Source organism: Equus przewalskii, chromosome 6, assembly GCF_037783145.1.
Source record: "Equus przewalskii isolate Varuska chromosome 6, EquPr2, whole genome shotgun sequence".
Classification (NCBI taxonomy): Eukaryota; Metazoa; Chordata; class Mammalia; order Perissodactyla; family Equidae; genus Equus; species Equus przewalskii.
The window spans coordinates 90610934-90683022 of NC_091836.1; the positions used below are offsets into that span (position 1 = coordinate 90610934).

At 38.1% G+C, this 72089-nt stretch overlaps 1 protein-coding gene across 6 annotated transcripts; it reads right to left on the minus strand.

Annotated features, from left to right (window-relative positions):
* Positions 1–21179: 21179 nt before the first annotated feature.
* LOC139084011 (E3 ubiquitin-protein ligase MARCHF11-like) lies at positions 21180–35441 on the minus strand. 6 transcript variants are annotated; one of them, XM_070624537.1, is made up of 5 exons: positions 34898–35423; positions 33738–33944; positions 32156–32281; positions 30927–31076; positions 27893–28906 (listed from the first exon to the last, which is right to left on the minus strand). In XM_070624537.1, the coding sequence occupies exons 1-2, from the start codon at positions 35336–35338 to the stop codon at positions 33915–33917; spliced, it is 471 nt and encodes a 156-aa protein (XP_070480638.1). In that variant the 5' UTR covers positions 35339–35423; the 3' UTR covers positions 27893–28906; positions 30927–31076; positions 32156–32281; positions 33738–33914. The 6 variants fall into 6 exon arrangements, with proteins under 6 accessions (XP_070480639.1, XP_070480638.1, XP_070480635.1 ...); XM_070624534.1 differs by having other exon boundaries at positions 27893–29875; XM_070624538.1 differs by lacking the exons at positions 27893–28906; positions 30927–31076 and adding an exon at positions 21180–22852.
* Between the last annotated feature and the right edge of the window lie 36648 nt (positions 35442–72089).

Consider the following 72089-nt stretch of genomic DNA (forward strand, 5'->3'; position numbering starts at 1 on the left):
TATCATTCATCTATTCATGGGTTCAACAAATATTTATTGAGTATTTACCATGTCCCAAGCACTGTATTAGGCACTGAGATAGAGATGTGAATTGAACTAACAACAATTAAGTGTTTTTCTTCATCACGAAACAAGAGACCCTATAGGCTGGGACCATGCCATCTTCCTCTCTTAGTGTCAAAACTTCTCTGAATATCTCAAGTCAGTTAAAACACCAGATGTTGAGCTGGACCTAGTAAGTTGAGGACAAGATTGAATAGAAAGGAAGAAGGATTTTAAGGGAAAAATAAATAGCTTTCATTGTTTTAAGGTCTTTCTATACATAATCCATACAATGGCCCTATGCAGAATAATATTCTCTCCATTTGCAGATGAATAAGATGAAGCTCATAGAGGTCAAATGACTTTCTCAAGGTCAAACAACTAGTGAGTTTCAAAGACAGTATCAGAGCCCAGAAGTTCATGGTCTTATCCGTACCCTATCTAAATTATAGGTGACAGTGTGAGAACAAAACTTCTAAATTGTCAATGATGAAAGCATTGACCTCAGTCAACATGTGTAACTTAATTTACTAGCCCAAAGGAATTATTCTGTAATAAGGCCATTAGGATTTTAAGAAGCTGAACCTGGAAGTATGCAAAAGCAAGAGAGTCTCTGGCAGGGTAGCCATCTAAAGGTAAGGGATAATCATAAAATATTGACATCTGCATGTAAAATATCCTATGTCCTAGGCATTTCTTTGATCTTTCAATTTGCAAAACATGCTTACTATGTTTCCACTTTCCCTTATATTCCAAGATTTTTTCCAGTTGTTTATTGTGGAATTCTCAAATACATATCTGGAAATAAGTTGCCTTTGACAAATGGCTGACGTTGATTTGACTAGGGTCTCTGTTCTTTTAAGCTGTAGAAAATTCGTATAGAATTTTTCCCAAGCAGATTTCAAGGTGGTTCCTGCAGCCAAACTGCTGGGAACAGTAGGTTCTCTAATGCCTCACTTTAATTCTGAATCATGAAAACCTCTGAGATTATCCCTTGTCTGTCGGATCTCTTCCTTTTCTAGAGTCCCACAGTAATTTTATTGCTGTGGAAACTTTTAATAGGGTGTTTTCAGTTGCAGATTTGACTTTGATTCAATGTCCTTCCTTGAGATTCTTAAGGACAAGAACCTTGTTCCATGAATCTCTCTATTCACAGCACCCAGCACAGGGGAGATGCTCAAAAAATATTTGTTCAACTAAATTATTGACAATGCTATCCATGTTGGCAATTACGAGATCATTAGTGGCAAAGAAATGATGGGGTGGTGAGTAACGAATGTATGTTTGGTGCTGTAATTTTGAAACAAGATTTTCCCCAGAACAACTGCTAAGGGAATTAGTGTTAGCACTGGATATTGCTCTCACTGTAATTGAAAATCACTATTTTTTGATTCACTCTCTCATTATTGTCATTAAAACCTCTGCTACTCCATAGTAGCAATTAGATCCCATTAAAGGTTTAGGCCTTTGGGTAGAATGAGTTCTTTTCGGTGTTTCTATAGTTGATCTTAAGCTTTCCAGCAATACAGTTGGCTGGGAAGGTAACCCCACTATTCTGGGCTTTGCCTCGAGGCTGGGACATTTTGTTCAACTGAGAGCTTTTACTGGCTTTTGTACCTCAATGTCTTTTCATCCTTATTTCATACTATTCAATATTCAAAAGGACTCCTTTTTTCTGAGCCTGTATGACCCTTGATTGCTGGTTTCTCTCAATTCCATTTAATCTTTGCTTGAAAACCTACAAAATCTTGGCCAGTTCTTTTCTTGCCGAAGTCAGTTGAAAGAAACCAACATATACCAAACTTTCACCCTTTCCAAAAATTTCCCTAGAATCATGGCTCTGAGGACCTGTCACCTGCATTTCAAGAAAGCAAAAGAGTGTCTGCTTTACCAAATATTTTCCCAGAGTATAGTTGGGTTCTCCCATCTCCCATCTCCTCATTACACACATGCCAAACACTAAAAAAGAAGCAAATATTTTAGTTCTTTCTAAAGCAGAATTCTACTTCAAAGTACTAAATTTTATACTACTTAGGGTAATGCCAGCTAACATGACAAAGTGCAAAATCACAGTGGCATGACACAGTAGATGTTTGTTTCTTATTCATGTAAATTCCAAAATGGAAAAATGGATGCCCCTAATTGGAAGGTGATTCTTCTCTCAGTTGTGACTCATGGGACTATGTATTTTTCTACCTTGTGGCTCTGCCATCTTCAACATGTGAGTTTCAAAGTTATAGTGTTCACCTGTATCAAGAGAGAAGTGGGAAGAATGGGAGGATCACGTACGGGAAATCTTCATGAACCAGGCTTGGAAGTGCCTACACCACTTCCACTCACATGCCATTGGTTAGAGCTCAGTCACATAGTTCCACTTAATTGCAAAGGAGACTGAAAGAGGAGACAACAATGTTTGGGGCATGCATGGTTATCTCTGTTGTAGTAATGCATAATTAAACTACTTATTTAGGGCTATAAAATAAACACAGTACTGCTTAAAATATCAAATAGTGATTAATAGCTGAAACAATCACAGTTGACTCTTTGGAGGAGGTGATATTTAAGGCAGGACTTAAAAACTGGGCATGGAGGGCCGGCCCCGTGGCATAGTGATTAACTCTGGCACAGTCTGCTTCGGCAGCCCAGGTTCATGGGTTCAGATCCCAGGTATGGACCTACATCACTCATCAAGCCATGCTGTGGTGATGACCCACATACAAAGATGGAGTAGGATTGGCACAGATTTTAGCTCACACCTAATCTTCCTTGAGTAGGAAAAAAAACAAAGAGGAGGATTGGCAACAGATGCTAGCTCAGAGCAAATCTTTCTCACCATAAACAAAAAACAGAAAACAAAATCTAGGCATGGAGGGGCCAGCCCGGTGACGCAGCAGTTAAGTTTGCACATTCCACTTCGTCAGCCCGGGGTTCACCAGTTTGGATCCTGGGTGCTGACCTATATACTACTTATCAAGCCATGCTGTGGCAGGTGTCCCACATATAAAGTAGAGGAAGATGGGCATGGATGTTAGCTCAGGGCCAGTCTTCCTCAGCAAAAAGAGAAGGATTGGTGGCAGATGTTAGCTCAGGGCTAATCTTCCTCAAAACAAACAAACAGAGAAACAAAACTAGGCATGGAAGAAAGGAGGAGGTATGGCTATAGCAGAGGTATGAGTTAGGGTTGAGCATAAGCTACTTTTCTCTACTGAGAATAATATTAACTTGCTCCGCCTGCCTCACAAAGTTAAAGATGTGAGATCTTTGACCTATGCCTTGATAACTCATCATTACAAAGAAAGACAATATTATTTGGGAATTATGACTGGATGTATGTTTTCAGAGAGCAAAGGGAAGTATCCCAGCCCTTGTTTGTGACTCACTTTTCAACTGGTTCACAGTGTAAGGTAAGAAAAGGATCGTAAAGGAGAATTACTGTATCAAAGTATTGGGCAATTTTAGATATTGATCTTTTACCTTTGTATTCAAAGAAGACTTTTTCTAACACATTAATTAATTAATTTTGGAAGGCAGATTGCATTATACAAGTATATAAGCAAGGCCTTACTCTGTCTGTTTCAGATAAAAATCACCCTATAGTCTTCATTGACAAACAAAGCTTTGAGATCTTACTTAACTTCTGTTTTTGGCCAGTGACAAGGACCTTTTTACTAGTACCATCTATCTCTGATAGCTTCATCTTGAGAGTAAAAGCTCATCCTTGCTATTTTTTTATTACCATTCCAGAAACTGGTCAGAATTTTAAAACATCAAAGGGCACAGGAGAATGTCTATTCTAATCCATACATATTACACACAAGGATAATTGAAACTAAAGATATTCATGCATTTACCCAAGGTCATCCAGATCATTATTGGAATAATTATCAATCCTAGAACTCTCTCCAATACATGCTATTTTAAAAAAATCATTTCTTATGTTGTTTTTTTATGCCTAAGTTTCTCTCTACTCTCAAACTTTTCTACTGAAAAGTGAACTGCTTTTATTAGCCTAGCAATATCTTTTCTCATCAAATTCTCTTTCTTTTTCCTTTTTATTGCACTAACATTGGATTATAACATTATATAGCTTTTGGATGTACATCATAATATATTTCGAATTCTGTGTAGATTACATCATGTTCACTACCCAAAAACTAATTATAGTCCGTCCCCTCACATCTGAGCCTAATCACCCCTTTTGCCCTCCTCCCTCCCCCTTCGCCTATGGTAACGACCAGCAGCTAACTGAAACATGTTTTTCTTAGAATACAAGTCAGGAAAACAGGATCAACAATGCAAGCATGTTTCAATGCTCAGTTCACGTCTCTCTGCTAATGTGCCTTTGGGCAAAGCTCATCACATAGCCAAATCCTATGTCTCAAGGGTTCGGATGTGTAATCTGCCAACATGAATTCATAGCAAATGCATAGATGTATAATGCCTTGTTTTCTATCACTGATAAAATTGTGACACTCAATAGAGAATTGCCATAGGCTAATCTTACCACCAGTCTCACCTAGTGGAATCTACACTGACGTGCTCTGCTTTGTCTCTTACCAGAGATGGCCCTTCCATGCTCCTGCACAAAGCCACGCCCTCCATGTGTGCACTGTATTCTTCCATCTCTCTCTCTATCCAAGGACATTGCTCAGTAATTCTACCATCTCTCTCCTATGTCATTAGATCTTAACTGTCTTTTGGGTCCTTCTCAATGGAAATAAAACATTTTCCCTTATTTTTTTTTTAAAACAAAGTCCTCCTTTGATCCAACTTCCTTCACCACCTTTACTTCCTTTTAAAATTCTTCAAAGAAGTTGTCTATACTAATTTTTTTCCAATTGCTCTCCTCCCAATCTCTCTTAAACCTAGTTTAGTCGGACTTTTGTCCCCAACTTATTTTATCAATGCCACCAATGACCAATGATATTTTAAGTTGATGTTCAATGATCAACTTTCACCTAATTTATCCTAAAAGAAAATTTTGACATAATTGATAATTGCCTTCTCTTGACAACCTTTTAAAATTTGATCTCCACAATTTCACATTCTCTTGGTTTTACTTCTACCTGACCACGTGCTCCTTCCCAGTTTTCTTTGCTGTGTCTCTTCCTTACGTGGGATCCCAAGGCCAAGACTTTCGTCCTATTGTCTGCTCTCTATATTTTCTCTTCTTTTGTGATCTCATTAACTCTCATATTTTTGATACCATCTATATGCGAACACTCAAATTTACACTTCTACTCTAGACCTCTTTCCTAAACTCCAAACTGGTATATCAAGCTGCCTACTGGATATCTCCATCTATTTTGTTATTGACACATCTATCAAGACACGACCAAAACTAAGCTCACGAGTTCCTGCAGTCTTTTCCATTCCGGATGATGAAATTCCAACTTTTGCGCAATTTAGATCAACAAACTGGAGTTATTTTTCACTTCTATCTTTTTTTCCATACTCTACATCTAATCAATCAGGAAATACTCTTGGTTCTATTTTCAAAATATATCTAGAATTCAGTCATCTTTCACCAACTTTACTACTTTCATTTTGGCCTGAGAAATCACAATTCTCTGCCTACATTACTAAATAGCCTCATAGTTGATCTTTCTGCTTCTGCCCTTGGCCATCTACAGGCCAATATCCACAGAGCAACCCAAGTGATTTCTAAAAAAGGATAACAATAATTTCAAAACTCTGCAATATCTCCCCATTTCACTGAGCAAAAACAAAAATAAAGTATGTTCTATTTTAATTTTTTGTCTTTTTTATTTTATTTTATTTTTTTACTGAGGAAGATTTGCCTTGAGCTAATATCTGTTACCAATCTACCTCTTTATTTTGTCTGTGAGCCACTGCCACAGCATGGCCACAGATGAATGGAGTGCCTGGGAACCAAACCTGAACCACTGAAGCAGAGCACGCCAATCTTAACCACTAGGCCACTGAGGCTGGCTCAAGAAGTATGTTCTCTTTAACTGAGGATTTACTCCCATTATCTCCAAGCTTGCTCTCCTTTTTTTTTTTCTTTTTATCCACAGGCCTTATTGTCTTTTTATACAATTTATTTACATACTATACTTACGGTTTGTCTCCTTCTACTAGAAGATAATCTACGAGATTGAAGATCTTAGATTTTTCCCCACTGGTGTGTCTTGAGTGCCTTGAACATTGCCTGCTATATAGTATGTGTTCAATAAATATTTGTAGAATTGAATTATTCTAATTGTGATTAGACAGTGTATGTAACTGGTTTAAAATATCTTATCCTTGCTAGAATATAAGTTATATTAAAGAAGGGACTCTTCCACTCTCCCTGTTTTAAATCCAGAACTTATTATAGTTCCTTGCAAGCATTGAGCATTAAGGAATATGTGTTGAAATAATAAATGGAAGCAATTTTATTTTTGAGAAAGATTAGCCCTGAGCTAACATCTGCCACCAATCCTCCTCTTTTTGCTGAGGAAGACTGGCCCTGAGCTAACATCCGTGCCCATCTTCCTCTACTTTATATGTGGGATGCCTGCCATAGCATGGCTTCACAAGCAGTGTGTAGGTCCACACCAGGGATCCGAAAGGGCAAACTCCAGGTTGCCGAAGTGGAGTGCATAAACTTAACTTCTATGCCACCAGACTGGCCCCTAAATGGTCTCAAACTTTTAAAAATATAATTTATAAACCTGAGAGACAAGTTGAAGATAGGGTTTCAGATTAAATTACTATAGGTTGGAATAAGCCAAATCAAAAGAATATTTATTATAAATTTTTGCTTTTTTAGAAAATTAATAGTTAGTTTAAAAACTAACAACTTGTACACACATAACAACTAGCAAGTCACAACTGTACTGACTACATTTATTTTTGATAAAGAGGAACTGTCAACAGAGAGCGATATGCAACAGTGACATGATCCCCAAACTTGTGTTCGCATTTTTCCTTTAAAAGTGATGTTTCCCATTCTCCATAAATGTTGTTCACAAAAGCATTTTTATGAGGAAATGTATATATTAAGTGACACGGGCATGACGCTAGATAAGTATGCAGGTCTATTACATCCGCGACAATTACTAATCCTGCTTAATGGTTAGGGCTAAAACATGGAACCACTGATTAATCATTGGCAGCAAATGCTGGTTAACTTCTTGGGCTAGAATCAGGACCATGCAGTTGACCAGAAACAGACATTGCTTAGAAACATCTAGGGGTATACTGAGAATCTGTACTGTGGTATGATTTTCTTATACTTTAATATTTATAGTATTACGTTTGTGTTGAAATCTTAGAGGATTCTGAGCAGTAGAGACCAGTGAATGTAGCAGACTTTCCAGAAACATAGAAAGGTTGTTCTAAGTAAATACATCTTCCAATTTTAACAGTAAATTACAAGCTGAAGGCTTAAAATTCTGTGATATGTACACACATGCCCAGACCACGATATAAATGAATCTAGTTAGTTTTTGAGTCATTTATAAATTTCCTACCATCTCGCGTCTTAGCTCAGAACCTAGAAAATATGTTTGTTTGTCTGTTTTAGGAGAAGCACGACAAACAACCTGATGATAAAACATTAAGAACAATTTAAACTAACACATGCTTGTTAGATGCCAACGCTGTGGAAGACACAAGTTATGGCGCTGGGGATCTATCAGTGAATGGGATATGGCCTTTTTCTTAAAGCAACTCACTGAGATGATGCAGAACAGCCCATGAACATCATTCACGTTTACACTTCAATGTGCTAAGTGTGACGGTAGGGACTCAACCCAGTGCTGAGAGGAGTAATTCTTTCCAGCACCACCACTGAGGGATTAAAATTGGAGAAAAAAGTCCAGAGCTTAAAATTCACTTATTCCAACTTTTTCATTTAAATAAGGATAAAATTGAAGGCTAGAGAGGTTATGGAACTTAGTCAAAAACACACAGCAATGCCGTGATAGAGCCTGACCAAGAACCCAGACGTCTTCTTTACTGAGTCATCTTTTTCTCGTGTAACGGTACTCCACTGAGTATGAAGGAAGGATGTTGTTACCTTTGTATGAAAATTTTTACCCCAAATTTAAGTAGCAACTTTTTTCAGAGAAAAATATGAATTCTATATGCAAACCCACCCCTCCTGGTTGTGACACAGGGGAAATCTCACTAATCCAAGCTAATCATGGTCATCTCATTTTCCTTCATTAGTTTAAAAACAACACCTAACACACTTCTGACCAGTATGAAAAGAGAGGAAGACAGCTGGGAAAAGCCCTTAGGAAAGGTTTTTTCATGGATTAAAAAGAAACAAGGCAAAAAAAAAGAGGATGGGGGGAGAATTGAATCTGTCTTTTTTTGAAGAAGATTGGCCCTGAGCTAACATCTGTGCCCAACTTCCCCTACTTTATATGTGGGATGCCTGCCACAGCGTGGCTTGATAAGTGGTGTATGGGTCCATGCCTGGGATCCAAAATCGTGAACCCTAGGCTGCCGATGCGGAGAGCAGGAACTTAGCCACTGCGCCACCAGGCTGGCCCCTAATCTGTCTCTTTTTGATAGAAGCCATTATGTCTGCATGTGATGCACAGAACCTCGCTCAGCAGCCATATTGTAACCATGAGGTGAACTAGACTGGCATACTGAAGATGGAAGAGAAGAACTATGGAAAGAACCTGGACCTTCATGGCGTTACTGGGCATAAGCCACCTGGGGCTGATCTTCCTCCGGACTTATTATTATGCAAGATGGTTAGTCTTCTGTGTGGTTTAGGGCAAATGAGTCAGAGTTTAGTGTTGCTTGGCTAAAAACATCCTAAATTATGCATAACTCTAAGTCCGGAATCAACAGACTATGTATGGCCCTGGACCAAATCTGGCAACACTCATTGATTCACTTTTTGTCTATGGCTGCTTTTGCACTATAGTGACTGAGGCGAGTCATTGTGACAGAGACCATATGACCTTCAAAATTGAAAATCTTCACGTCTGATCCTTTACAGAAAAAGTTTACCAACACTTTCTCTAGGACGTAGGTGGACCTAAATGTACTAAAATGAAGTATTTACTTAAATCACTGAGTGTTCGTATTGTTTTATCCATGAACTTTAGCCATAGTGCAACTGCCTGATTACAATTTCTACCCAATATTCTGGTCACAAGCTGTCTAATTGTAGCACACTAGCATGCTCTGCAGCAAGCCATTTGATTAATGAACTACAATTTCACATCCCTCGTTAAATAGCATATTTGCCTGTACAGTCACATTAATCAGCTATATCCAAAGGCCCCTCCTATCAGCAGGTGTGCTGATTGTGAGTTTAATAGTAAAGGCAGGAAGATAAGAAGGATATTAATCATAAGTAAATAAAGAGGGTTGGGCTTTTCTGCTGGAGATGATGTCCTACAATCGTTAGTGATTATGATGGCCGTTCCTAAAATGTAGGGGTAAAGGCTGGACCTCAGTAGACCTCATATGTGTGACCTTGATGGCTGATGGGAAGAATGGTTAAGGATCAAGAATGTGACTTAGGGCCAGCCCCCGTGGCCCAGTGGTTAAGCTTGGTGTGCTCCACCTCAGCAGCCCAGGTTCAGTTCCCGGGCATGGACCTACACCACTCATCTGTTAGCAGCCATGCTGTGGTGGCAGCTCACATACAATAAGAGGAAGATTGGCAGTGGATGTTAGCTCAGGGTGAATCTCCCTCAGCCAAAAAAACAAAGAGTGTGACTTAACTATGTATGTGTGTGCACATTTGTGTGTGCATGTGTTTTTTTTTGTGTGTGTGTGTGTATGATACCAGTATATGCATGTGTCTTCCAGGCACATATCCAGGCATACAGAAGAGGAACTTAAAGAAAATACCCAAAGGTATATAGCATTGTGTCTGGGCAGATTTGAGAGTACTTTTTAGTTTCCTTTCTTTTATATATATACACTTGTATTTTCTGCAGTGTAAATTGATTTGTGACATGCAAAAGTAAAATTTATTTAAATAAAAACTCATGATCTACACATTTACTTAGTGGGTTGCTGATTCTCCAAACGTGCAAATGAGTAGGTGTAGTAGATTGTATCTTCAAAAATAGATGGCCCAATATCTCTCAACTCACACTCTTCTTACCATATGACTGACAATCCTTCCACAGGAAGACGACACCTGTGCTCCCTCCTATTGAGCAGGGGTAGACGTGAACTGAAGGCATATGTCCTATGGGGCTAAGCCATTAAAATCATTGCAGTTTCCCCTTGGTCCTCTTGGGACACTCTTAGAACTCAGCCAGCATGCTGTGAGAAATCCCCAGGTACCTTGTAGAGATGCCTACATGAAGAGAAGACAACAGCTTGCACTATTACCTCAGCCATGTGAGTGAGCCATTTTGAAAGTGGATCCCTCAGTCCCACATGTGCTGCCCGCTTAACACAGTGGAGAGGAACTACCCTTACTCAACTCAGCACAAATTGCAGACTTATAAGTAAAATAAATTATTGTTGTTATTTCAGGCACTTGGTTGGTGGGTAGTTTGTCACACAGCAATAGAGACCCAGAACAGTCAGCATACTATGGTATTAATAGCTCTGATATTGGAGTAGACCTAGATAGGAATCCCACTCTACCCTTTGCTATGGTGACCTTGGGCAAGTTTCTTAACCGGTTTGGTTCTCGGGTTTCTCATTTATAAAATGAGCATGATAATGATATCTCTCTGCTAAGCTTGTGGTAAGTATAAATAACACATACAAACTACAGAGTTCAATAAATTGTAACTGCCATTTTGTTATTGTGGCTGTTGCTAGTGTCCTGTAAAACCCATGGAAATTGAGTAGTAGGACATTCACACATTTGACTGGAATAACTTTAATTCCTACCGTGAACGTGCTCAGAAAGCTGGTCTCTAGCAAGAAACGTCCTGCCTCTGAGATATACTTTATCAACAATCAGAGTTGGCTAGTGATTGCTGTTAGGTCTCTTGACGCTCGAGAATCCTTGCTTCTACTTATTTGCCCAGTTGTAAAAGAAAAAGTGAGTGACAACCCTCCAAGGACAAGGAGGTTAAAGCTGAGAGCTAGTGAATCTATGAATTGTTGTGGATCAGTGACCAGACAGCCCTATATGTAGAGAATCAGGACCTCACATCATAGTGTTCCTTCGTCTCCCTTAATAATACAACCCCCCATCCCCCACCGCCCACCATGCACACACAGACACGCGTCCTCCATAGACGCACCATGATTCTAGTGACCAATTCTTACACAGTATTTTGCATCGCTGCACAGGATGACATTCACACTTGGTTTTAGGGTCTTTTGTGAAAGAAATTCCAGAGTTCATACAGTTGTAGAATAAACAGAAATATGATTTATGTTTTACAGCTTCCCTAACTGATTTCATGACACCTCTGAAAAAGGCAAAATGCTGTGCTGCCACTTAAACAAAGCTATGGCCAGACCGTGTGGTGAAGGCAAAGTAAGTAACCCAAAGACCCTATTCTGAATTGACTTGCAGAAATTTTATTCATAAAGTGATATCAAAGTTGTAAAATAAATCACAGTGGATGTGTTAGAAACAACGGGAGTTTTGGAGACAGATGGACTAGAGTGTAAAACCCGGCTATGCTGTTAGAATCTGAGTAGCTTTAATCTGGTGATTTGAATTTTTAGCATATTTTGCTTCCAAAATGGGTTCAATAATCCCTGACTTGGGTCATATGACTGAAGTGAAAGGAACTGGGAAATGCCCCAACATGGGAGTTGGGCGCTTCATAGGAGTGCTGTAAATGGTGGTGTTCGTCCCCTTTCCACATTTTTACAATATTTCACGTGCTGTGAGGACTCTACACACACACACACACACACACACATATACACATTCTTATATATTGTAAGTTTATTTTGTCCTTGTTGTTATGGCTAATAGTTTTCCAAAATAATCTCAAATCTCTTGACCCTTTCGGGAACAGATACCTGGAAGATTATCTGGAACAGGTAATAAGATGGTGAGTTCATTGGAAATACATTAGGGTGAACCATATGAAATTATCATTTTTGAGGTAAAAATGGTCAAATATCAATAATTTCATAGAGTTTGACTAAAAGACGACGTGTTTGGGGATAGAAATAACGTGGGGAAAGGCCATGCACTGCTTCTTAAATAATGAACAAGCTCTGGACAGACCGCTGGTGGGAAGTCCTTCTAGGGACCAACACACCCTGTTCGCAGAAAGACTGTTCAGAATGGAACAAGGCAATTGCCCTTCACCTGGTGTTCCCAGTGTCCGAGGCAAAAATTAACCATCCTTGCAAGGCAAAGGGATCCACAGTCTAACAGAGAAGATGACAAGATACTTATCAGTAGCTGTTTAAGTTACTTGTATTAATTCTGATCCACTTGGAATCAGCCTTGGGGTCCTTGATAGAATAGTGTGAAGTCATTGGGGTCTTGTTCTTCACAAACAGCATTTGTGTTCTGTTGACAGTCCATTCTCTAGACAGTCCATTTATTAAGGAAGACTCATTATAGTCTTGCATAATTCCAATCAAGTTATCCACTTTAATTTCCAAAGTATAATGGGTTAATTTCCAAGCATGCTGTAGGGCTAATCATCAAGCAGCTAAATCAACAACAGAATCCCAGGCAGAGAATGTATTGCATTAATTCTGTGATATATAAGGTGTAAATGATGACAAGTCTTAGACACCGGGTCTGACAATGGTAGGGAATGAGGAAATCTGTCAGAAGAAGGAAAAGTACTATGTTGACACATGTTGCCATGTAGAAGGGAAATAACGTGCTCTGGGTCAAAAGAAACTCTACATGTATGTATGTTTTACTTCCTCCATTTAGTACATTACCGCTGAGAGAACAAATCAACAACCGATTATTTAATACCCTAATTTTAAGATAGGTTTAATCATGAACCTCCACATATCTTTTGATTTTTAACTCTACCATAGCATAAATAATCTGGGATTATAAATCGACAAGGCGCATTTATTTTGCGGAGTGTTTTGACAGGGTGTACGATGCATTTGCTAAGAAGATCAATTTTTTTCCCAAAACTTTCTCTGAATTTATGATATTGAGCAGTCCCCTGAGTGTATATTCCTGTTCTCAAAATGAAGCCAAAAAAAAAGTTCGTTTTAAGCTAGATACATTGAAGCTCTCATGGGGGAAAGTGAAAAATGAAATAATCAGTACAATCTGAGTTTTCTTAGACTAATTAATGAGTAGTTGTAATAGTTTACTTTTAAACAAGATTCTGCAACTGCGGAAGTAATGGCAATTTAGAAAGTAGTTACATTTATTTAAACAGTGACTTAAAAAAAATTACTATGGTAAATTTGTTAATGATTTTCAGAGGCTATTTTAAATAGTCAAATTGAAGAAGTAAAAATCAACAGCATAAAATCTTATATACTCTGGGAAAAGACACAACATTTGTTTCTTGCTTTTAGGATATTTTTCTTCAACTGGGGCCATCTTTTCCTTCTGGTGTAATACCTAATTAATTTTATTTTAAATAATTATATTTCTTTCATTTACATGTCTAAGAAACCATTGAAGATCCAAACAAAGTTCATTATAAGATGCTAATATTTAGCATTTCAAATAATCTTTCTGTACAATTTCGCTAAATTAAAATTTTTATTTCTTGGGGCTGACCCTGTAGCACAGTGATTAAATTCGCGCACTTCACTTGAGTGGCCCGAGGTTCAGAGGTTCGGATCCTGGGTGCAGATCTAGCTCAACTTGTCAAGCTACGCTGTGACAGCATGCCACATAAAATAGAGGAATATTGGCAACAGACGTTTGGTCAGGGCCAATCCTCCTCGCAAAAAAAAAAAAAAAAAGATTTCTTGATTAACTGTATTTGCAACATTTCCTTCTTTTTTCTACTGTGCTATTTAAATTTCCAGATTCACTCAAAATATTAATTCTGCAGTTACATTGGGAAAAAAAGGTTGTGTAGCTCTTGGTTTATCATGTCTGGTATTTGTAATTTTGATTTTCATCTTGTCAATTATACCCCAAAAGTAATTTTTGAAAATGAGAGTTGGGGACAAACTTTTCAAAGTGTATTCTCTCCACCAAAATATCCTGAAACCTTGCAATCTAATGCTTACTCATTTCTTACCACCCCTCATCTAGTCAGCTACTTAACCGAGATGAGAAACTGAAATTCTCTTTATGTTAAATAATACAGAATAAATAGAGGTTCATTTCTTCTTTTCTTTTCCCACTTTATCGGGATCTAATTGATTCATAACATTGTGAAAGTTTAAGATGTACAATGTGATGATTTGATACATGTATATATTGTGAAATGTTTACCACAATAAGATTAGTTAACTCATCCTTCACCTCACATGATTACCATTTTGTTGTCGTCATCGTTATAGTGAGAACATTAAAGTCCTACTTTCATTGCAACTTTAAAGAATGCGATACAGCATTGTTAACTGTAGTCACCATGCTGTACATTAGATCCCCAGAATTTATTCATCTTACATTATTCATCTTAAAAAAATATATTCAGCTGAAACTTTGTATCTTTTGACAACATCCTCCCATTTTGCCCACCCCTGAGCCCATAGCAACCACCATTCTACTCTCTGTTTCTATGAATTTGATGTTTTAGATTCCACATGGAAGTGAGATCATGCAATGTTTTTCTTTCTCTGTCAGACTTAGTTCACTCGCACAATGTCTTCAAGGTCCATCCATGTTGCAAATGACAGGTTTTGCTTCTTTTTTATGGCTGAATAATATTCAATTGTATATATGCACCACGTTTTCCCTATCATTCATTTATTGATAGACACTTAGATTGTTTCCATGTCTTGCCTATTGTGAATAATGTTGCAGTTAACATGGGAGTGCAGATACATATTGATATCTTGTTATTATTTCCTTTGGATAAATACCCACAGTGGGACTGTGGGACATATGGTAGTTCTAGTTTTAATTTTTTGAGGAACTTTCATACTGTTTTCCATAGTTTCCATTCCAACCAACAGTGCACGGGGGTTCTCTTTTATTCACGTTGTGGCCAACACTTATCTCTTATGGGTTTTTTTTAACCTTTTTAACAGCTTTATTGAGGGATAATGTACATACCATAGAATTCACCAAATGGGTATGATTCAATGGTTTTTGACAAACTTATAGTGTTGTGAAACCATCACCACAATTCAGTTTTAGAATATTTCCATCATCCCCAAAAATTCCTTCAGGACAATTTTCAGTCAATCCCCACTCCAACACCAACCCTGAGCAGCTACTGATCTGCTCTATAGAGTTATCCTTTCTGGAAATTTCATATAAGTGGAATCATACAATATGCAGTCCTTTGTGTCTGGCTTCTTTCACTTAGAATAATGTTTTCAAGGTTTATTCATCTAGTAGCATGTATCAGTAATTTATTCCTTTTTATTGCCAAATAGCATTCCATTGTATGGATATACCACATTTTGTTTATCCATTCATCAGTTAATGGATGTTTGACGTGTTTCAACCTTTTAACTATTGTGAATAATGTTGCTATGAACATTCATGCACAAGTCTTTGTGCAGACATGGGCATATATTTCACTTCTCTTGGGTAAATACCTAACTATGTAATTGCTAGGCTGTTTGGTAAATTTATTTTTAACTTTACAAGAAACTGTGATTGTTTTCCAAAGTGACTATAGCATTTTACATTCCTGTCAGCAATGTATGAGGATGCCAGTTTCTTCACATCTTTGCCAACACTTGATATTGTCAATCTTTTGGATTATAGCCATTCTAATGGATGTGTAGTGGTATCTCACTATAGTTTTAATTTGAATTTTCATAACGATTAATGATGTTGAGGATCTTTGCTCAATAGCAGCCATTTGTATATCTCCTTTGGTGAAATGTCTATTTAAGTAATTTGCCAATTCTTAAATTGGATTTTTTGTCTTTTTAGAGTTGCAATAGTTCTTTACATATTTTGGATATAAGTCCTTTATCAGATAGGTGATTTGCAAATATTTTATCTCAGTCTATAGCTTACCTTTTCATAGTCTCAGATGTTTAGTTCTTTTTAATGCTACTGAGTGTTTTTGAAGAAAGCCATTCTAATAGATGTGAGGTGATATCTAATTGTGGTGTTGGTTTGCATTTCCCTGATAATTATGTGATGTTGATCAGATTTTCATGTAGCTGTTGGCCATTTGAATGTCTCCTTTGGAAAAATATCTATTCAGTTCCTCTATCCATTTCTTAATCAGATTGTTTTTTGTTTTCCCACTGAGTTGTATGAGTTCTTTATGTATGTCAGATATTAACTCTTTATGAGACATATGGTTTGCAAACATTTTCTCCCATTCCATAGATTACCTTGTTATTTTGTGATCCAGCAACTCCACCTTTGGGTATATACCCAAAGGAAATGAAAACAGGATTCTGACGAGATATTTGCATCCCCTTGTTTATCACAGCATTAGTCACAATAGCCAAGATATGTTAACAACCCAAATGCCCATCAAGGGATGAATGGATAAAAAAGATGTGGTATATATACACAATATTCAGCCATGAGAAAGGAGGATATCCTTCTATTTGTGACAACATGGATGGACCTTGAGCACATTATGCTTAGTGACATAAGTCAGATGGAGAAAGAGAAGTACTATTTGATACCTCATATGTAGAATCTAAAAAAGTTAAACTGTAAAAACACAGAGTAATTGGTGTTTAACAGGGAATGGGGGATAAGAGTGACGATGTTTAAGGGTGGAAACTTGTAATGAGTAGTAAATAAGTCATAAAGATCTAATACACAGTGTAATTAATATAAATTATAATATTGTGCTATAATTATGTAATATGATAAATATCATTACATCAGCAATCACATTACAGTATATAAGTCTACCAAAGTAACGTGCTGTGTACCTTAAACTTACACAGTGTTACATGTCAAATTTTTCAATTAAAAAAATAAAGATAAACTGGAATTCCTTTTTTAACTGAACCATTAAATCTCATTTGGAACCATTGAGCAGCTCCATGTTTCCTTAAAAAATAAAAAAAGAAACCAACTGTCAGCAAAGGCAAGCAAGACTCCCATGAGTTTTCAGAATTAAATCTAGTATGCTTTTCCAAAAAAAAAAAAGAATACACTGAATTAAATCTGATCACTATTTCAATTACCATGTACTAGATAATACATTGAAAGAGACAAGCAACTGGTAAGCTTTGATTAATAAATACAATCAAGACAGACAATGTATTTCTTAATTTTATTTTTTAGTTAAATTTGTCTGTATTTAAGATGTACAACATGATCATTTGTATACATACACATAGTGAAATTATTACTACAGTCAAGCTAATTAACATATCATCTCCTCCCATAGTTATCATTTTTTTGATGAGAGCACCTGAAATCTACTCTCTTAGCAAGTTTCCAGTATTCAGTACAGTATGATGATCTGTTGCCATTGTGATGTACGTTACATCTCTAGACTTATCAATACTGATAATAATTAAGGTGCATCAACAAGGAGAAAAATAAAGATGTTAAAATAATGATTTGAAAATCGATTCTCTTTATTAGAGCATAGTTTCTTTTTTGAGTAAGAGTTTCTAGATGCTCTATTTAAGCAAAAAGAGATCAAAATGGACTGATGTTGCCAGAACGTTGCTTATTGCTTCTGTATCCTGGGCCCTCAGGATTTGTGATGGTTCTCCCCTGTTTCATCCTATGGTTATTTTATGTCACACAGCTACATACATTTCCTTTATCCAAATGGTGAAAATTCACATACACTTTCCAGTTACTATTCCTATCCTCGCCCACAAAATAGATGTTGAATTGAATTGAATTGAAACAGTGCTCCTGGAAATGGCCTCTTAGAGGTAATTTAGAAGAAGTAGAAGCACGTCACTCTGGCACGAGCCCTGGGGTTTCTGTAGATAATAGGATTCAGTCTTCAGAATTTGCTGAAATCAGTAGAAGTCATACAAAGCTCAACAGTTGCTATGCTGTCATGAGGTGGTTTTTTTTTTTAAGGAAAAAACCCCATAATTTAGATAAATATTGAATGTTGCACTATTTACACCACCACAATAAAAATGGAATATTAGAAATCTCTGCCTGTGTTAAAAGGCTTTCGAATCTCTGAAAACTCTATTAACAATCAGGCTGGGAGCCTGTGACTTTCCCCTCCCATGCTGTGGATCAAAGGAGGACACCATCTACGTCTTCTAGTCTGCAGTTCAGTAAGAAAGTGCAGACATGAGTGCTTCCCCATTCTAATGGCCTCCACTTCTGGAAACACTAACACAGACGATAATGAGTGATTCACATGCGTAGCCTTCATGCTGTGCTTGTTATTCAGCTCTGTAATAGTCACAGGATAGAAATAGATCTATTGAAACGACAATTTTAATTTGAATGTATTTTAGGAACTTGTCAGCCTGTACCCAAGGGAAGATCATTTTGGAACCTCGAGGGAAAAATGTGTTAAACATCTTATTTGAGGGTAGAATGATATTCTTCTCACGTTTTCCATTGCCAATAAACAAAAAATTCAGCTACTAATATAACATTAAATTAAAAAATGTGTGTAGTTTGATACAGCTTGCATGCTGATATTTTCCAGAGTGATGTATGTCAACAGTTTTGATTGTGTACAACTTATTTTTCAGTGTTACTGTTCAATTTTTATTGTTGGAGAAGGAATGTGAAATTAGAATAAGCAAATAAATGCATCTATTTGTTAGCCTCAGGAAATTCCAGGATATGCTTGCTGTGTTTTCTGCTTAGCCTAAATTCAATTCAGATGCTTTATCAATAAATTTCCTGTTTTAGTTATTATATTGCTACCTAACATTTTCATCTTCGCTGAGATGGAGGGAAATTAGTTATGTGAATAGGGGAAACATTGTTTCTAAAAATAGAAGTAGATTTCTTGTAGAAGATGTACCCTTAATGCCTACCACTAAGAGATTCTGCCTTTAACTTTTGAGACCTCCAAGGTCCCAGTAAATCCCCAAACTCAATGACTAAGACTTCAGAGAAAGGTACACATAAACATATATAATACTACAGATTTCCTCTATGTCAGATTGACACCAACAAAAGCCAGTAAGAGAACCAAGGTCCTACAGACCTCAGTACCTTTCCAGGTATATGCAGTTTAAATAGCAAATGATAAAATCATTTTTCAAGTTTATATTAAAAAATAATCAAAGATTTACTCAAGTCAGAGGTATCTGTCTAAAAATTTATACCATAAAGAATACTACCAGATCCTTAAAAATTGCAAACAGTCAGCAAATATTTATTGGAGTCCTATTATGGGAAGGATGTTTTTATAGCTGGAGCTATGGTGGTGTGAAGGTCAGTGTCCTTGTCCCCAAAGAAGGGAAAGATCAGGACCAAATAAGGTGATACATAAGCTAAACTCAAGTGCTGTTGAATACTACACTGAGGACAAAGCAGAGAAATGTGGGGAGAGGGAGTGGTAGGCGTTGTCTGAGGAGGTGACCTTTGGGTTGGGAACTGAGCACCGAAGGAGGCAGTCATGCACTGATTTGGGAGGGGAGCATTCTAAGTATAAAGAACATCAAGTGCAGAGGGGCCAATTGGAAATTCTCTTGGCCACTTCAAGTGAGGGAACAAAGGCAGTTTGAAAAACAAGAAAGTGGAGGGAGAAGCAATCAGAGAGTGGCAGGGGCCAGATGATGCAGGGCTGGGAGACCACTGAAGGGAGGTTGGTGTTTATTCCTGTGGGTACAGGAAGCCATTGGAGGGTTAAGAAAAGCAACACCATCCTTTTATTTCCCTTAGTTTTCAGATGGAAGGTGAATTGCAGGGGGCGAAAGAAAGGCAGAGAAACAACTCAGGAAGTTGTTTCCTTAATGGAGGTGAGAGCTAGTGGTCCGGACGTAGAACAGTGGAGGTGGAGGTAAGTAGTCAGACTCAGGAAATATATTTGGGAAGTAGAACTGATGGAGAAGATAGATGGATTGGAGCTGAGACGAAAAGGAGAATCAAGGATGAATTCTAGTTTTCAGTCTGAATGGCTGGGTAGATTGCAAAGCCATTTACCAAAATGGGGAAGGTTGGGATATAAATGGAAACAAATGGTTGTGTAGTGGCCACGTTCAGTTAGGGATGTCTAGGGAGAATGTATCTAAGGCTGAGGGGAGACGTCAGGGATAGAAATAAGCGCTAGAGAGTCATTAGTTTACTCTGCGCCCCTCTATACAGATATATATAGATATACTGATTATACGTATAGTATACATGTTAAGTATAGCATACAGAATGTAATATAAATTCTATATGGTGTAGTTTTACATTAACTATGATGTAGTATATAGCGCATAGGTTTTGTATCTGCTCTCCTGAGGTCCAGGATGTGATGAGAGCCTTCTCTTCGGCCACTCCTTCGAGTCAAGTATGTGCAGCCTTTTCTGGGAAGAGGAGGTGCATATCACACCTTTCCCACAGGTCCATTGCCCACTTCCTCAGCGACCACACCATTGCATGACAGGCTGAATTTAGCCAGTAAGAAGCCAGATGTCCTGCGGCCAGATGCTTCTTTAAAGGAAAATTAAACCCTTTAAAAAGAGTAAGTGCAAACAATGGCCTCCTTTTTTCCCCAATGACTGCCCTCTCCCAACACTCAGCTCTCTTAATTATTAATTATTATTTAAATTAATAATTATTTAATATAATTATTATAAAAATTAATAAAATTGTTAATTAATTTTGGGATTTTTTTCTGGATGACAAAACTTACATTCTCTAAAATATAAACATTTGCGAATCTGTAAGAAATAAATTGCAATGTTTATTCATAGGTAAATAAAATAAATCAATTTTTATTCTCATCTTATGAGAATATTATTAGCTAAAGAAACTACCTAAAAGAAATGTAGGAAACTTTATTTCTGCTGGGTACAATCACTAGTACTAATTTACTTTTTACCAAATATTAAATTCCTGGTTTAGATGGTGAAACAGGACTAGCTGGGAGCGGGTAATTGTTTCTGTTGCTCTCAGTATTCCTGCTCTGAGAATGCATATGTGTCGCTCTTTTGGAAAGTTTTTTTGCTGGAGAAGTCACCTTAAGAGATATTAGCCTTCTTTGTCATCACATTGCTTTATCACTTTAAAAAGAAGGCTATTTTTTTTTTTTTTTGGTAGTCATTGGTTTCATCTTTTCAAAAACTTAAGTCCTAACTTCAGTGTCAGTAAAAATAAACTCTTGCATGTTGAGTTACGAACTTTGTGCTGACATCCCGATGCAGTGTGCCTACATGTCACATGCCACTGACCGTACCCTTTGAAGGAAAAGTGCAGAAAACTTTTAAAACTCAGGCATTTACACATTAAAGTCTAAATTCTGCCCCGGAGGTGCTTACTGCTGGCATACCAGGCATATTTTCATTTTAACGAATATCTTCGAGAAGGAATTTATATGATCAAACACCACCATGCCACACACATGTTTAAATCCTGAAGCAAAATCTAAAGAGTAGCAGAGTAAAACTCGAGTAACCAAGTGTTTTCTAGGTCTTCTGCTGACTGGCTCTGCGACCTTGAGCGTGTGACTTCTTTTCCTTAGGACCCCATTTTTTTCTTTTGGTAAACAAAAAGGAGGTGTTTTTATCCTCATTTGCATTGTACTCAGCTTCCAAAATGCCCCAAATTTTAACATAGTTAGATATATATGCATATAAATATATGTAACAGCTAAAAATGCATAGTAAATATCTAATAAAAGTATAAAAAGCCTATGCAGATTTATGATTTTTCTAGTCTACTGTGTATACACTAGTCGGATTCCAGAGGGATCATCCCGTGTGTTTTATGTTTCAAATAATGCACTTAACAAATACATAGTCTTTCTTAAAAGTTTTTCAGAGAAATTATTTTGAGTTCTCTCAACATTATTCTACGTCTCCTTCCACTTTGCATCGGTAAACAAAGACAGTTATTTTCCCTGCAACTGAAATTAGAACTCAATGATTAACATAAATCTGCATAATGTCATGCCATCAAAATCAAAGGTATGGGAAGAATTAGAAAGGATGATTAAAGGTGTGAACTGGAAACGGACTATGCGCATTTTTGGAGTCTCACTTAATCCTTTTATTAAGGCTGTGAAATTATCCTCTCATTTCAACAAGAGGACCTTGAAGTGCATTAATGTGCAAGCTCCGTGAGGACGGGATCTCTTGCCTTCGCTGTTTTCTCCTCAGAACCTGGAACAGTGGCTGCATATTTTAGGCGTTTTATGAATACCCGATTGGACAATTAACTTGTCACTGCATTTGCTAATGTCACAGGCCACTGCATTCCATCTTGTTCTCACCCGTTGAGCAGCAGAGAACACTTGTCCCTCAATATGATATGCATCTTTATGTTTTATGTTGATGTCTGTTTGCGTTTTTCTCTATCTGCTTTGACTTTTGTGAACCCTGAAGCTCTGCTAAGTGATTCCTCTCACACGATGGTGAAGGGTTTGGTCGAAGAGCTGGATTTGAATTCCAGTTATGCTATGTCTAATCCATGTCTAATTTAGTGCTATCTATACTATTTGTATATTCTGAATTTGTTGAAATTTTTTAATGTAAACTGAATGTTCTTTTTAGGTTTCCTTTAACAAATGTACAATCTGCCGTTAGAGAAGGGAGAAAAAAGTTATTTTACTAAGTAGGTTAAAATTCCATGCATCGTTATGCAAAGACTTCAGCAACAAAAGAAAAACATAATCCATTACAGAAAGTTCCATTTTAAACTTCAGGAAGACAAAAATAAAACGTAGCTTCTTTTCCCAGAATATTTTGAAGATCACTGAAATTATAAAGAGATTTTTGTTAGGAGTACACTAAAATACCAAGTTACTAATGTGACTAAAACAACGCACATTTTGATAACAGAAACACATTTCCATTTTATTCAAGTAGTACATGGGATTTATTTAAATAGTCTCTGATAAACTATCTATATTAAAAAGCGAACACTTAGTTTTCTATCCTAGGCCAATTTCATAAAGATTATTCTTGCTTTGCTTTATCTGATGCAAAATAATGCTAAAGTGAGACAATGTGGGGAATTTCCAAGAAATAAATATCGGAATTTGTATATAAGTCAGCATCATTTGGTAACCCGTGTACTTCATCATTCTGGATACTGAGCAAGCTAATATTAACCTCAGTATAAAGAGATGCTAAAAGCTGATATGGTCTTTGCCTTCCCGAAGCTTAATGTTCATTAGAGGGAGACGATGGGGCAGTCAATTAAATCAGTGGACAGGTGGGGTTGGGATTACCAGCTGTAATAGCTGCATATCGCTTGGCCTTAGGTTTGATGGGGAACAAAGAGGGGCATTCTTTGATTCCTTAGCCTCTGTGTCGTGTAATCTGAAATTTCTATCTCTATGTAATTAAAAGATCAAGTAAGTCCCAGAAACACCTAATTTTGGATGATACGAAAACATAAAATGAAAATGAAGCTAATTATTGACTTCTAAACATCAAAATTACCATTAGAGACTGCTGTAAATGCTGTTAATAACTAGCCATGTTGAGAGAACCTGACTGCAAATGCATTAAGCGTAAACTGTTTATCCAGCTCGAGTGGGGCATAGTCAGAAGCGAGGTACATCAAATCATCAGGGAAAGGATCTGGTTGAAACATCTTAAACTTGATTTTCATTTTGCTGGTTTTCCTTTAGAAAGGATACCTTTATATCCAATCAACATAGCTGATAATTATTTCTTTGCTTTCATCGAAGATAATTTTTCAAGATTAATGGTCTGATTGTGCAAACATCATAAAATTTTCGACAGTGAAGGACTTTATTCAGATTTCAGTTACACACGCTTTGTTGGTAGCAGAGGTAACATGGACTTGTGAAATTGTTTTCCTCTTTGTGTCATGAGTTATACAACTGACTAATTGGGCTAAGTTGTTAGTTTTGGAGCCCTACAGGAAGAAAAGTGCTTAACAGAAGGATGATGGCTTTAGGAAGCGTGTAAAGAAGCAGATGAACACATGAATAGCAAAAGACCTTTCTCTTAGAACAATGTTTATCCTATGATTAAAAGAACTGTTTGAAGTCAAAAATATTGAATTGTACCCTTAGTATTTTGAAACGTTTATGCTACTTTGGTTATGTGCTTCATTAAAATGATGCTTAGAAAGAACAAGGGCATTTGTAGATTATCACAAAAGCAATTCTGTGGGGTAAAATAGGGCTGGCCCTATGTGTTAGATACTACTTAACTCATATTTTCACTTCACAGACGCTCATGCAAATTGTGTCGCAAAATCAAACACAGAACTTTTCAGAGGGCCTTCTTAAACATACACTTAATCCTGTGAGGGGAAAAACAATGGAGATTTTGAAAAACAGAAAGCTTCTAAAGCATAGAAAGTATCCTAACACTTCCAAAGTTATTACTTCTCCTTAGCTTCCACTAACATAGGCTCTGTCCATATTTCCCCATACTCCGACCCCAACTGTCATCTGGTCATCCTTATGCCTCTTCATGTTAAAGTCATACTGATCCCATCCTTTGGCCCAGCCCTCTCTTTGGAAATTAGCCCTAATAAAATACACTGTGTATGTGGAGATGATAGGAGTATAACTGTCGTAAGGTTACAGTTCTCAAATAACCCCACTGCCACGCCTCCACCATGACCGTTGCTTCATCTCTGGGGAAGAAAATGTAACATCCTTTCTAAAACTGTTGGCGCTCTTCCCCATCTCCCTCAGTGGCGCTGTTTCAAGAAAAAGTAAACCAGGGGAAATAAGTGAGGAAGATGAGTACTGGGGAAAGACGGGGAGTGAATATAAATGACACTTTAGGTGGTGAAGCTCTTCAAAGCACGCTGTGGAAGAGTCTGAACTCTCCTCAAGGACTGATTAATTCTACCGGCTTCATGGCACGCAACTCACCCCATAAGCTGTCAAAATTTTAGATTATTCAAATGTTTGTAATTCACTAATTTGGGGGACGTGGTATTGGGTCATCAAAGAAGGATGCTATGTTTTTAGTCTCATAAGTTAACAGAATAGATCTAGATTGCCTGCTGTTTGAGGACAAGGATTTTATTTTTTCCTCACTAGTCTAGCATGTTGCCTCCAACCATTTTATTTTTTTTTAAATTCTATTCCAATAGCTGGTGATTGAGTTGGTTGATTGACTCAATTTGTGGTATCCTGGTGACAACTGAAACCACATTTTCTCTCCATGTGTGATGTCAAAGAATGAGAAGTTAATGCATGAAACTATAAATTATGTTGCCCTCTGCTCAATAAATTATCTGTGGTTTACAATGAATTTTAGGGAAAGGCTTATTATTTGATCCATAATTACTTTAGCTGTATATAATAGATTTAAGCTTGGAATTGGAAAGAAAAAAATAACTTTTTCAAATAGACAAACTTTTCAACTAGTAACTTTTTGAACTAGAAATTGACAGAGTAGAATGTTTCTAAGGAAGAGATCTTGTCTATAAGGGGAGTACTTGCTGCTAGCATGTTTCATGGAAGCTTAAATTTTCAGGAGGGCACATCATCCTTACAATCAGGCCATCACCTAGTATAAGATACCAGCAGCTATGACTTGAATTGCAATGTGCAGATGATCAAAGCTGTTTTATCTTTAAAATATATTAACGTATTATTTTTCCTAATAAAATGAATTTAACATCTTTATCAGTAGGTAGAAAATTAAAGAACTCGGCGGCTCAGTACCTGAAGCACTTCCAGTGTTCGTGATAATTAATTTGAGAAGCAGACTCTTATCCAGTACTAACATCTGTCCAAAATCCTTGTTTTGGGTAAATTAAATTCTGACTGATTCATGAAACAAATGAGAAGGAACATTAATTCAGTTCTTCAGTGTTTTTCTGATTCGTGTGACTTGGGACTTTTTTGAGGGAGTTTCACACAATAGGAATACATTAAGAAATATTTTAAACAAAAATATTTTTAACTAACATATTCATTCATATCTAAGTCTCTATCCCTCACTGCTTCAAAGACCCATAATCAATGATATTCTAATAAGGTCAGAGTTAGTATATTATAAAGTTATGAAGCAGTTATGTACTGAAAACCAAATCCATTGAAAGTCTACCCTGGAAGAGGAGGTGAAATCTCAATTAAAATAATGTTGTTATGGTCTATGGCTCATTTGCCTGAGATTACTGGTAACCAGGATCCTGATTTGGAGCTAAATTGTCCTTCTAAACGTGCTAACGTGATAGACTGAGTCCCATTACCAACCTCTACAGTACAATGGGCTGTTACTGTGAAGTATGGATGTCACAGTCAAATGGTCCTTCATTTAACCCAATTTCACAGCTTGACTTATGTTGCTGTAATTGCTCATTGTTGAAGTTGATTATTTCTTGCAACAATTTAAGTGAATTAACACATATTCACTTAGTCACAAAGCTTAGATAAATTAGAGGGAGTCATTTATTTTTGTTATTATCTTCTGATTATAAAATGGGCAACAATGGAGATTTTCCTACAGGGAGGTTATACACGGACCAGCCCATATTGTATTTTCATTTCTCATTATCAATGATTAAACTGGCCTTCTGGTTTATATTGTAAATCTTTATGAATGCAGTTAGTATGAACTCCCCCCCTTCCCTCTGCTCACCCTTGTTCCCCTCGGGGCACATTAACAAATATCAAGAGTCTGGACCTATAAATTTTGGTCCATGCCAAACTGAGAGTGATGCATACCAAAATATTATGACTTTGAATTGTCTCTCTTGAGAAGCTGCCTCTCTGCCCTAGCTGATAGATCCATTAGAGTGCTCTCAAATATTTTCATTTCTCAAACACAGTCTGGCACAGCCCTTATTTCTTGGTGAAACCCATGTTTCATCATGTCTCCAGTCCAACAAAAGGATGATTAATGACACTAACAGGAAGACTTTTGCGAGGACGGTAACACCACATAGTCCCCAAAACATTCCTGCGGTTCCATTAACCCTTAGTAACTTACTATTTGAAAGCTTATAAAGATTCATCATTACCCAGAGATCCTTCTTTTCAAGTTCAATAGCTTCAAAACCTCCTACTTCTGTGCTTCCTCTGATGATAAAACACAGATTTCTGACCTAAATGCTTTGGCTGGGGTGCTTCAGATTATCGGATCAATCATGGTCACAAATATTGTCTCCACTCATTCCCCAATTCTGCTCCCCTTCTAGTTGGTAACAGTACCATTTGCAAACATTTTCTCTCACCAGTGAATTTTATAATAGATAACTGCTATGTAAGGTTTACCTGTTGGTAATACTTGCATGGAATTTTGACAGCTATTCAGCACAGGATTTCACTGTCTAATAATACACATGACAACTTCAACATTCTCCCATAAAAACTCTCCAAAATTAAAGATTCTAGTGAGGGCCAGCCCCGTGGCCAAGTGGTTAAGTCCACGCTCCACTTTGGCAGCCCAGGGTTTCACTGGTTCGGATCCTGGGCGCAGACATGGCACTGCTCGTCAGGCCACGCTGAGGCAGCATCCCACATGCCACAACTAGAAGGACCCACAACTAAAATATACAAGTATATACTGGGGGTTAGGGGGGAAAAAGCAGGAGAAAAGAAAGATTCTAGAATTTGAGGATTCTATTTTAAAGTTCAGGGCTACTCATTTTCTAATTAAATTGATTAATTGGCAAATATTATTGACACCATATATTGTGAATGTTACTCTCATTATCACGATTATTTAGAGTTTGGAGAAAGATTAAAAGGCATTTCTCATATCTATGCTACTACTAAACTGTCACAACTACTTCACTGTTCCATCATATCAGGAAAACAGTTATAGACTACACATGAATGAATGTGACTGTGTTCCAATAAAACTTTATTTATAGATACATTTGAATTTCATGATCTGCGAAATATTTTTTAATTTTTTTTTTAGTCACTTAAAAACGTAAAATCTTTCTTAGCTCTCAGGCTATACAAAAACAGGCAGTGACCTGGGTTTGGCCTATGAGCTGTAGTTTGATAAAGTTTCTCTAAACAGTCATTTAGGTTCTAAAAAGAAATTCATGAAGTCTATTAATTTTCTGTTGTCACTTTAACAAATTACCACTAATTGGCTGACTCAAAGCAACACAAATTGATCATCTCACAGTTCTGTAGGTCCCAGATCTGGGCCCAGGATGGCTCACTTGGTTCTCTGCTCTGAACATCATTGGGTTGAAAGCAAGGTGTTAGCAGGACGTCATTTCTTCCATTTCCATTCCCCTGGGCTCCAGGGGAGAATCTGTTTCCAGGCTTATTTCAAATCGTCACCAGAATTCACTTCTATAATGAATGAAGTGCTCTAGGACTTAGGTCCCTGATTCCTAGCTGGCTATTGGTGGGGAGCCTCCCCAGTTTCTAGAGGCTGCCAAGATTTCCCAGCTCATGGAACCCTTCAAAGCTAGTAACAGAAGATAATATCCCTCTTATTCTTCAAATCTCTCTGCCTCTTTTCTGCCTTATCTCTCCGAAGCATCTCTTCTTTCACGTTTCTTCTACTGCATTGTTCTAATTTCTTCTTGCACTTTTAAGGGCCCATATGATTACATGGGGCTCACTTGGATAATCCAGGAAAATCTCCATGTCTCAAAGTTGGCTGACTACCAACATTAGTTCCATTAGTAAAGTCTCTTTTGCCACATAAAGTAACATATTCACAACCATAACACCAGGGGTGAATGAAGATCACAGGGTGGAGAAGGGCAAAATCTGCAAGGTTCATGCCACCATATGCTGTTCTGACCCAAACCAGCTAGTCCTCCAGCCTTGTCAAATTGTATAAAGATTCAATCCTTTCACCTCTGCCTTTTCTTAAGGCACCATCTCTCTGCCTAAAGAGAAATATACATATAAAGCAAAAAAATTCAATTAAGCCTTGTATTAAAGCTGAACAAGAATATGTTTATTCTTTTCCACTTATTCAAGGATTATTCCATAATCCTTGCCAGATAGTAGGCTGCCTGTTGAGCAATCCCACAAATTGGCAACGTGGATTTCGTAGGTTAGGAATATGAGCAAACAGTTGTGAACTGTTGTTTCAGGAAATAATTTCAGTGAATAGCTAGCTCTTAAACGTACCAAAATATCATTTAAAACTCCAACTAAAAGGTCAATAAGAACCACTATAGTTGCATTCTTGAAAGGAAAACAATTTTAATGGTGAGAATTCATTAATGTTTCTGCTTTGGGTTTCTAAAATGACCTAGAATCAATTTTAGGGCAACTCAGTCTTCACGGATCAACTGAATTCAAGCCAACAAGTGGAAATTAACTTCTAACTTTGTTCTATCCAGTTATTCCATATAGTCAGAGAATTAGTTTTTCAATTACTTTACATGCCGTAATGACTAGAATAGTTCTGGATACCTTGTAGATACCAACTATATACACAGTGGTTGATAACAGAAGATATATGTCATGGAGAGTAGTCACGTGATAGAAAAGAACACATTTTGTAGAAAGTTCTGGGTTCTAGTTTCGAGTTCCTTCTGTGGCCTTGGAGAAGTCTCAAACACTCTGAACCTCAGTCTTCTGCGCCCTAAGATGAAGGGCTCCGGACTAGAGCAACACCTTATATTCAAAAACTGTCTCCCAACAACAGACTCTTTAGGTGCACACTTGAAGAGATTAAAGCCCTTATAACCAGGGAACTTGTTCAACTTGAGAAACAGCATCTGTAAAAATCCACAGTTACCACCATACTTCATGGTCAGAAACTCAAAGCTTTATCATTAAGATCAGGAACCAGACCGGATGTCTGCTCTCACCACTCCATTCTGACATTGTACTGGAAGTTCTAGCTAATGCAATAAGACACAAAAAGGAGAAAAAAAAAAGGTATAGAGGTTTGGAAGCAAGACCTAAAACTGTCTTTGTTTGTAGATGACATGATCATCAATGTAGAAAATTTGAAAAAATCGATTAAAAAAATCTCCTGGAACTAAGAAGTTATTATAGCAAGGTTACAGAATATAAGGTTAATACACAAAAGTCAACCACTTTCCTGCATACCAGCAATGAACAGGTATAATAAGAAATTAAAAATGCAATGTCATTTACATTAGCATCCAAAAACTGAAATACTTAGGTATAAATTTGGCAAAATATATACAAGATCTATAGGAGAAAAACCACAAAACTCTGGTGAATGAAATCAAAGGAGAACTAAATAAATGGAGAGATAATCCACAGTTCATTGACATCCAGAGTTCATGCATAGGAAGACTCAAGGTTGTCAAGATGTCAATTCTTCCCAAACTCATCTACAGAGTCAATGCAGTCCCAATCAAAGCACTCATAACAACATCAAACAAGTCAGACATCATTGCAATGTCGTCAGTACTTACAGTAGAATGACATCTTCCAATGTCTCTGAAAGCATTCATAATGAGTACATTATTTACTTGGTTGACCTTTGGCTTGTATCTATGTAGAATTCTTTGCTCTCCATATCACACTCTCATATACTGGTAAAACAATAGTTTTTCACATTCCAGGAAACATATGTTGCAGTTCGATGCAAGCTTAACAGGATGCTATGCCTTTTACTTCCTCGTAGTAGTTGCACCCTGCTGTATGACTCACTAAGACCAAATCTTATTATATGACATTTGTCATTGTAATAATATGTGTATATTTGAATGTGTATTTATGCATAGTTTATGAATAGTTTATGAGACAGAGTGTGCACGTCAATTGAGATGAAATGATCTCCAAAATATTAGCTCCCCAAACTGACTTAGCATAATGATCACCAAGTGATGTTAATCTTAAGACATATATATTACTGAGCTCTACAAATGAAATTTATATTTATTCAGTCAGAGGTGATGCCTGGGAAAGTGAATTTACCTTTAAAGCTTTCCAGGCGATTCTAAAGTCAGCCAGACTGAACCACTGTTCTAGGTTTTCTCCTCCTGACTTTAAGGAAAATATCAAAGCCTGGTGCCACAATCCAAGGTCTTTATTTTTCCTGAATATAGTTTCAGTTTTCTGTTGACTCTAAAGTGACCAAAGGCAGAGGAACAGAAGTGCTTTAAATGAACAAACCAAGCAACCTCAGTTTTCTATTTTTTTATTATAACAGATTTATAATTAATCCATTAAAACAATCTCAATATTAATCAACTAAAATTTATCTACTACATGGAAGTTTTAGTTTTTGTCCATTTGTTCCAGCATTTATTGAATATAGTTGAATTATTGAATACAGATAGTATCTGCGTGACAATGTGCTCATAAGGAACCCGAGTGTTATTAAACATGATGTTAGGAAGACCAAAATTTGAGGGCCATGCATTCAGAACTACTATATGTATTCTGAATTCTATATATTCAGAAAAAATATATGTACATATATGTGCATATATATTGTGGGGGACTGGAATTGGCCACCCCAAGATAGGTTTCTTTGGCATGAGGATTATTTTGGGCTGGTTACTTTTAAAAACTCTAGACATGGGAGACACTTTGAAAAGTAGAATTTACTTACCGTTTGTTAAGAGACATTTACATTTGTAAATAAAATGTCCATCTGTAAAGGTGTCTCCCTCTCTGTACCAGGAAGGGGGGGATGACCTTATCTCTAGAAACTCTTAATCAATGGGGCAGGAAAGGACTTAAATCTGCATAATAACCTTACTCTTGTTTACTGTACTTTGCTGGTAATCTCCCATAACTGACTCCCCCCACCCCCAAGATCCTCCTTTGCCTTTAGGCTGAGGAAGGTATTTAAGATGAGACCCTCCAACATTTTGCGGAGTTACTCAGTTTTTCTGGGTCTCTCCCATGTATACATGCTATAAATCTTTGTTTGATTTTCTCCTGTTATTCTGTCCCGTGTGAATTTAATTTGCAGCCTGGCCTGAAGAAGGACCTAGAGTGGTCCTTCTTCAGAGTGCAATGTCTTCCTTCCCTACAATATATATATATATATATATATATATATATATATATCCAGATTCTGTTACTCACATAAAAGCAAAACCAATAGTTAACACAATCATGAAATAGATGACATGTGTCTTTGGCACTCACTCATTTCCTGGATCAGAGCAATTCCATCACCTCCTCAGCCTCACCTTTCCCAGATGCTCATTATCTTCACCTTTCATATGTGGTCTTGCTTTCTGTCATCTGCCATCTTTTTCCTAAGTTGAGACCTTTCCAAACTCAATAGCAAACTTTAGAACACTAAAAGGGAGAATCTGAAAGAAAAAGTATTCCATAATCATGAAATTTTAGGTGACATAAATGCGGGGTGCAGGATGTAGCAATTGTGGAGGTTAACGTTTCTATTCACACAGCTGAGCTTCTATCATGCTATTATTCTTAAATTTTGTTCCATAGTTAATTTTTTAACATTTCAATTTTAGGGTTTTTTCTTAATTTTTCTTAACTTTTGGTGCTTTTAGTGGTTGCCAGCTAATGAAATTGGTGAATAAGTACAAAACAAATTGTAATAAAAATATAAGAGTATCCTTTCCTAGTTATTGTGGAAATATAGGTGCACCCCACATTCCAGGCACTTTGCTGCCAAAAAAATCTTTGAAAAGAACTGGCCATGTGATTATTGACTGGAAGATTCATAACTATTAAGTTGCCAATTCCCCCCAAATTTATGTATACGTCCTATTCCATCCAAATCAAAATCCAAGAATGATATTTTGTAGAAATAGAGAAGTTGAGTCTAAAATTTACAAGGAAATACAAAACCAGACTAGCCATCCTGAAAAGGAGGAACCATGCTGGGGATTTGCATTTTTTGGTCTCAAGAGTTACTCTAAATCTTCATTAATCAAGACAATTTAAGGCATTACCTTGAGGATAGATAAGTAGATCAATAGAACATAATTGATATTCCAGAAATATGCCCACAGAAATATTCTAATTGGCTTTCAAAGATGTAGTAAAATTAAATCAGTGAGAAAATGTTAGTTTTTTTCAGCAAATGGTGATGAAACAACTTGATATTCACACGGGGGGAAAAAACCACGGACCTCTACATCAAATCATCCATAGAAATTAATTTGAGTGAGTCATACAACTAAAAGTAAATACTAAAAAAAAAGCTTTCAGAAGAAAACATAGAAGAATTTCTTTGTGACTTGCAGTAAACACTGATTCTTTTGGAAAAAGCACAAATAGCATTAAACATAAAAAGAGAAAAATGATAATTAGACTCAATAAAAGTTAACAACTCCTGCTCTTCAAAAGGCATCATTAAAAAAAGTGAACCACAGACTGGTAAAAGATATTTAAAAATCACATATTGGATAAATGACTGTATCCAAAATATGTAAAGAACTCCCAGTATTCAACAACAAAAAGACAAAGAGTGCAGTAAAAATGGGGAAAGACTTGAACATACACGTCAAAAGAAGATATAAACATGAAAATGCATACATGATAAATGTTCAATATCATTAATCATCAAGGGTAATGCAAAATAAAACCACAATAAGAAGATTCCACCTTGCACTTAATATAAAAGCTAAAGATAAAATGGGAGGTGGAAGGAAAGATCTAGCATGGTAGAGGATGTGAAACAATTAGAACTAGAATATAAAATGCCACAACCATTGAAAAACAGTTCGACAGTTTTTACTAAAGCCATACAGGAACCTACTCTACAACACAGGAATTGAACTCATACACACTTACCCAAGGAAGTTGAAAACCTGAGTTCACCAAAAGACTTTGAATGAACATATCCATAGCAAATTTATTCACAACAGCCAACAACTGGAAACAACAAAATGTCCATCAACCGGTGAATGAATAAATAAATTGTTGTGTATCGATACAACGGAGGATTTGTGATAAAAAGACATGAGCTGCTCACTGGTTTATGCAGCACCATGAGTAAATCTAAAAAGGCATTAAGGAAAGATACCAGACATTAGAGACAACATGCTGTATGATTCAATTTACATGAAGTTCCAGAGCAGGCAAGAGGAATCTACGGTGACAAAGAGAGAAGTGGTCTGGCGGCGGTGGGGCAGTTAACTGAAAAAGAGTGATGGGGAAATTTCTGGAGGGGATTTTCACGCTCTAATCTTGACTGGGTTAGTATTACACGGTTTATTCACTTGTCAAAACTCAAATAACTGTACACTTAAGATCCATTCATTTCATTGTAGACACATTATTCCTCAAGAAGTGTCATCGATATGCAATGAGGAAGAACCATCTTTTGGTTGTTTCTGAGTGTGAGCATCTGCACCAATGCCCTGAAACCGTTTTCAAACTTTTAACCACCTCCGTGCTGTTTAATGACGCCAGTTCAGAAGGCACTGAAATGGAAATGCTTACTTTCCCTCACCAACCAACGACCTCAAAACAGTCAGTACTGGAGTTCAGGTCTTTATTACGGAGTCAGCATCCCCCAGGCCAAAAAGCTTTTTCTGACTCTGTATCCAAAACAGTCATCTGTGTATGGGGCCTGGCGGTGGAAGACATTCTCTGAGCCTAAGGAGACAGTTCTACCGTGAGAGTGCTGCCTGGTGACAATTCCCTCCTTGTCTCTCTACTTTGTTTTGGTCTCTCTGTTATCTGCTCCATACTTCTAGGGCTGGTGGGCAACATGTCTTCAAAAGGGAAAGTTGTGGTGCTCACTGGGAGGAGGACAGACTTCTCCCATAAGGGGCGGCTGGGGCAAATAAAATGGGCTCAGTTACCCCAAGGGTCCGATTCTTAGGCGAGGGTTGTAAACAGCTGAAGAGTCTGTCCTTGCTTTCCCCCTGCCCCCACAGGTGACCTGCAGTAGCTCCAACCTGCCGGCAGCGCCCCTTGGCTCAGGTCCCTCGCGCTCCTGGACTCACCTGGTGCTGAGGACCAGCGCCGGCAGCAGAGGCGGCAGGTACAGCGCCGGGCTGAACTGCATGCTGTCGCCTGCCGGGGCCTCCTTCCCTCGCTGCCTCAATCTCTTGCCTCCTCTGGATTCGGTCACTTTTTGGTGCTCGGTTCTGTCCCAGGCCGGCGATGAGCCCTCTCCAGGGCGGACAGACAAACGGACTAACCGACCGACGTCTCACAAAACCAGGAGCTGGGAGCGTGGAATCAGCTCTAGGACTGATGCCCCCTAGAGGCGAGCCCTGCCCAGGGTCGTCCGACGCCGCCGCTCCCGAGCCCGGAGGGCGCGTTGTCACTCGCGCTGGAGGCGGCGCGGGGAGAGGGAGGGGGCGCCCAGCGAGGGCCCCGCGCGCTCGGGTCACCGGGCTGCGCTCTGGTCCACAGCTGCACACCCGCCCGAGGCTGATCATTTATCCTGCTTCTCCCGAGGTGAGCGGGACCCGGTCGAGGACAAAAATCTAATCCTCCAGTGTTGAACCGGCGTGCTCAGCAGGAGGTGAGACCGAATTCACTGGGAAAGACGATCAGACGCTCACAGGCGCGGGCAGGTGTCCCGCACCTGATTACACAGTATTTGCAAGAATGGTGGGATTGAAAGAAAGAGGATTTTATTTGTGGCTGTGTTTTCTAAATTGTCCACGAGAACAGGGAACCCAATCAATAGTAATTTGAAAAATAAATTAGATAAATTAAATGTCAAATCTCTTCTACACAATAATGTTTTACATATGCAATCCTCGAAAACAGAACCGCCTTCATCTGCTGAAATAACGTATAAGATTAACAAGTTCTGGGGATCTAGTGGACAGCATGGTGATTATAGCTAATGATACTGTATTGTATACTTGAATGTTCCTAACAGAGTAATTCTTAAATGTTCTTATCACAAAAAAAAAAGTAATCGTGATGGGATGGAGCTGGATGCTAAGATGGGAATCATTTTGCAGTATAGAAATGTGTCAAATCAACACATCATACACTCTGTCTATACAATGTTACACAAACTTACACAATGTTTCATGTCTACTATATCTCAATAAAGCTGAAAAAATGTACAAACCAAGAATCTTTAGAATATGGTATGTTTTGGAAATTCTGGCACACTATCTTGGTTAAATTAATGTCTATAAAACACTCCTTCACACATGACTTCATTTCTTCCTCACAACCATCAGCCCAGTGAATTAGGAAATGACAATATTGCCTGTGGCAGAGACGAGGGCACCGAGCCTGGTCCCGTTTCTGGCTACGCTGAATCATCCGGGAGCCCGCCTGCTGCAGATGCTGATCCAGGGCTTGGCAAACTCTGGTTCAGTAAAACCCGAGGTGCACAGAAGAACACAAAGGCCAAAGATAGGCTAGTCTCTGGAAATTTCTGTTTAGAAAGTTCAGCTCGTCCTCCTCCTTGTAGGGGCAAAACATTTACAAAGGAATATTAAGTACAGTGTCCATTGTAGCCTAATTTTTAAAAGTATATTATTTGTAGGAAAAATACATCTTTTGTGAGCTTTATTATAAAGAAGATACAAATTTAAATACTAATCCTTTAAGTTTCTCTTTTGAAAGGGATTGATATTTGGGATATTCATACAGGAAATACTGCTTTAATATTCCCTGTTTCTACAATAAAAGAATAGAAACTTGTGCAGACTGGATAACAGTAAAAATTCACAACAAATATAACTGGGTACATACAAAATCACCTCACTTAGGAAGTGTATTTGAATTTGCTCTTACCAAGGTTTTCCTTTTTTTGAGGAAGATTAGCCCTGAGCTAACATCTGTGCCCATCTTCCTCTATTTTATAGGTGAGATGCCTGCCACAGCATGGCTTGGTAAGCAGTGCATAGGTCCATGCCTGGGATTCGAATGGCTGCGGGAGCTGAGCACGTGAACTTAACCACTGAGCCATCGGGCAGGCCCCTTGCCAAGGTTTTCTAACAATAGCTTTCTTGTTCAATTTGGGAGGTGGTGGTTTAAGCTGCATATACAAGGACATATTGCTGCTTGGTTATAAGAAAAAGAATATATTAGGAAATTACATTCATATCTTTAGAACACATTCTTTTTGCGTAGCAGGATTGCATTCTTTCTCTTATAACCCCATGGAGAAGACACGTGTGCTAGTCATTTTTGGTATTCTCGTGTACAGCAGAGTCAAAGGAGGAGGGGTGGGCTCGGAGAGGCCGAGTAACTTCTCAAGGTCACTTGGTAACTGATGTAGTCGCGATGGCATTCACATTCAGTCTGTGTCACTCCAAAGCTTGTTCTTTCTTGAGGAACACTATATAAGGAAAGATTCTTTCCTATATGATGAAAGATTTTTCCTTTTTAAAAAACACCTGTATATGCTTGTATACCAACTAAAATTTTATTACTTCTATTAGCCATAGTGGAATAAAATAGCTATCAGACTACCACAGTTTTTCAACCAATGGAAAGGATCACCAAAATAAACTTTGCTCAGACTGTTTCACGATTCTGTTGTACTGGAGTATCAAGTCACCATAAATAACCCCATGGATGCTTGGCCTGCTGTGCATTTTCTGAAAACAGAAAAAGATACCTAATTTACCAGCGTGTGAATGTATCAGGGAATAACATCTTGGAATGTGGACCTAAGTGAGGTTTTGGAAACTACTGCAGATTTAGAGGATTGAAATATTATATGCCGAATCACAGTAAAGATCTGCCTCTCAAGAGAAGTTTTCTTTTCTTGTAAAAGTACAGGACTAAATCTTCATTGCCCATGACATTCAGTCCTCATGGTCACAAATACAGAAATGATTTTATGGCTTCAGTGTTGGTACATAGATTGTAAGGATCCAGCAGTACAGACAGCGGCCTCACTTAGCCGACAGTCTACAGGCTTATGCTCCATCCTCCTTCAGGCTGAGGGAGAAATGTTGGCACCACTCATACCCCAGCCTGGATAGAGAATATCAGAAAGACCCATGCAGTTCCCCTCAGAGTCCATCCTCCATACAATGCTGTGATTTGGGAGCAATAGAGGCCGGTGGGAATGAGCAGACATTTACTGAAAATCATCTAAGCTGAGAACTTCGATTTCAGTCATAGCTGGTCCACATTCTAACTGAGATTGGCCCTAGGTGTTATTGTCCTAAGTCTATTCTTTTGTGCATGTCTAGTTTCTACACAATAATTATTTATTCATTTATGTAATAATTGCCCAATTACGTTTGTCCTATATACCGAACGTTGCGCTAAGTACACCAAGTTGATTCAAAGGGAAGTCAATCACATTTTAGTTTCAAGGGAAACAAAGGGAAAATCGGACCTGAATAACCAGTGACACAGAGTGACAGCTGCAGTCTATTGTCTCTCTCTCGGCGTCATGCTCTGATCTACTTTCAGGATTTCCTCTCTCTTCATCTGCTGTTCTGCTAACCCCTGGAAATTGAGCTTAGCTTACCTCTTTTAAAATTTCTGCATTTCTCTTTCTCCAGGTGAGTGTATGATTTTTATGTTTTGAATATCACCAATCAAACTCAATCCAAATGAACTCCCTTTCTTCCTAAAACATAATAAAATTTATTTAAAAATTGTTTATAATATAATTTTTGACATGAGTATTTATACTAAAAAATGAAAGGGTAAAGTTTCATGAGATAAGCTTCCTACTTAAAAGGAAAAAGAAAAATAAACTCAGCAAATTTAGAAAAAAGAAAATAAAGATAGATGTATTAAAATTAATAACAAACATGGTTTTATCTAGGAAATGCAAAGATGATTTATAATAATGAAAAAAAACCCTCTAGATTAAGTAAGAAAATGTAGGATATCTTTTCAATAAACTGAGAGAAGTAATTTGATAAAATTTGACACAGGATATCCATTTCTGGGTAAAACAGAATTGATTGTGGTAGACCACGTATCTGGTGGAGAACAGCTAGAAAGCCAGATTAAATAAAAAAATAATAATTTGATTAATACTGATGTAAAGAATGCTAGAGAGGTTAAGTTTCCAGAGAGAAGAGAACCTTGAGATGTCAACTCCCCTTTGAAGTTTCTTCTCTTTCGGGTCATTTGTGGATTCTAGGCTGGCATGAGAGGCTGAGAATCCACACTTTCTGCAAGCAGACTTGACGCAAACTGGTCAGGGACAAGAGAGAGAACAGAACTTTTAGCAGTTTTACCAGGTTGGAGTGACAAAATTGAAGGCATATAGGGCCCCAAAAACGCAGTCAAGTATGCCTTCCCATTGTCTGCATTCTCTGTCTTCTTGAGTGGAAACCTACAGTGCTAATCGGAAAAGCTGTGGAAAGCAGAACTTTGATGTGTTGAAGAGACAAATATGTGAGTTCAGGACTTCAGAAGAGGGGCCTGGTGGCTAAGCCAGTCTCTCTGCTGAAAGTTCTGGAAGGTTCACTCTAAGAACAGGGGCAAACTAAAGGCAGAATCCTACACAGCAAGCCACTCACCCTGCACTCAGTTCCTGATTGGATTAAGGTGATCCCACTCACTGAAGAAATGTGAGTGCACTTAAGGAAAAATTGCTCAAATCCAAAGACAAATGGAATATCTAGATGGATTAAAGACGTCAGTGTGTCCTCACCAAAAAAAAAAGTAAGAATAAAGAGTTTTTATTATTTCATGGCAAAGATAAATTTCTTTGCAAAAGCCATAAATGGAAAAAACACCATAGGAAAACATTACTGAATTTATTATATTAAAGTTAAAACTTCTTTCTGCTTTCAAGACTCACAGAACGAGAAAGACAAGCATCGGAGTTGAGACCCATGAAGGACGGCCCGAATGTTTAGCCGGAAATAGATTTGCCCTCACACACAGGAAAGCCCAGCTTCCAGTGACCTCAAGTTTTGATTGGACTAAGATGAATCAGGATTTCATGTGACTCTTCAAACTTAAATCAGGTATATTATCTATGTAGTTCTCAAATTATCTCTCTATATTTTTCATATTTAATGTTCAATGCCAAAAGAGAGGACAAAAAAAAATACCCAAACAAATCAAACAAACCCACAGACTATTCAGATAATGGAATTACCATGCAACCTTTAAAGTCACTAGGTCTGAGAGTTAAAAGAAAATTTTAAAACACTGGAGAATTATGTCAGATGACAGTAAACTATTTAAAAAGAACCAACATAAGAAGCAAATCTTGAGAGCGCCATGCCATGAGAAGGCCACAGTACTTCGAGAGGCCACCTGGAGGTACCTCCACCAGCAGTCTGGGAGTTACCCCAACCCAAGGACAGCTGTGGCAGCAAGTGAATCTTCACATGACGAAGTCACGGTAGTCTTTGATTCTCCTCAGGTGACAGCCCAGAGCCGAAATAAACCATCTCCATTGTGTTGGAATTCCCGGGCCACAGAAACTGTGAGACTAAAAGAAAGAAAATTTTTTTAAGTTGTTTTAAACGACTGTGTTTTGGAGAAATTTGTTCTGTGGCAATAGTAACTAGAATACTATTAAACTTGAAGATTATTATACCTAACAATTTAACAACTTTATCACCAGAAAGAGTCATACCTGTGCACACAGAGACATATAATAATGGCCATTGTAGTGTCTTCATAAAAGTGAAAAATATAGAAAACAAAGGATGCAGCAATGGGAGAATCGATACCAAATTGGTGGTACATATGTGCGATAATTTACCATTAATAGGATCATAAGATAAAGCTCTAGGTGTCTGCATGTTTCAACTTGGAATAAAAATGGCCAAGAAGATGCAGCAGAATTGGGTGGCACTGTAGTTTTCCTCATTGGATGACACCTTTTCTTTGGACTCCACTTTTTACTTCAGGGCAATAAGGTTTTTGTTGGTTTGTTTGTTTCTAGATGATTATGGCGATAACTTTCAGCTTAAAAATGTTCATAACTCTATATTACAGTCTTAGCTCAACTCTGTACAGAACTCTAAACCAATATTAATGTCTATTTTCTACTTATTCAACTTGAAATTTACAAATGTGTATTCTTTAAGCAAGAAAAGAAGGACAACTCTAGATAGACATTCAATAAAAAAAAATCACTAAAAACAAAGTCTTTGTGAACTAACAGCAGACTGGCACAACCTTTGGCTTCCAGGCTTATTGTGTCTGTGAAGTCCTGGATCTTCATTCATTGTGCTCTTACTAATTACACTGAGTTCAAGTCAATCAAGTGCAATCCCATAGTGACCTCAGTGGTTACTGTTTTTTTTTTTTTTTGAGGAAGACTGGCCCTGAGCTAACATCTGTGTTCGTCTTCCTCTACTTTATATGTGGGACTCCTACCACAGCATGGCTTGACCAACCGTGCCATGTCCACACCCGGGATCCGAACCGGTGAGCCCTGGGGCCACCGAAGCAGAACATGCGCACTTAACTGCTGTGCCACTGGGCAGCCCCTCAGTGGTTGCTCTTAATTGTGAACTTTGCAGAAGTACATCTCCCACTGGAAATGGAGAGGGTAGGGGCTGGCCCCGTGGCCAAGTGGTTAAGTTTGCGTGCTCTGCTTTGGCAGCTCAGGGTTTCACTGGTTCGGATCCTGGGCACAGACACAGCCCCGCTCATCAGGCTATGCTGAGGTGGCGTCCCACATAACAGAACCAGAGGGACCTACAACTGGGATGCACAGCTATGTACTGGGGGACTTTGGGGACAAGAAAGGGGAAAAAAGAAACGCCAACCTTTAAAAAATAAAAAGGAATGGAGAGGATAAAAGGATATCTTATTATTAAAATAACAATAATGTACTTTTCAGTGTAGAAAGTACAAGGACTAAGGGAAGAAGACGTTTTCTGTAGGACTTTCTTGTTTTTGTAACTAACCTACTTTTACTTGCAATTGTTTGATACTGGGTGCAATTAACTAATTTGAGTGTTAGATCCTTCACATTGGCATCAGAAAACAATAGCAGGCAGAGAAAGCTCCCCCATGAATGTAATATTCAGCTGCCAAACATTTTGAAAGTCAGCTTTTAAAGTCGTATCAACTAGATAAATTCGACTGACAGTATTTTTTTTCCTTACACTTTAAATTTCTCCTCTGGAAAATAGCAATTAGTGTTCTCGGGCATCATGACATTATCGACTCACTAAGCGTAGATCTGGTGTACTAAAGTTCTAGGAATGGCAGAATTTGCTTTTCATGTCTGACTGGACTCACATATTCCAAGAAAATAATATCAGAATTAAAATAACGGTGCATAATATTAATATGAATTTGAATGTATTGAATTTCCAAAAATATAGTGTCACACTCTAGGAGTCTTGGAAAGTGCAGATGTTTATGTCTAGAGCTTAATCATGTCTGATCCATCCTTGTTATTCTTTTGGCTGGACTTGCTGTACAAAGATAATGTTCGTGATGGGATTGTTAAAAAGGAGAAGAATTTTCCTAGCTGTTGTTGTCTAAAAATGTAGCTAATGCTTTCTTATGTTTGAGGAAAAGCTCAATAATGACAATCATTGATTGTGGACTACGAAGAGCTCTTGGTTGGAGGTCAAAGGAGTGTATATTGTTACTACATAAACCCTGTGTCGCTTCTTTATCTCTAAAAGGGAGAAAAAATCATGATAGTTGACAGCTTCCTTCTGAAACTATACTATTTATAATTAAAATCAAGAGTGCAAACAGATTCTTTACAAGTTGTTGTTGTTGCTGTTTTTAATTTGCAAAACTCTGCAAAACAGACAAGCTTTGTGTTTCTATATTTGCACAAAATGTGTTATGAGCCCCACGGTAATGGTGTTGTTTAACCTAATGTAATGCTCTGCCAGTGATGAGGACAAAGCCATCTTAATGGGGGTGGTAGTGAGAGTGGATTTACGCGAAGGACATCTCCAATCATTGCTGCTGTCCATCATCCGGGGAAGAGGTTCTGTTTCATACCTAATAACACACCTGAGGAAACAAATCTGAAGCTTAGACGGGGACAGGGGTTGGGAATTCATTACATGGGGGAAGCTTTTTCCTCCCCTGAGATGACCCCAGAATGGGATATGGCTAGTGAGCAAGATAGCTGGGATAAGATCATAAATCTTTATTATATCAATAATAATATGCTTCCTTGTGACACATTGCAATCTTTGGCATCTCATGAAATATTTCTGATAGATGCCATTCCCACTATGCCTCCTAATGCTCACTAACCAGGGAAGTTATGGAAATGCAAATTACAGAAAGAGCATCAACGACAGTGTGAGCAGGGACTCAAAGTACACACCGCGATGTCAACTCTCTTTCCTACCACAACGTTTCCCCCTTCCCCTCACATAAAAACTGAAGACACTTATATATATACATTTTTATTTACTTTTATATTCATATAATTTCCATAATCTGAACATCGTTTCTTCATTAAAGGAAAGAATTAGACTAGTCAGTGAATTCCAAACACTTATTTTCAACAGAAGAAACCTTTATTGAATAAATGCGTATATAGAATCCCCATGTAAAACATAAAAGTAAAGTTGTTTTCTTTGAATCATATGTGAAAGCAATGAGGCTGGATTTGTACCGTTAAAGAAACAGAATCAGTAGCAAAATCTAATACAAACAAAATCTCATGTTCCAAGAATTTCACAGGGAAATTTTTCTGTATGTTCGGGGAACAGAAGGCCCTAGTTTATAGTCAGATGATATGAAAGAAAGCAGGCTCTCAAACATGTTTTATGAAACTTATAAACCATTATATCAACTCGCCCCCTGAGAGAACGATGCAAGAAAGTAAGATTATAGATAAATAACATTTTGAGGTTAAATGCAAAAATCCTAACTAAAATGCTATAAACAGAATTTTATGGCCTTATACACACAAGCACACACACATACACAAATTATGGTTTATCTAAAGATCAAAAACTTTGATAAATAAAATCTTGGTAAAAATTAGGGAAATGGTGAAACAGGTGCTCTTGATAAGGTTTGTGTGTGTATAATTAGTAAAATAACTATGTAGGAGAATTTGTCAACACAAATTGCAATTTCAAATGCACTGCACACAGGCCTAATGACCACGGCTATCTGATAAATGTCCCTACATGTGTGAACTCAAGTAACTAAGGATATTCAATGCAATGTGATTGTAGTAGTGAAAAATTGGAAGCCATCTAAATATCATCCAGTAGCAGTTGTCAAGTAAATTATGAAAAATATGTCTAATGGAATTTTATACAAGAAATACAGATATCTATTCAGCTTCAGTGAACCACGTGCAATTTCCCAAGCCCACTGGAACCCACATAAGATACCCTGTAACATTCAATTTAAGAACTTCAACTCCAACGTGGCAAATCTTCCAAGCACGATTAGCATTAATTATTTAACATGATTAGTGTCTATAGTATGCTATAATTTTAATGAGGCTGAGATTGAGGCTAGGTTCATTGGAGCACAAATCTTTCTCCTGTGTTCTTTTTCTTTTAAAACCTTTTGATTTTCACATCTGAACAACAAATGCAGTCTAATGTCCACAGATAACCCTGCTTGAAGAATAAGGTTCCCTGAAGCTCTTATTGAGAAGACACTCTGGTGCCCCCTTTCGATTCCCTCTGTAAGTAAAACAGTCTTCAGTACAAGAATGGATCAGTCACTGAAACCTTTCAATTGCCCAGCTTTGTGTTGTTAAAAAAATGTACAAAGTTGAAATTGTTCGGTCAGAGCGGGTCTCTCCCAGCTCTGCCTCTGTATTATTGCGTTTTCTCGTATTTGTGTTTACATGTACAAGTGTAGCTTCCAAATCAGAGTGTGAGCTCCTTGGTGAAAGGTGCTTTTTCTTATCACTTTTCTAATCTCCCATCTATTCAGATGGCCCTAAAGAATAGTAAAACAGGAAGCTGATCTACGTGTCTCTGTGTGTGTGACTGAATTGATTTTAATGTTCAAAAGAGAAATAGTTTGGGATATTTGGGGTACACATTTCCCATGGCCATTTTGTCTTATTTCTGACTTTATAGCAAAAGTCATTTATTTAATTAATTAAACAGAAACTGCCATTCCTTTGTGCATCCTTGATGTCCCAGGGCCTGCACTGAGAGACTGATATACATTGTTATTTATCGATCTGCAGGACAATGCTGTGAGGTGGACCTTATTGTTTTCACTTTGAAATGCAGAAATAGGAGCTCAGGAAGGTTAAGTATATTGCTCAAAATCACAGAACTGTTAAGAGTTCCTGCTGGGACTCAGACCTATTCTTTATGATTAAAATACTTAGCCAGCATGCCTGAAAGAGGTTTATGCAGTGTAATTATGTTTACTTTATTTTATCTCTGCTATTCTAAAACATTTTTAATTCTGGTAAGACGAGTATTAGCTTTCCAGTTTATGAACCATTGTACATTTGCCATTTAATTATAGCAAGTTTAATGAATTGCTGTTTTCTAGACTTTCAAAGCGTTTCTTCTTGCTACATCCAGAGGTGTCCATATCAACACACACATCTTAGACAGAGATAAAAACTCTTCTGCGTCCTCAGGTTCATCAAGCCCTCTGTCCCGAGAACTGCCTGTTCTTACTGAGCTCATTCCCCGAATCGTTAGTAATCAACTGCCGTGATGTTAAAGATGGAAATCTAATTACGAGAAATGGAAGCGTGTGCGCGCTTACCAATTACATGCTCAACACAGGTAATATTTTCCTCCATAAAAAGTGATCTGTTTAGAGTTTTTATGGATAAACATCCTAATAAAGTTTCCGATTGTTCTGACATATCATAAGTAATAAATATAATAATTTCCTTCTTATTGATTGGAAGACCAGAGTAAACCTAGTAAAGATAGTAGACTTTAAAAGGGCGCATAAGGCAACTGGATCATTAATAAATGGTGATGTTAAAGGATTACTTATCTTTTATATATATATGTGTGTGTGTGTGTGTATATATATATATATACACATAGGATATACATATACTTATATACATACTTATCCTATTTACTTATATACTTAACCTCTACACACACACACACACACACACACACACACACTCACACAGGTTAACAAGACTGCAGTGTGTGTGGATGGGTTTGGAGGTTAATCTCTTCTCATCTACCTTTTTTCAGATAGGATTCCTGTTTTAAACATTTGTTGGAGGTAGTGAATATAAACTTCTCATTACAATGGTGATAAATCTATCTGCTAAGATAGCTTTTTCTTTTGGGGACATTTTGTTTTGGATTTTCCAATCTATAATCAACATGCAGAAATGGGGCAATTCAAGAAAGTTGTTACAGAACTAATAGAGTTATCACAGGACACTTGCAAAAAATAGGCAGAACTCATGATATACAAGCTTTTCTGAATGTGTTTCTAATGTAATCATCTATTTAGTCATTACTTGCTTCTCCAGAAGTATCCATTTCCAACTGAAAATAAAGTTTTAGTGCTTGCAAGAATGATACTATTTGTTAAAATTTTAGCACCCTCAGCACTTAGGAAGAAAGTTTCGTTTCAAGTCTACTTTAGATGTTATGTCCTCTTTTATTGAATTAGTTTCTGGTTGTTCAGATTTTAAAGTTTTGTCATTGAAAATTACATTATTTGTTATGGGAATATCTCAGTTTTAATAAAATTTAACCCCAACATATTGAAAATATTTTACAAAATGGTGCCTACATACTTGTAAAAAATATGCTTTTAAAAGCAACTCGTTTTCCATTGATGAAAGATTTTTGGCTATATTGTCTCCTCCAATAGTCACAATAATGCTGCAAGGAAGGCAATATTTCACTTTAGAGATAAAAAATAGAGGTTCAGTTATGAAGTGTTTGCTTATAATGTTACTTAGTGGCAGAATTGGAAGTGCCTTCAATTTAGTTAATCCATTTATTTACTTGTTACATATAGACGTCATCTCTATGCATTCATGATCTGTGAGAAGCAGACAGTCGCCTGCTCATCTACTCCTTTATTTTGTAGCAAACATAACAGTAGGTTGGACTGATCCTACCTGTCCATCCTGGAATTGGGCCCTGATGGGCCTATCCAGTTAGAAGTTCCTCCTACTTTGCCATTGCTAGTGTTTCAAGGAAGCCTTAACAACCGAGGCTTATGGAAATCAGCACCTGGCAATCACCAGCCACAATGACCGAGTCAGGAGTGGCCACTTAGGTCCACCAATCAGGCCCGAGATTTGTGTTCAATGGATATTGAAGGGAATCTTGCAGTCCCTCAGGATGTGGACAATGAAGTATGTTACTTGAGAAGCTGAAGGTGACCATCATGCAACCAAAACAGCAGACCTTAATATAATTTGAGACTGATGGAGGCAGAGCAGAGAGAAAGAAACAGACTAGGTCCTTGCTGTTGTAAGTGAGATGTTGATTGTAACTGATCAGAAGTCCACCTTATCTGTGCCCTTGCCGATTTCTATTCTGTTACTTTCTACTGATAACAGTCTGTTATTATATTTCAACTTAGGAAAAAAAACACTTATTCTTGTTTACAAAGGCATCTTAAAGCATTAATTCACAATCACAGAGATTTCACTATATGAAGATGATTGATGTTATTTAATTGACTTTGTTTAACAACGTATAATTTATTGATTTTCCTTTTGACTCTTTGTAGTAAAAGACTTGATAGGTAGCAGCTCTTTTTCAAATTAGGTTGTTGAAGATGGTGATGAAATTCCCAAATACTCTTTCTGCTGGGATTAAGGAGCAGAGATAGATATTCGGAACCCAACTTCCTGCCAGTCACTCTCACTGACCTCAGCTGAAGCAGCCTCCTCTCTGGAAGGTCACCAGCCTGAAAACTAGCATCCAGAGTTCAGGTCAGTTGTTTGGATTCAAGACAAAATGAATGATTGACGCTGTCAAATGCATACCTGATCCTATTTAGAAGAAAAGCCAAGAAGGAGCCATGTTGGACTAGACAAAAAAATCAAGTAAAGTGATAGTTAAGCCCATAATTTACCTTTAAAACAGGTTAAAAGGACCCAAGGGAAAGGCAGAGAATGACCGTGTGTGGTCCCTTACAGACGTCAACCCCAGCGCAGGATGGGGATGGGAGGAAGGCAACCAGGCAATTTCAAATGATCAGATTCATCATTTCAGATTCAAAATACCAGGAGGAATTAAGATTGTGAAAATTCAGCTACATCAGCCTTTCAAGAATCACGTCAACAAAGGGATGTCAAATCTAAGCGTTCTTCAGGCTGACTTTTACCATGTGGTATTCTCTTCCTGGTGTCTGATTCCCAAGCCACACTCATTCTCTTTCTTCCTTCCTTCCTCCTTCTCTGTCTCTATTTCTCTCTGTCTCATTCTCTCTCTTTCTTTTTACCTGCGTTTCCTATCTGAATTAGGCGTTTCCTTTCAGCCATTTAGTTGTAGCACTGGATCAGACAGGGGTTGAGGTGACCAAGTGAATGAAGAGGAGTAACATTATATATCCAGGGAAATTTGCCTAATTTATGTTTTTAAAGGGTTTCCTCTCAGAAAACACATCCTGAACGTTCCTAGGGGAGTGCTTGTTTGCCTCACCAAATATCATTGACTAAGATTTTGATACATCTTCAAATGCAAATACACCTGGGAAATGTACATTTCTAATAATTACACCTCAGTATGTAGATCACACTGAGGAACACTCCTTTGAGCTCCTTCTGTCCCAAAGTTATCTCCAAAGAAGATGAGCCCTTTAGGTCTTTGATGGAAGATAAAAGTCAGGAGTCCACCCATGTGTTGCTTCTCTTCTACTCGTGATGGTCCAATGGCTTCTCACTGTGCACAGAGAGAGCCCACGTTCCCTGATACTGAGCAACAGGTTCATTCTGCTTGTGGCAAAACTAGCCAAAAAGTCAGGAGGCAAGTCAGTGTAGTACAAGAAGCTTATTCGTTTTTGCCATCATAGATGGAAGACGGTGGACTCGCATCCTTAAAGCCCATCTTACAGAACAAAGACTACAGGCTAGTTACGTAGGACTGGTTCCTGGGTGCGGCAGACACTGGGTCTTAGTTCCCAATAGTCTTTGGTTTACTGGGTATGTTCAGAGACTGGAGCAATGCCCTATACCCAGATTTAATTTAAAGATAATAAGAACAAAACCTTTAATGTGTATAGTAAAGATTACTGTTTACATAAGTGGCACCAACACCTCTGCCCATCTCATCATGTCCAGTAGTGTTCCCTCCAGACACTGCTAAAACAATCCTCAAAAATTAGTTTGTGGGGCCAGCCTGGTGGTGTAGTGGTTAAGTTTGCATGCTCCACTATGGCAGCCCAGGATTCACAGTTTTGGATCTCAGGCATGGATCTAGCACCACTAGTCGAGCCAGGCTGTGGTGGCATCCCACATAAAATAGAGCAAGATTGGCAAGAGATGTTAGCTCAGGGCCAATCTTCCTCACCAAAGGAAAAACAAAAAGTGCATACTTAAAAATAAAAAGCCAAAAAAAAAAAAAAATAGTAATCAGCCTAAAATAATCCTTATACCGTAGAGGTATACATTGGGATGGCAAATTCTGCCTCCCTTCAGGATATAAATATTTCAGTTTAAGTTGCTTCATGCTATCTGCTTCTAAAGCAATTGCACGGAGAGCCTTCATTCAGTAAAATCTGATTACTTTTAAAATGAATAAATCAAATGTGGTCTATCTTACAGAATTTAATTGACAAATCACCCCACAGACTCATCCTCAGATTGATCCTACTTTGGTCATCATCACCGGGCTCTTGTGTTAATAACCATAACAACTCGCATACTGGATAACCAAGCATCATCACTTTAGAAATGGACCAATGCTAGTTGTCATGCCAGAGGAATCTAGAGAGACCTCCAACTTACCTATAAAAATGCGTAAGATTCTGCACTTCCTACCATGCTGTTATCTTTGAATCCCTGCAGAGAATTTATTTACTTCTCAGTTAACTTGAAGGTCCTTGAACATTTCCCGAGGAAAAACTCTTTTTTTCTTAAACTACAAAGAAAGGGCCTCCAGAAGAAGGTTCTCTCTGAGCTGATTCCCTCTCACTAACCTTGGGAGGAACTCCAATAACCCACTGAAGCCACTTGTGGTAAATTTCCTCATTGGCTTCTATTCTTCAGCCCTCCCGGAGTTCATATACTTGGGAATCGTCAAAGCAAAAATCGCCCCAGTCAAGATTAAACAAGCGAGCATGACTTTATTTATTAAATCTCTTCCAGTGGTGAAGATAGACCAGCACTCAGTCTCTCCATGGAAACAAAAGGCTGGAGGGTGTTTAAAAGCTGCGAAGGGAGGCTCACAGGTCGTGACAGGAGGTAGTTTCACCACGTGGAGCAAGGCCTCCCTCTTCCCACAGAAACTGAAAGTTAGAGGAACTGTCCTTCCTGGTGACTGCATTTCAAAGACATGCTTCCCAGGTCCTTGAGAAAGACATTTCTGGGTCGTAAAACTGGCATGAGCTTTTCAAAAAGATTTATATCTCAAATGGGCAGAGAAATGGTTTACAGTGACAAGTTTTCCAAAGAAAATATTCTAAGAAAAGAGAGGCCAGGGGCCAAGATTCAGGGAGAAGAAGACTGTCTAAGGTTAGTTTGGTGGAGGGAAACATTATGGCTGTTTTGAGGCTGGCCTCATGGCATCATGGTTAAAGTTCTGTGTGCTCTGCTTTGGCGGCTCAGGGTCACGGGTTCAGATCTTGGGCATGGACCTTTCCTCTCACCAACCATACTGTGGAGGCATCCCACACACAAAATGGAGGAAGATTGGAGCAGATGTTAGCTCAGGGCTAGTCTTCCTCAAGCCAAAAAAAAGAAGAGGATTGGCAATGGATGTTAGCTCAAGGTGAATCTTCCTCACCAAAAAAAAAAAAAAAAAAGGCTGTCTGGGTCATGATGTGACTGTGCAATTGCCATCACTAAAGCAATGAAATATGTATTTCCACTCCTTGCCTCAGGATCCAGCCATGCATTTTCCACTCAGTACCCAGGTCTCGTGAGACTGTGTGTGTTTTTACTTAGGCTCTTGCTTCTTTCTGTCACCATAAGAATATGCCTGGGTGAGCTCACTGGTTGCTAGGGGGCCATTTGAAACACATAGAGCAGAGCCACTACCTGCTGACTGCAGATGTGTGAGTGAGCACATAGTCCAGCCACCACTCAGACAACCTACAGATGCTTGCATCATAATAAATGACTATTATTTTAAGCCACCAGCTTTGGGACACTTTGTTACACAGTAAAACTAACTATTAAGACACCCATGGGGTAGGGGTGGGATGAATACTGTGGGAGGGAGTATCCTGTATGAGAAATGTATGATGCCATTGTAGGGGAGGAGTAAATTTCCCTCTACCCTTCTAGGTTCTTCAGTGGCTGCTCTAAGAATTAAATTGACATTAGACAGACTAACAGGAGAAAATAAAACAAATTTAATAACACATATACACGGAAGAAACCAAAGAAAACCAAGTAACTCATCAAAATGGATGAAGCCACCACCTTAAATACCATCATCAGCTAAAGACAAAGGAGGATGTTGGGGGCAGTGGTATGAGACTTCAAAGGGGAGAAAGGAAATTCACATGGAGATGGAAAAGCAAATGCTTGGTAAACAAAGGTTTGCCATGCCTTTCACAGACAACTGGACATGGAGAGGACTTGAGTCAAATCAAACGGGCCTTGCTAAGTTCCTCCCTGTCTACCACATCTAGTTCATGTTATGCAAGAGTTATCTATGGTGATAGCTCCTTCCGGGAACAGGCCTTCTATCTTAACTTCTTTTAGACAGTTAGGGGAAGGTCAAACTTTCTTTCTGAATCTTTTGTTCTTAAAAATAATCAAGCCAAAAAGACACATTTGGGGTAGCAAATTCTGTTCCCCTACAAGATATAATAGTGAACATGGAAGAATACGGTGGAGTAGGCAGCTCTGCAAATAGCCTTGGGAGCCAAGAGTGGGAGTGTGAATGCCGTTAGGTAAGCCATGTGCCAAAGCAAAGGACTGACATTATCTGCCCACTTACTTTGGTCAGGCTCTGTGTTGAAACTTAGCATAGATTAATCCCCTCAACTCACCATACCAGTGAAAAGTTAAAATCATTATTACCAATTTTTCCTAAAAAATCCTGAAAATCAGAAAGTCTACAGAACAAGTTCCATAATTAGCATGTAGCAGTTCTAGCATCAGATGCATGGATGATGGACTTTAAAGCTCAAACTCTTCCTTCCTTTGTTGTGAGCAGACTTTAGTAGTCTTCTGAGCAGGGAGGACTAAGAAGGCCCTGCTGATTTTATAGTTAAGTTATTTTACTGCATAGATGCCATGAGTATTGCATCTGTAAGGATTTGTTACAATCCAGAGCTATAATGAGAATAAGGAACTCACATTTTGTAAAACACAGGAAATAGGCTGCACGCCTGAGGAACTGGTAGCTCGGGTGAACAGACTGGAAAGCAGAACATGGGAGGCGGTGTCAGCTGCATATGGCAAAGTACGAAAAGAAAGTGATGAGCTCAGGAAAGGATGAACTTGCTGGCAAGTGGAAATAAAAGGAATAGAGAAATTCTAGGAATCTGTGAACTTGCAATGTGGCGAAAGACATTTAGTTGGTGATTTTGCCCCCCCAGGAGACTTCTGGCAATGACATTTTGTTAAACAACTCAGTGTTGGGGTGGGGGTTATTACCAACATCTAGTTGATAGAGACCAGGGATGCTGCTGAACCTCCTTCAACACACAGGACAGCTCTCCGCAGCAAAGAAGTCCTCATCCAGTCCAAATGTCAATAGTTGCTAGTTTGAGAAACCCTGCCCTACACATACAAGGTACTGTTATTATATATGCTCGAGATGATGGAGGTTTGAAGCAGAGACGCTGTGTAACTTGCCTAATATTGTGCATTAAGAGAAGAGATTTGAACCCAGGTCTGACTGCTGCCCAGCCACCGCTGTTTTCCTTGCTAAGGGGCGTGAGGTGGATGTCTTAAAGTTGTCTGCTGTTTTTACTGCTTTTATCACTTGGTCATATTTTGGAATTTGACAGAAACAGGCTGACAGATTCTCTCTTGGTCTGCCACAAGAGGGCATCCTTAAAATGCTGAGAGAAATAAAATAAAATTAACACATTGGGAGGTCATCCAAGGTTTTCCCTCTAGAAAGTCCTTTTCAAGTTGAGAGTCATGACCTATCATGGATCATGAAGTCAATTTATACACACATTTGTAAAGATTTATATTCATATAAATATATACACACATGTATATGAGACTGGGTCATGATATACAATTATATCTTACTGTGGGTCAAGGTCAAAAAGTCATCCAGTCCTTTGAAAGCTAATGTTACGCCCACTCTGGAATAGCATGTGCATTGTCATAGCATCACCTGATTTGAGAAGGGACAAGTAAACAGACAGGAAGTGGGCTTCCTTAGAAAAACAGAGTGCGGAGAAGAAATTCCATAGATAAATCCATCCAGTACTGCAAAGAGGAGAATATACCAGAAAAACACAAGACAACAAAACAAAGTCCATGAACATTCTCCAGCGTGATATTCTCTGTGATGGTCCCAGAGGGGTTAATGGGTGCTCTTTGACCTTAGGGAAATATCACCCTTAGTCCATTGGAGTGTGGGCTGACCGAATAATCTTCTGAAAAAAATCTGCCTACCTAAGAATCTTCCTCCTAAAAAGGGGTGGCCTGGTTCAGGGACTAAGACAGTCTCATCCTTGGAGAGGCATAGTTCACCTCACAAAGATAAAAATGTGGAGTCCAGGTTTATCTGTTTCTCTTTTCTGCGCTTAGTTTGTGAAAGTCAGCCACCGGGAGATAGAAGGTTTCTGGAGAGACTCTTTCAGGCCTTATTTCCCAGTGATCAGCAGATGTGCTTTTAGGGCTGGCAGTTCTTCCTCAGCTGAGGGAACCGACTGCCGGGTTGTAAGGACCCTGAGCTAAATGCTACAAGACAGGCGACATGGCACAAGTTTAGACATGCTCCTTAGGAAGAAGATAATAGGATCAGGAAAAAACAGCTTTCATACAGGCATGTATTTCAGTAAAAATCACAAACTAACAAGTGAGAGGCACAGTGATAGCTTGACAACCGTCTCACAGCCCTCGGATATCTAGCAGCCTCCTGCCAGGCAGGAAACCATTCACCTAATGCTGACAGATGCTCTCAGATCAATACACTACAGACGGCGTTTAACAACAGAGTCTCGGCTGCATACACTGCTTCCTATATGTAGCCATCTACTCCTCTGTGTGAAGACTATGACATCCATACAAATATCCTACTGAATAAAAGACCAGAATCTGGACTCTAATTGGATATCTTGGGACAAATATCACTTGACCCTTTAACCTTCGATTTTTGCATGTACAAAACAGAAAGGTGAAAGGAGGAGAGGAATAAAAATATTTTTAAAGCTTACGGAATCTCCAATGAGATGATAGATAAAAAGCACGTAGGACCATGCTTGACACAGAGTAAGTCTCAATATTATTTCAGCCTATATTCGATTCAATAAGAACTGAACCACAGCCATAAATCCATGACCCCTGACCTCATCCACTCATTTGTTTTATAGGGCACTTCTCATATAACAGCCACAGCTGCTGGGGGTGCAAGGATAAATAAACCACGCTTTCTACCTTCTAGAAGCTCAATTTCTATCAAGGGAGAAAGACGTGCACATTAATAACTATCCTCAGTATGATGGTGTTCTAATTGCCCATGGATAAAGTGCAATGGAAATAGACAGGGCTTGAAGCAAAGCTCTAGAAAGCAGTGGCTTCTTGGTCTAATTCCACTTCCCCTCGTGGCGCAAGATACTTAGGTAAAGCCCTGGAAGAGCAGAAATAAGTGTACACAGTTCCACCTCTACTCTTTCTCATCTAGAGATTCCTTGACTTTGGTCAACAGCTGCCTAGGACTCCTGAGAAAGGGGAGAGAGACATGAAGACAGTATGTAGTTACTTTACAGACAATGTAATTTATGAGGTAGATAGAGTTATATGACAAATAAAAAAATTAACCTCACGGTAGCTATTGTGTTTGTCTACTTTGCCAGTTCTATTCTCAATCTTCTGGTGATGGGTTTTCCCCTCTCTGAAAGTAGGGGTATGTCTCCCTCGCTCACAGTCATTGATTAATGCACAGAAAGGTTGGGGTGTTGGAATCATTTCACTGGATATTTTTGTTAAAGCTATAAGGGAAGGCTCCATTTTCTTTTTGGCCACAAATTCCAGAGCTCAGAACCACTGGCTGCTCTCCATGCCATATGGTGAGATGGAGATAAAGAGAGGCAAAAAAAAGATGGAGGGAAAAGGCCATGGCAATGGTATGGTATGACACAATTATTTTCTTTTAGAAAGATGAATAATATTTTTTATATCTATAATATTTTCTTTATCCATTCATCCATTGATGGACATTTAGGTTGTTTCCATATCTTGGCTATTGTGAAAATGTTGCAATGAACATGCAAGTACAGATCTCTCTTTGAGACAGTGATTTCATTTCCTTTGGATAAATACCCAGGGTGGAATTACAGGATCACATGGTAGTTCTATTTTTAAATTACTGTGGAACCTCCAAACTGTTTTCCATCGTGGCTGTAACAGTTTACATTTCTACCAACAGCGTGAAAAGGTTCCCTTTTTCTCCACTTTCTTGCCAGCATTTTTATCTCTTGTCTTTTTGATAATAGACATCCTAACAGGTGTGAAGTGTTATCTCCTTGGGGTTTTGTTTTGCATTTCCCTGATGATTAGTGATGTTGAGCACTTTTTCATTTACCTGTTGGCCATTAGTATGTCTTTTTTTAGAGAAATATCTGTTCAGGTCTTTTACCTATTCTTTAATTGGGTTGTTCATTTTTTGCTATTGAATTATAGGAATTCCTTGTATATTAACTCCTTCTCGGATATGTGGTTTGCAAATATTTTCTCCTATCCATAGATTACCTTTTCATTTTGTTGGTGCTTTCCTTTGCTGTGCAGAAGTGTTTTTAGTTTGATGTAGTCCCTCTTATTTATTTTTGCTTTTGTCAAATCCTAAATATCGCTGCCAAGATCAATGTCAAGGAATTTACTCCACAGGTTTTCTTTTAGCAGTTTTACAATTTCAGATCACGTGTTCAAGTCATTAAGCCATTTTGAGTTAATTTTTGTGCATGGTATAAGATAGGAGTCCAATTTCGTACTTTTACATGTGGATACCCAATTTCCCAAAAGGAGGTTATCCTTTCCCAATGGTATATTCTTGGCTCTTTTGTCGAAAATTAATTGACCATATATGCCTGGGTTTACTTTTGAGCTCTCTATTCTGCTCCATTGATCTACATGTCTGTTTTTATGCCAATGCCATACTGTTTTGATTACTATAGGTTTGTAATATAGTTTGAAAACAGGAAGTGTGATGTCTCTAGCTTTGTTCTTTCTCAAGATTTTTGAGTGTTTGAAGTCTTTTGTAGTTCCATACAAATTTTAGAATTGTTTGTTCTGTCTCTGTGAAAAATGCCATTGGAATTTTGATAGGGATTGCATTGAATCTCTGGATCGATTTGGGTACTACGCACATTTTAACAATATTGCTTCTTCCAATCTATGAATATCCGATATCTCTCTATTTATTTGTGTCTTCTTCACTTTCTTTCATCAATATCTTATAGTTTTCAATATGTAGATCTTCTGCTTTCTTGGTTAAATTTATTTCTAAGTATTTTATTCTTTCCAATGCTATTGTAAATGGAATTTTTTCTTAATTTCTCTTTTTGATAGTTTGTATAGCAATGGAACTGATTTTTGTATCCTGCAATTTTATTGAATTTGTTCTGTTAGTTCTAAGTTTTTTTAGTGGAGTTTTTAGGATTTTCTGCATGTAATATCATGTCAACCACAAATAGAGACAACTTCCCTTCTTCTTTTCTGATTTGGATGCCTTTCATTTCTTTTTTTTTGCCTAATTGCTTTGGCTAGGACTTCCACTGCTATGTGGAATAAAAGTGGTAGGGTGGGCATCTTATTTTGTTCCTGATCTTGGAGGAAAAGCTTTCAGCTTTTCACTGCTGAGGCTAATGTTAGCTGTGGCTGAGCCAATTCTGCTTCTTCCTTTCAGTTCTATGTGCCTTTTATATCTCTCTTCTGCCTTATTGCAGTGGCTACCACTCCCAGTACTAGGTCAAATAAGAGTGATGGGAACAGACACTCTCACCTTGTTCTAATGACTAAGCGGAAACCATTGAGTCTCTCACCATTTCACCTCTCTCTTTATAAAGACACTTGTGGCATTGGGCTGTCACAGGTAATACACGATAATCTCCCCATTTCACATCTCAGAACCTTAATATAATCACATCTGTAGAATCACTTTTACCATGTAAGGTGACATAGTCACACGTTCTGGGGTTGGGATGTGGATATTTGGGGAGGAATTATTCAGCCTACCAAAAGCTCTATCAGTTTTTGCCTCATGCATGTTGAGGCTCTACTCTTTGCTGTGTATCCATTTAGGACCATTCTATCTTTCTGATAAGTGGATTATTTTATCATTAGTTAATGTCTCTCTTAATATCTAACAATTTCCTTTGCTCTGAAGTCTCCTTTATCTGATATTAATATAGCCAATACTGTTTTTATTTTTTTATTCATCTTTGCATGGTCTATCTTTTTCCATCCTTTTATTTCAATTTACCTGTGCTGTTATATTTCAAGAAAGTTTCTTATGAGTATCGTACAGTTGGGTTCTGTGTATATGTGTGTGTGTATGTTTGTGTGTGTGTGTGTGATTTATCCACTCTGGCAATTTTTGTCTTTTGATTGCTGTATTTAAATCGTTTTCGTTTAAGATAATTATTGATATGTTAGTGCTTAAGTCTGCCATTTTATTTTTTGTTTTCTCTTTGTTTCTTCTAGTTCTTGTTTCTCTTTTCTTGCCTTCCTGTGAGTCAGTTGAAAGTTTTTTTGGATTCCATCTTTATTTAGTTATGATGTTTTTGAGTGTATCTCTTTGTATACTTTTCACAGTGGTTGCTTTGGACATTACAATATGTATTTGTGAATTTTCACAGTCACTGTTGCCAACCTTTTATCACTCAAGTGAAATGTGGGGACCTCACTTTCAGTTAGATCTTCTCATCTTCCCTCACTTTTAAATGTCATTGCCTTGAGTATTAATTTTTATTTTAACCATGAAATTATAGGGGAAGAAGACATTTCCTTTACCCACTCTGGGTCCTTCTGTCCAGACAATGAATTAAATTAACATGAGACAGAATAACAGGAGAAAATCAAACAAAGTTTTATAACACGTATACGTGGGAGAGACTCAGGCAAACTGAGCAACTCGCCAAAATGGCAGCAACTCACCTCTTAAATACCATCCTCAGCTAAAGACAAAGGAGGATGCTGGGGGTGGAGGGAGTCACTTATGGGAGATCACCAGAAAAGCACAGTAAACAAGAGTAAGGTTATTCTGCAGATTTAAGTCCTTTCCTTCCACACTAATAAGAGTTTCTAGAGATAAGGTCATCCCCCTTTCTTCCTGGTACAGAGAGGGAGACACCTTTACAGATGGAAATTTCCTTTACCAATGTACATGTCTCACAATGGGTAACTTCTACTTTTCAGAGTTTCTCTCATGTCTGCAATTTTTAAAAGTAACCAGCCCAGGGGCTGGCTCCGTGGCTGAGTGGTTAAGTTCGCGCGCTCCGCTGCAGGCAGCTCAGTCTTTCCTTGGTTCGAATCCTGGGCGCCGACATGGCACTGCTCATCAAACCACGCTGAGGCAGCGTCCCACGTGTCACAACTAGAAGGACCCACAATGAAGAATATACAACTATGTACCGGGGGGCTTTGGGGAGAAAAAGGAAAAAATAAAATCTTAAAAAAAAAAAAGTAACCAGCCCAAAATAATCCTCATGCCAAAGAGATGACAAAAGATTTTCACTTATTGAGGCATATGGGGTAACTATTTGAGTTCAAAACTGATTCAGTTTCAACTAGAAAGCCTGACTTATGGCCTACCAAACATACATTGTACATCTGCTTAACCATTAAAATAAAGACTCTCTCTTGAGATAAAGAATGCATACATCCCCTCCTACACCCTATTGGTAACACCCGAATCAGTCCCTTTCCTGGCATGTGGTCTTGTTGACCTGCTAATTTGTAGCTGAGTACCTCTTTGAAAATGTATCTTGGATGTCTCTAATGTATATTCTTTGTTCTAAAAAGATAGAAGACTGTTCTGAAACTCATGCTTCGCTGGAATGCCTTCTAAGCCCTTCCTAGGTTATAATCCTCACTTTGGCTCACAATAAATTCACCCCAATTTTGATTTATAGGTTGGTTATGGATTATTTGCATTGACATTTCTTGGTTTAGTTGTGGCAGGATTTCAGAGAAACCCACCAGAGACCACCTGAAATCTACACTGAACAGGCATTCAATACCATCAGGAGCCAATTGAGCCCCCCAGATGATTGCATTCTTCAGGTGACCTTGGTGAGTTCTCCTGAAACTCAGACCTCCTTATTTTATGTCAACAGTCCAGAGTTTATCTGAGGTGTTTCAAAATTTAAGACTAAGTGTCTTAGAGGTTACCAGTATATACTCTAGGTAAGAGGAACCTAGGGGGATTTCCTAGGACTGAGGAACCTAGGGGGAATTTCTTAGGAAAGAGAAACTTAGGGGGAATTTCCTAGGCCAGGGGAATCTAGAGGGAACTTTGGAGTGAATGGAGAAGGCTGACCTTTTTAATTTGGCTTTAAATTGTAAAGAATTGCATTTATATAAAGTCTGAACAAACTGCTAGATGGAGAAATGAGAGACTGATGTGTTCAGCTCCAAAGAAAAGGGACATTGCTCCTCCTGGTTGAAAGACATTCTCAGGTGACTGAGAAGCTTAGCAGGAGTGTTGGAGGGTCAAGTCCTCAGGACTTGCAGTGGTCCCATAGGGAACTCCACTATTACTCACGTTAATTAATTAAAAGCTTGTCCAGAGAAGCTCATATGAGGGTTGGTCAACCAAGCTCCAAACCCCCACAGCAGTTTTAGGGAGAAACACTCATAGCAGCACATTTCTGACCCACTACACTGTCCCTAGGAATTGTTCAGACTTTATAGCAAAACAAAACTAAAAGAAAAGCAGGAAATTGAGCTTATAAAAGCCAACCAGTTCCCAAAGGGGCAGCTTCACCTTGGAACTCCGGCCGGCTTCATGCTGTGACTTGCAAGTGCTTAATGAAATAAGGATAGTTGTTAATGGCTGGTAAGATAACTCCTGGATAATTTGAAATTACAATGGCCACTGTGGGGCTCCTTTTTAAGAGCCAGGTAAGAAAGAAATTTTTAAAAAGTTGAGTTCATCAACTTCCAGCACAATTGCTCAAAAACTAAAGGTTCTGGGATCTGTAAATATTTACAAAGAATAGCAAAAAATATTTTACTGAGCTTGTTTCATGTCCTGAGGGCTTGGCTTAATAATCGTCAGGTTAGAGGTCCTGAAATATGGTCAGACACAATGCACTGCACCCCATTTTGCAGTCAGAGATAGTCAGAGAGAAATGTGGGTTGCACTCCATTCACAACTAAGTCCTACCAAGCTGCTGCTAGCCTCAGGGGAATTCCGTTGTACATTAGAAGGAATGTTCTGATTAGGTAAGATCATTTAAAAAGTGCACTTAAAAAGCAAAAACTTCAACATTTTGAAATAATCTTATTGAAAGTTTTGTTGCAAACAGCTAATAGAAAGTTGTTATAAGTAGTAACTAAGGGAATATATTAGGCCATGACTTTACAGACACCCCCATAATCTCCAAGTTAATGAGACTCTGAGAGATTAACTGGGAAACTGCTACACTAAAGATTAATGGAACTGTTCAGTACCACCAGGTGGCTAACTGTTTGTCCTGGATGAAACTGACAAGGTATTCAAAAGGATTCAAGCAATTTAGGATCAGAAATTTGGCCTAACTGGAAGCTGATATTCAATCTGATAGGAGGTTTCTTTTCTTTCCAGGCCTTCTTCCTTAAATTAAATTAAAACTAAGCACCCAGAGGAAAACAAAAAAAATTAGTGTGATGGGGTTGGACAGATGTTCTCAATTTACAAATCCTTGTAACACCGGAAAAGCCATTCTAGAGGCAGTTCAGACTCCAGCCAGTTCCTTCATCTTAAAAAGGATTATGGCCTCACCTCTCTGGGAACTGTTCTCTAGCTTATCACTAATTTTTAAAACTGAAGGGAAAAAAAAGGGAAAAGGCCAAAAAAAAAAAAAAAAACCAGCCATAAGCGTGCCCTTGCCAAAAAAATCAAGCATCTTGAGTGTCTTCTCCACAAATATTAGTAAAGAGGCTCAAAACAAAATTTGGATTCATAACTGGTGAGCTTTGTATTATTGTACCTGATTCATGGCAGTAATTTTTAAAACAATAGCTGTGGAGACTCTGTGTATGTGTGTCTGTATGCATCTTATTTGTGTGGGATATTTTACCTAAGGATGGGATGCCCAAAATTAAGAGCTCTGTTTAATTGGCTTAAAATAAGTCTTACATAAATTCTAAATGTAATAGAAATTAACCCAATGTCTTTTAAGTTAATGTGATATAGATTAATCTTTGGTTAATGAAAGTTTAAGTTTGTTGGTTTGATTGAAAAGGCATGTCCTCAAAGTTGTCGGTATTTGACTATGATGCAGACATGCAGCCTGGGTTTACTAGTCAAATAAGGTCATGCTGTCTGCTAGAAATTCATCAGCAAAATACTAGCTTTAAGTGAGAGCTAATTTTGTCTAATGTCTCATAAAGTTTTTGTGGGTAATCTAAACATAATTGTTGGGAACAAATGATTGAGATATAAATAAAATAAGAGTTTATAGATAAACTTTTAACAATAATTGTAGTTTATGGCATGTTATTTAAAACAACGTCCAAAATCTTTTTGTTAATGTGGGGACCTGGAATTGGCCACCCCAAGATATGTCTCTTTGGAATCAGGATTATTTGAGGCTGATTGCTTTTGATAAACTGGGGCAGGGAAGGAGGCTCTGAGGAATGGAATTTGCCCTTTGTTGGGACACCTTTGCATTTGTAGGGTAAATCTCTATCTGTAGGGGGTGCCTCCCTCTCTGTACCAGGAAGAAGAAAGGAGATGGCCTTCTCTCTGGAAGCTCTTAATCAATGCCAAAGGCAAAGATTTAAATCTGCATTTTATTGTGCTAGTCTGGTAACCTCCTGTAACTGACTTCCCTCACCCTCCCAACGTTGGCATCTCCTTAAAGATTAAGCATCTTTCTTTAGGCTGGGAACCGATTGCGGCGCTCATCTGTGACCCCCCCCCCCCCCCCCCCCAGCCCAAGGCAACACATCTGCCACCCTGCGGCGCCCACCGAGATAGCAGACCACTACCTGCTGTGTCCATCAAGCGCTGTGCCGACAGGGCAATCTTGTGACTATTGTGGGAGGGACGTTTCAGTCACATGTGAAACACCCCATTTTGGGCTATATAACCACTCTGTGCACCCCACTTCTTCGGTGCCCTTTCTTCCTTCGGGAAGAAAGGCCCCGGGCCATGGTTCCTCATAAAGCTTTGTTTAATTTTCTCTTGCTATTCTGTCTCATGTGAATTTAATTCGTTCTCCAGCCAGACGAACCCCCATTTGGGGAGAGGAAATGTCCTCCTCCCCTACAGTAACTTGAAACTTTGAAGTTTTGATAGGTTAATTTAAATGATAAAATTCATTGAGTATCTAGATCATTTCCAAATAAGATAAGATATTAGACATTAATTATTAAATGTAAGTTTATCTACTTTTGGCTTCTTATGGCAGAGAGGTTAAAAGTGTTTGGGTCTATTACTGTGAAGTAGCATGTTTCTAGAAATTATAAAAAGTATTTATAAATTTGCCAAACCGTAGTATGCTAATGGAAAAGATAATTCGTAATTGCTTAGCTTTTAGTTTTTACTAGGGTCTGTAAGGGTTAAAAATTCTAATTAATATATGTAATTAAAGCTACTAAAAACTAATAAGGAAAATGGCTCTGTATACAAGGAAATTAAAATGCACATTTTCAGTAAAGAACGTACTGAAAGAATGGAATGTATTTTTGTTTCTTGGGTTGAGAAAGATAAGTTTCTCCCAAAGTACTAGAAAGAAAAGAAAAGAAGCATGGACAAATTCCGAAGGCAAAAGGAAAGTTATGGAAGGTTTGAGAAAGACAAATTCTGAAAGGAGTTTTATGCCTGGTCAAATTGGCTGAGATTAGAGTAAATTCAGTTAAGTCAATGAGGTTTAATGTTAAAAATAATCTGGTGCAAAAATTAAAATTTGATATTCTCTCCCAAAGGATAATTTTCTTGAACTTTTGGCCTACCTAAGTCTACCTAAAAGACAAAATCTATGTTTTTCTAAAATAATTTCCTATGTTCAGAAGGACTGAGGTCTCTCTTGGGATTTTTTGGCTGTCTCTTTTATCACTTTGAATGGATACCTGAGCATTGTTTCACAGTGAGCATTGTCTCCTATCTGAACAAGTGTTTTAAAACCTTTTGATATTTTTGGCAAGCTCCCCCCACACAAAAAATATTCACGTCCTAAATAAAGGCTTTCTTTTGACCTGGATGAAGGAAGAGGATTTCTCTGAGGATTTCCAGAGGGCCCCTGAGACTTCTCAGAGAAATTTTTTCTCTCTTCCTATAAAGAGGGGGATACTAATTAGGTTTGTATACTAAATTGCATGGGAAGCATTGTCAAGTAAATGATGATAGACCTTCTTAGGTTATTATGTGTAGGTAAAGATTATTCTCTATTTTAACCTTGCTACCTTGCTTCCAATATCACAAGGGGAGAAGACCATGACTGCATTGTTATTTAATTGGTTTATAGATGGGTCTTACTTAAGCTATAACCAAGGATATTATCAAGTTGGATATACTATCCAGCCTCAAGAATGCCTGATACTTTCTATTAACTCTGCTAACCCACTAAAAGTTTCCTTCTATAGGATCAAGAAATCACCATGGAAGAGAAGAAATAAAGGTGGCAACAAAAGGGGGGAAACAATACTTTTGGAAACTTCCTCCCACAGCAGCTCATAAAGCCTACACTCATTGTGCTGTATGCCCAAAATATAATCAAGGGAAACTATTTCATGAGTCAGAAGGCCACTTTCCCCTTCTTAAGGGACCCTTTGAGTTATGACAATTGGACTTTGTCCAAATGCCAGCATCTCGAGGATACATATCTTGTAATGATCTGTGTGTTCTCATGTTGGGTTGAGGACTTTCCATCAGAAGAGCAAAGGCTTTAGGTAAATTATTATTGAAAAGGATCATTCTTTTTTGAGGAATTCCTACTGAGTTACACGGTGACAGGGGAACTCATTTCACTAGACAAATAATTAAATCTGTTTGTAACATTTGGCCAATAATGCAGCATTTCCACTAAACTCACTATCCCTGATCTTCAGGATTGGTGGAAAGAACTAACGGCTTAATCAAAACTTAATTGGCAAGGCTTTTAGAAGCATTTAATCTCTCATAGCCAAAAGCTCTTCAATCTTAGATCTACACCCTTTGGTAAGCATTGACTGTCTCCTTTTGAGATAATAACTGAACGGCCTGTGCAATTAGATGAGGAAATATATGAAACAACTTTGCTACAGAGAGATATTACATTGTTATCAGGGTTCCATTGAGACGCTTAAATGAAAGGTTGGTAGCTGATTCTTTTCACAGAGCTTCCAGACCTTAAGGATCACGGACTATAACCTGGAGAATTTATTTATCAAAAGAGGCATCAAATAAAAGACTCTTTGCAGCATGTTGGAAAGGACCATACTAGGATGAGAAGAAGATGGCATCTGTTATAGACAGCTGTCCCAAGACTCCTGACCAGGTCTGTACTCACAACCTTGTGTCTCTGCATTTAAACCTTCCTTATGCTTAAACTGTATACCTATTTTATAACTGTTCCATTTAAGGTTTCAAAATACTATCATACTTAAAGAAAGTGACTAATTTGGAACAGACTGGTCTTGAAGGCCGAGCATTTATCGGGTGACTCCTAACAGAACTCAGTGGTTATGTGGAAAAAATCTCTCCCCTTGGCTACTGCCTGGATGGCTAAAACACTGCACCCTGAGCTTCCTTTGGATGCAGGGAAGGATTCAGACTGAGCTGGCATCTGTTTCCAGTCTCCCTCTCTTTAAGGCCAAATGAGCTCATTCAGTGTTCCACTGGTGTGACCACTGAGAAGCTAGCTTTAGTTGTTTCTCCTTTAGCATTAGAAGATGTCATATCACAACAGAGGCACTTAACAGTAGTCAGGCAGGAATAGCCTTATTAGATACTGAAATGCCTTTAATGACAAAGGCTGTCCTTCAAAATAGAATGGCCCTCAGATATTGTTACAGCAGCCCAAGGTGGTATATATAAATCATTCAAACTGAATTCTGTGTTTTTATACCTGAGGAATCTTCCAATGTGTCATCTCTGCTAAAGCACAAAAAGAAAAGCTGATGAATGCCTTAAGCAATCTTATATCTGGTCTTGATTTGTTTAGTTGGCTCCCTTCCTGTATTGGCTTCTACTTGTGACCTGGATTGCAATTCCTATTTCTATTACTCCTTGGAATTCTTGTATTGGTCATAATATTCAAACTAATTACTGTTTTCTCAGTGTTGTATGACTGGCATGCAAGCTAGAGTAATGATTGCTCAGCAACTTGACATGGTTGATGGATCCTACAACCCTGAATGAATCCCCTTTTATTAAGGCTATGCCTAAGAATTCATTTTTAAGCTAATCATTTCAAGTATTGGATTACTGTTCTATTTTATAAAGAACGTAACTATAAGAAGTCATGTAAAAGCACATGTACAATATTTGTGCAATAATCTAAAAATAATTGACAAGTTACATAGCCTAGGAAACACTTCCCCCGTTAACATATATCTCTATGCTTGTTTCCTCCCAATCTGGATAACTGGGCAAATCAATGAAGTAAAAGCCTAGCACTGAGGGACATGATGGACCCAGGGCAGGCAGCAACCATCCTGGCACCTAGGGACAATATTTTGATCAGCAATGCTTTCTATTGAAAGATTATTGATCAAAAGGAGAAATTGACAAGAGATTTTCACATTTTGAGCTATTTGGGGTAACTATTCAAGTTCAAAACTGATTTGGCTTGAACTAGAAAGCCTGACTTATGGCCTATCAAACATACATTGTAGATCTGCTTGTCCATTAAAATAAGGACTCTCTCTTGAGATAAAGAATGCACACTGCCCCTCCTACACCCTATTGGTAACACCTGGATCAGTCCCTTTCCTGGCATCATGGTCATGTTGACCTGCTAATTTGCAACTGAGTATCTCTGAAAATGTATCCTGGGTGTGTTTAATGTATCTTCTTTGTTCTAAAAACATATAAGACTGTGCTGAAACTCAAGCTTCTCTGGAATGCCTTCTAAGGCCTTCCTGGATTATAATCCTCACTTTAGCTTATAATAAACTCACCCCAATTTTGATTTATAGGTTGGTTATGGATTATTTGCACTGACAGAGACATATGTTGGGGTGGCCAATTTCAATCCCCCACAAAATGCGATGTATAAAACTCATGAAGGGCAAGCATGGTGTGTTAGCAAGTACCCCTATTTTTGCTCTGTTGTTTCTTCTTTCTTCCTGATCCTTCAGGATTCTTTTATCATTTCCTTTCTATTTAAACTTCTTTCTTTCAATCCTTAAGAGTATGTGTTCTAGTGACAAATTCTTTAGTTTTCCTTTCCTGTGACCTATTCCCCCATTCTGATTCCACTCCTCACTTTTGTACCTCTTGGTGGGTATGGGGCTTCTCAGGCCCAATGTAGAAGAACACTTTCACTGGCTGCTTATTGTTGGTGATTCCCATTTGTTCCAGGAGAGAAATGAGCCACCTTGAGCTTCCTTCTGCTGCTAGGCTGGGGGTCAGGAAAAAGTGGCGTGGGTCTTCTGTTGAATGGAGTGACGTAAGATGCCCTGCAGCTGTGTTCTCCAATCCTGGAGGCTCATCCAGTTCACCTTTTCCTTATCACCTTTCAGATTTCCCCTTTGCTTCTCTCACTTTATTTGCATGGCTTGTAATTACACTTAGAGAGGAAAAGAAGGGAGAAATGGGTCTACTGTCTTCTGAGGACCAGAAGTCATAAACTGAATTTTGCCTTACCAGTTTTAATGATGCCCATTACCAAAAACAGACACTCAAACACTCCATTGGATATGTAGTCTTTTGGATTCAGGCTCATGCTGAGTCCTTAAATCCTCGTGCTTTATATACAAACTCATGGAAAACAGGAGAGTTTCCAAAAGTCCAAAACACACTGACAATAGGGAGATTGCTGTCTTCACCAAAATTTGCCCTACAAGTTTACCTGTGCCTTAATCCTATTCCCCTGTAGAAACTGCAAAGTTTATCTTCATTGACCCTTCTGCTCTTTGTTCCTTCTGGGTGATGTTCCTTTCTCCGCTCCTGGGGTCTTTCTGCTCTAGCAAGCAATATACACAGGTATAACCTTAGGCAAATCCTCTTATCAGTGATTCATAGTTCAGACATTGATGTTCCCTTTGCTTTTCTTGCTAGAATGCTTGCATTCCGTGTTCTCTCCATCCATAATTTTTCTGGTTGACTGTAGCTTATTTGATTAATGTAAGTTAAGGTGTTAGTTTAAACTATGCTTGCCTTTAAACTAAGATATTAGCTTAAATTAGCTTTATTTATGCACACATTACGCTTCCTAGAAAATATTTGCATTATAACAAGACTTTTCAGTGTCTCAACTTCAATGTAGATATTTAATACTTTGTAAAATGTTTTGGGCTTCTGTTCTCTTATTTATAGAGACAGGAGTTGAACTAATTGACATGTAGAGTTATTCCAGTATTGTGATTCTAACTGAATAGATGTGAAGGTGGGTAATTAATCATGTCATTTTCCCCATTCCTACAATAATAAGAAAAATCTCTATCTGCTCCAAATTAAATAATTAATGATAAGGAAAGGCATACCCATGCTGAATTTGCCAAAGATTTACGAAGTGTATGCATCTGGGGAGCATTGTGGAATCATTTGCTATATTCATATGCTACAAGTAAACAGACGGATGGAAAAACAAATGATTCTCTATCACTTTAACAATATTTTATTTTGCTTTCTCTCTGCAGGCGTGACTACATTCCATAGTTAAAATATGCTTTTGCCACAGAAAGAACAGGTTGCAACATGTGTCCTATGTCTCAGGCCATTGGCTCCTAGTTTGCCACTAAAGTATTGAGGAGATGCTACATTTTTGGCTTTGTTTACTAAATCTCGGGTCTGCAGGAGATTCGTTTATTAGCATTCAGTTCATAAATGTGTCATATTAGTTGAAGGCTTAATTGGTAATCTTATTCTATTAAGTTAATTGATTTTATATATTCTTCTTGCCTTTTCAAGGCAAAGGGAGATAAAAAAAAGAAGGGAAGAGGGAGAGAGGAGAAAGATATAATTAAGAGAGAGAGACAATTCTATCTACTCAAAGTAAAAACAACTTTGAGAAGTTAAATAATTGAGCTCAGTTTTCTGCCTGTGAGATGGGAGAACAATGTGGTGGAAATTCAGCACCCCAGTGAATGCTCAATAATTATTTCCATTCGCTCTTTTGTGATGGGGTTAAATCTGAAATAAATGGAAAAGGTACAAAATGATACTTATCTTTTTTTGTCTTCCTCATCTAATTGGGGGCTTTAGGCTAAGTGATCAAGACTATAGATCTGCCTCTATTCATGACCTAATTTCTTTCTAAACTCCAGAATTTCTGGGTTTGTAAGAGTGGTGCAACCATAGGGAATACAAGTGATTAAGACAAAGTCACTAGAACCATGGTGACGGGCTGTGTCTTCAGCAACTGTGGAAATGGCAACAGGGAGAAAATAATTGAGCATAACTAGGCAGTTAGAGAGGATTTTGAGCTTTTACTGAGTTCTCAGATACTTTCTTCATTCAGTTGTACAAAGATTTAATTGCATTTTCCCCTTCTCTGAATTCTAATCTTTTTATTTCACAAAGCTCGAGTGATTTCTGAATATCACATTCCACTTCTGCATAGATAAGAGCTGCTTCATAAAGTTCTGTTAAAGGACATTGTTTACTATTTCTCTCAGTTTGTAGAATGCTGTGGCAGAGCGGATAAAGGAGCCAAGGTTGCTTTTTATATCTTTCGCTAGCAAGACTTCATGGCGTCTTTGTTTTCTTGTCATACTATTGGCTGCATGCCACTATAGGCAGATCATTTTTTAAGTCAAATTTGTATAAATCTTATTCTAATTTATTTATTTTATTAACAAGACTATGTTTTGCATGCTGGTGTCCAAGTAAGGGACTCTGAAGGTTTATTTAAATGTAAACTGCTACCAAGATGATAATTACACCAATATAGAGGTAACCTCAAGCGGACCATTTTCGTAATAGTGTACATGCTCTCTTCCATATGCTTTTAACTGACATAACTTTTCATATTTGTTCAATGTATCAGGGTTTTTTGTTGATTAAAAATACATGTAACAAATTAGAGATGTTTAGAAACCAAAAGTAAATTACTTTTTCAATCCAAATAAAATTATTTTTACTGTCGCATATGAGTGTCTGTTCACTATCCACATGCACATGCATTTTACCTAATTGTGGCCTCTCATGTGGAATTTTCTTCTGGCTTTGGCCCATATTTATATAATACCCACCTGAAAATGCATGCTGTCTAATATCTATCTAAACATCCAGATTATGGGGATACTACAGCAAGACATTCCAATGATGGTTTGCATTTTCTGCTTTCCCAAACGGTTTTTTGTTGTGTAGGCAGTTTTATTAATTATCTTCTCCCCTTGAGTGTCAGTGCTAAATGGCAATAAATATTCATTGTCAGTTATTCTTAAACAAATACCTTCTTACCTATCACAGAAGTATGATTTGCAAAAGACTGAACCTTAGGAAGACAGGTATCCTTCCCTTCTATAAAAAGGTCTCTAACTAGACGGTTGAACACTGCATGTAATAGTGGCATGCTGATAAAGCAGACTGTAAGGGCAGAAAAATCTGAAATCTGATTATACATTCCTGTTGGCCTCTCCCTATATAGAATATGGAAAGTTTTAGAGAAGGAGATATGATCAGCATTTCCATTTCAACTTCATAAAATAGTGCTCTTCTACTAGAGACGCTATTAAAAATGACCAAACAGAAACTTTTTAATGAGATATTAAAAGTTTCTTAACTTTTCCTATATCAGCTTTTCCTTGTCCCAAAGATTACTGCTTTCGTCTACTAGTTTGGCTATGTATAATAGTTCTTTATTTTTAGTCATATGTGACTAGGCCTTTCAAAGCTCATTTTACAAAACAGAGAGATATGCACATTTAATGAAAAGATGAATTCTTTCTGGTTTGAGAGTTCTATTTTGGCAAGACATTTTGACCTTGCAAAATTGTGTTTTCCTTCCCTATTCTTGCTTTCTCTTCTTGGTATGTTTGTCTTCTGTTCTTTATATGTTGCTATTAACCTCAAAGCTAATGTAATATTGATTTTTTTCTGAAGTTATGTTTTGTTGAAAATTGGAAGCATTTTTCAGATCAAATGATACTAACTTTTAACCGTGAGACATTGATTGAGATGAATTGTTAACACAATAGACTATCTAGGCAAACTTATGATCCCCTTCATTACACTGTAGTAACAGAGAAATGAGCAGGAGGGCAATTCAGTTGGTAAAATCTCACATCGATACTTTAAAACCAGTGAGGTAACTTGGAATTCTGTGCCGTTTGTGTTAAGAAGCTCCTTTGCCCCTAATAAATGGTTAAAGAAGTGGTGGTAGCAGAAGAGAGGCTGGAAATGCTGAAGCGAATTCTTAAGGAATCACTTCGAGATGCATTACCTGACAATTGAGTCCAAAATTGTCTAATACTTCTTTGTAGACAGTTCTTGGACCTCATTCTTAACCTGAAGGATCCCCTGCATTTCATCAAGTCTCTAAATAGCTATCGGGCAGCTACAATTTATAAAGACCTGCCAAATAAAAAACAAACAAAATGCAGTCGAGGGGAAGTGCTTCTTTCTTTCACCCCAAAAATACTATGTTCATGTGCTCTGCCATTTTGGGCCATGCATTTTCCACCTTCAGAAAAAGTGAGCATGCTATAAGGATTAGGAATGTGCAGCATTTTGGAATTAGATTGGTCTCCCCCTATATTTATTTGTAGAATCCCGGATAAGTGGGATCAATGGAGGTACAAATAGCATGTTATAAATTATGAAACTGTTGTGAGTTAAAAATTATTAAATAGAATATTTGCTTTGCTTCTATTTTGAAAAATATACCTTCATAAGGACCTGGAGGCTCAGATTTTTATTTAAATGTTCCATTATCATGGAGTTCTGTGTGAAAATAGGCCATCGCAGAGAGACTTGACCCCTGGGCTCTAGATCATGGCCCCCAAGCTGCGGTCCACTACCTTCTTTCCTAAGTCCCTTCTCCGTTCTGTAACAGGGGGGCCTGAGTGGCCACCTCAGCTTGCACATCCATGCTTAATCCACATCCCTGCAAAGCTGCTATTTACCCTTGCTCCGGTTAGGATTGCCCACATTGGAAGTGTGTGCATGGCTGAGGGGGAGTTGAGATGATTTGCCAGGTGTGCTCATCCCTCAGCATCATAGACCTTGTGCTGCATGGAGCAGTGTATGTCAAGAGAAGGCACAGAGTCCCTCTGGAGTGCGTGCCCAGATCAGGGGCCACGACTGCCTCATCCCCAGGGTGGTACAGCAGGGAGATTTACGCAGGTCTTTTTTCCCCTATCAATTATTAGTTGTGTGTTCTTGAGAGCTGAGTGCCTGGGTTTGAATGCCAGCTTCACCACTTAATAGCTGTGAAAGCTTGGGCGTATTATTTAACTTCTCTTTCCCTCAGTTTCCTCATCTTCAAATGGGCATGCTCACGATCTCTAACTCAAACGAGTGCTTCAGAACTAAGTGAGTTAATACTTAGGAAGTGCTTGGAAGACTGCTTGGCACATAGAAAATCTTGGGAGCTATTTGTTAAAGATGAAAATAAATAGTTTCTTTATTTGTAAAAGTGGGAATTTTAATAATATCTTCATCATGAGGAGTTGAAAAAGTAAGGTAACGCCTAAAGAGTGTTATTCCAATACTTGGCACAAAGTACAGCAGATTAATAAACAATAATAGA

What these genes read in the sequence shown, in the direction of transcription:
- LOC139084011 (XM_070624538.1), bottom strand. Translation starts at nt 35,338, where the DNA reads ATGATCAGCCTCGGGCGGGTGTGCAGCTGTGGACCAGAGCGCAGCCCG. An exon ending in GCGCTGGTCCTCAGCACCAG is followed by an intron (nt 33,945 to 34,897) that starts GTGAGTCCAGGA and finishes ATGCCTTTTTAG; the next exon opens with ATTTACTCATGGTGCTGCAT.